Below are 72,089 nucleotides of genomic sequence, written 5' to 3'. Positions count from 1 at the left end.
AGAGGTCTATGCAGGACTTATTATTAATCCATGTTGCAGATGATGAAACTACTGCCTAGTGGAGCCAGACTGAGTCCAGGTCTGTGTGTCGCCAAAGACCACATGGCTGTCTGACGAATGCCTTCTCCACCACGCCAAGCCCAGCAGTGGGCTGGAAAGACATCTTGGCCAAGGGGATGGAGAGAAGAGACCCAAATGACGTTTCTAAAGTGCCAGCTCACCCAGGAGACCATTTGGGGGGACAACCAGCATTACCTGATAGGCTAAAGAGGTGAAACCTTCCACATTAAAGAAGGTCGAGGACAAAAAAGGGAAGTAAGGTTTCTACTGAGCTGAAGCATTTCCTGTTTTTCTTACCACCTTCCATCCATATCCCTTTCCGTATTTTCTGAGTGTTTCAAGGCGACTGCACCCTCTCTGATGTTTTGCCAACAGAAACCAGCAACCAGATCGTTGTCCCTTTACCTGACAAGTATCTCCACTTAGTTGTCAGTTACTCAACTTCCATTGTCCCCTTGATGCAATTCATCAGTTGGAATAGTTGATTCCATGGCAAAATCTGTGTCTTCATTCCCCATTAATGTCTTATAAAGGCGAAGTACAATCCTGGCATCTCCAAGTGGGTCTTGCCCAGAGTAAGAATTCACTTTCAAAACCCTTTATATCCATCAGCAAAAATCAATGTGATTGTTAAAGGGTCTTTTACTTGTTAGGGCAATAAAGATTCTTCAAGCTAAACGTTGTTTTTACTCCCCACATTCCCACTCAAAGCATACCTGTTTTTTCCTAAAAAAAAAAAAAGAAGAAGAAGAGGAGGAGGAAGAAGAAGAAAAAGAAAAGTCAAAACTGACCTGGAGGATAGAGGTTTTATTTTGCAGATGACAGAACTTCCCTTGTTTAAAAGCAATTTATCATCTACTACTGGTCAGACTGTTCCTCATTAAATACTTGCAAAAATTTTAATGGAAATGATCCAAATTAGCAGAGTTAAATGGATAAACACCAGTCATCCTGTAAATGTGAATACTGAATAACAGGGTGCTGAGTTACAGACAGCCCCACCAGGGTGACTAAGATGATCCTGCAGAAACTGAAGGGTGGGGGAAGGGCAGAACATGTCTCCCTGCCAGGAAATCCAGAATTTAAGGAAATGCTGTGGTAAGTATTCAAGACAGCTGAATTAACTTCTTGTTCTCAGTTCTTGCACTGATCCAACAAAAACGGACTGCCTACCAAGTATTAGATACAATGATGGTCCTAGGGTCGGCCGTAAATAAGACACAGGATTCTCACCCTCAGGAACTTACAGTCAGTGGAGATACACGCAGCCAAGGGAAGGTGTGGGATATAATGAGCACGTGTAACATGGGCTCACAGAACCAGGGGAGGAGAAGACAGAGGCAGGGGGCTCTTCCTTCCATCAAATACCACGTCCTGTTGGTTCTCACTCCTAAATAGCTCTCAAATGAGTCCCCTTCCATGACACCTCCCCTGCTGTCAATCTACTCTGAACTACCACGTCATTATAACTGGCACTATTATAACAGCTTCCTAAAGACTCTCCTGTAATCTATCCTGGTTCCCTCCCACATCCCCTCCACCCCGTCACCCCACCCAACATAGCTTCCAGAGTAACTCAGAGGGGTCTATGAAGTGATCACCCACTCCCCTGATAAAGCCCACCAGAAGAGGAGGAGGATGGTGGAGGAGGATGGTGGAGGACAGGGTGTTGCTTCCCCCAGAGCTAGCCCCCTGTGTTGTTCTAACCTTCCTAGCCTGTGACCTTAGGCATCATCAACTTCACTTTTCTCAGCCAGAAAAAGGAGGGCTACTCATAGCACAGGCTGAACCAAACATAAGTGTCAATATTCATCTCTCTTTGACCTACAAGAATGGCAATTCCATATGGTTGGACCTAATGCCTCCATCATGGGGCACTTGTGACAGGAGAGGAGGTTAGCAAAGCACCTGGCACACAGGGAAGCTCTATGAACAGTGGGGTCTTCATACTTCCTGATTCCTTCTGCTCCTTAGTCCTTCTTGCTTTGCAAAAACTCCCTCTGGCCATTTTATGCAGCCAGGCTGCTAGCTCCATGGGCATCTGGCCATGAAACCCTGAAACATCTGGGTTTGGGGGTGGGGACCAGGTACCCTCCTTTCCCCCCTGTTACAGCCCATCAGTGGAACGATCTTTATTTCTGGACAGTTCTGCAGAGCTGATGTCTGCCTAGCACAGAGGAAAATTGTTTCTGCCACATCCTCCAATAAGAATGATTTTCTTCATGCTCCGTTTGTCTACAACTGTCTTTCCGATCATTCTCGCTGTTAGCACATGGTCTACATGCTTGAAATTCAGCCAGAGGAACTGGGTGAAATTTATGATCCGCTGACTACTGAACCTCTGAGCTATCAGATTTGAATATAAATGTGGGAATGAGGTCATCAGGATCAACAGGTAGCAAGATAGCCAATCTAGAGATTTGTCATGCCAGAAATCCATACTTTAATCTGCTACCAATTAAAAACATTGATCAGACAACCGATGTTAATTAATAGAACACAGAAATTTTTCCAGCCTTTTATTTTGAGATTATAATTTTTGATGGAGTTTCAAATGCCTCACTGTTACTATTAACGTCAGCACTTTGCCAATAATGCTTTACTCAAACAGAACAATTCATTAGTGCTAAAACCGATTTACTGGAATGGGCTGAAAATCACCTTGGTTTTCTCTATTAATGTATTACAAGATGAAATATTTCATGAGTCGCTGGTTGACATGCTTGACACTTCCTCTCATACTGCTTAGCTCATTCAAGGTGGAAAATCTCCGTTCAGTAAATGAGATGCCAGGGACAAAGAAAAAAATCTCTTAAAATGGTTTACTGTCCTTCAAAATAGAGACCATCCCCATCTGTATTTTCTAAGGAAAGTATCTCTTACAAGATAATCCTCAAGATAAATGAAATCATAAAGGAAAATGCTTAAGATGGTGCCTGACCAAGAGTTAGCATGAAATAAATGTTAGCTGTTAGCTGGGGAGTCATGAAGACTAGAGCAGTTAAGATCACAGACTGCAGGTCCCATGAAGCACACCCATCCCTGTGCCATCTTAGTTTCAAGACCCGATGCTTAGAGCAGAGCTCTCTAAAAACTAGTTGGGTTCTCCCCTACCAAGTCTAAAATGGACATTATTATTTTAGTTTCCTAAGGATGCCCTAACAAGTTACCACAGACTCAGCGTCTTATAACAATAAAAAGTTACTTTTGTACAGGTGTGGAAGCCAGAGGTTCAAAATCAAGGCCTGCAGGCTCTAGGGGAAGATCCTCCCTGCCTTTTCTAGCTCTGGCTACAACAACCCCATCTCTGTGTGTCATCTCCTTATAAGGACACTAGTCACTGGTTTTAAGGCCTACCCTAAATCTAGGATGATTTCATCTCAAAATCCATAACTCATTTTATCCGCCAACAGCCTATGTCCAAAGAAGGTCATGTTCCAGGGTTGCAGATCAGTAAGAATCAGGGTTAGGGGAGGCAATATTCAACGGTCTATAGGGGTTAATGATACTAGTACCTGCTTAGTAAGACAGTTATGAGGATTAAACAAGAAAATCGCACATAAGGTGCCTGGCCAGGAGTTGGCACATAGTAACGCTTCGTAAAAGGAGCTAGAAATAGACTCAAGTACTCTAATTTATACTTCCCCAAACCATTTGGATTTAAAGAGCTTCACATTCTCCTGGAAGCACAGCTGTCCTCCCTTCCCCTGGTTACCTGGTTTTTCTCTTCCCACTGCCAAGCCCAGTTTGGGTCATTTATCACAATACTTTGCTGACTCATCTCATCCGAACATCATGCAATTCTCCCCCAAAGCCACCAGAGGGGGCTTTCCTACATGCAGAAAAAGATCCCTTTTCCCTGGGGAGCCAAGCATTCCTTCTTGGCTTCCCAGACCTCTCTTGGCCTCATGGTCTTGCCTTGCCTCCAGCCCCACCTCCCATCATGCTGAATGGCTTGCAATTCCTTTAACATGTAGTGTCCCTTTGCAAGGTTATTCTGGCTAGACAGAACACCCTTTCACACTCTCCTTCTGAATGTGATCCCACTAAGTCATGCTCTACTTTCCAGTCTTAAGTAAGGCACTGCCTCTTCCAAGAAGACTTCCTGATTTGAGCCTCCAGGTCTAAGTTAAGTGCCTTATTGTGTATTGCCTTGCTACCTCCATCAAAGCCCTTTTCTTTCTCCCTTTCTGCTCTTCACCAGCCCCTCAACTGCTTGATTACATGTCTATCTCCTTGGCCATAGGGATAATTTTTAAGGTCAAGGATGGCATCGTCCTCACCAGTGTATCCCCAACACCAAACCTAGAGCGAGGCTCATTGTAGTAAACCCAACAAACAAAGCCATCAATGAATGAGTCCTCATAGCTCTACCTACAAAAATCTTATCAATAGGACATCAAAACGACACATGAGACCCACTAAGTGATTTTCTTGTGGCTCTGGGCACAGCCAGACAGCATTGTTCTAGGCTGGAAGAATGGCCCAAGTCAAGGCACCATGATCCTAGAATCAGATCAGACCTTAATTTTCATGTTCAATTTGTTCTCCAGAAGCTACATCTATACAAGCATACACCCATACGTAAGGAACAAAGCTTGCTTCTTAGGAGTATGACAAAGTCAGGAAAATGTAGTTCACACACACAGGTGTGTGACCTTTGACTTCCAGGAGAATGTGAAGCTCTTTAAAACCAAATGGTTTGGGGAAGTATAAATTAGAGTACTTGTGTCTTTTTCTAGCTCCTTTTACCAATGCCTGCACTTGAAGTCATCCCTACCCCCTACAACCACCCAACTAAATTGTGTAACACATACATTCAACTTCCTTGAAAGGAGATCCATTTGTCATGTGATTCCTGGCCAGGTAGAGCACAGCCTCCAGCCAATCTTGCTGCTAAATCATTATCTCCAGAATTTCACAGGAATACAATATTGACTCTTTACCCAGAGCCATGGAGAGTTCCAATCTGGCCTCAGCCAAAAAGCTCCTAGAAAAATTGAACCATTGTACATTCTCCAAACTCTCTTGCAAGTAAAAAAAAAAACCCCAGAGACCCTAATTGTTTTAGGCTGAGGCTAATATAACTCAAAATTTTTTCAGCTAAAAAAGATAATCTTTATCTCTGTAGCTTTATCTCTGTTCTCCAGCATTACAGTGTTGGCAAGAATTCTTTCTAAAGCACTGGCCTAGGTTGAGAGTCAGGGATCCTCAAAGGAACTCACACAGGAGATGATGGGGAGGGGATTTTGTGGATTAAACAATCAAGAACCAAGACCCCAGAATTATGAGTGTTGTGGGAGACCTGAATCCTACAGCAGTGTGAATAGTTACTGCATTTCCATGGTGCAGCAGTTTTCAAGTGGTCTTATTATATGTTATTCCACTGATATAGCCGAACTTACATCTAACACGACATTCATTCCAGGAGGATAAATCATTCTGAATTTTTTATCATCTCCCCATATTATTCAGCTGATTTAAATACTATCAAATGGTGGTAATGGCAAAACTAATATCTTTAGCTCTGGCATTTATCCTGAACTGCATAATAGTATTTCCAGCTGCCAGCTTGACATCTCCACTTGAATACTTACTCAGATCAGACCAATCTAAACCAAACTCCAAATTTCAATCTCATCCCCTTTCCATCCCTTTAAATGGCACCACTATCCAACCAGTCACTCAAGCCAAAACCTCAGAAACATCCTTTTCTGTTTTCTTATTCCTCATGTCCAATCCATCATCAAGTCTCACAAGTTGGCATCTACCTCCAGGATACATACCCTGGTCCATTCTCTTCATCCATCCAACCCCAACCACTATCACCTCCCAACAGAACTGCCACAGGCAGCTCCTAACTGAGTACTCCCCCCTTAAGTTCCCCCATCAACCATTCTCTACGCAGGTACCAAAACAATTCTTGTAAAAGTATAAACCATACCATGTCACTTCCCTGCTTAGAAGTGATTGTGCATTCCATGTAAAATCAAGTCCAACTTCTTGACTATAGCTTCCATGGGTCCCTGACTGCCTTTCCAAGATCATGTGAGCTCATTGTCAGCTCCTGATGCACTGACCTGGCTGCATTGGCCAGGCCCTGGCTTCCAGCCCTTCCCAGGGCTAGCCCCTTCCCAACCTGCAAGTGAACTCAATGTTGCTGCCTGAAAGAGCCTCCCCTGATCACCTATCCAAAGCAGGATTACTATGTATTTCCACAGGTCCCTAACGCATCATTCTGTTTACTTCACAATATAGTCCAACTGCAAGTTAACATGTTCACTCACTGATTACTTCATTATCATCTTCCCATCCACACTTCTACAGGAGTATTATTATTCTGACCACATCCCACTGGCCCTGTTGGGGAGGGAGGGACCCCTGTACTCTATAGTACAAAATGAATCAACACATGACACCAAGCATTAGACAGGAGAGATAGCCAGCAGTTATCAGCCACACATACTCACAGCTCCAGGGAGGAGGACACCGCTTGCCACAGAGGGCCACTCGGTGTTGCAGTTAGAGTGAACCAGCAGGGCTGTGGGCCACAGGCTTTATGGTAAGAGTGGGTGTGGGGTGCCCCCTGGTTCCTGCAGGAGGAGGTGACTGGCTCTTTTGAGTAATTTCTCAGTCTGGCAGGGAACTGAAGCCTGTTCAGTTGAGGACGAGATGGAGGGTGGCTGCTCGGGGAACTAGCTGTGTGGGGACCGTTTCCTGTAGAGTAGGGGCACATCCAAAGAGAGCAGAAAGGATTCATGGTCAGGCCGTTGGGGTCCTGTGAGACCCAAAGATGTCAAGGCAGCACTTGAAATTCGAAGCTTCACAACATACTTGTCCTGTGGCCTATGTCCAGTGCCTGGAACATGACAGGTCCTCAATAAATAGTTGACAATTTTCCTCTTTCCCACTGTTGGCTTGACCATTTAGACACCCCCACAACTCAGAAAGTAACACAGGTGACTGGAGGGGTATTGTGTGTGACTCCATTTCCTCAATGTTTTTCTCCTGCCTCATCACCCAACCAGCTCTGTTTCTTCAGGACTCCCTATGGGTTGGGAGTATAGTATTCACTGAGGAAAAGATCAAGGCAATGTTTTAAACTACAAATGTACAAATGTCAGGACAAATGACTCTTCTATCCAAGTAATTGTTTAGCTTTTTTATTTTTCATCCGAACTATTTTACTCAAAGGTGTCCCTGTACCTTTACAACCTGGTCAGACCCTTTCTTTCTGATGCACCCATTTGCATTACAGGAAAAGCATACTTGCAAATGTCATGTTCAACAGCCAATGAACAATGATAGGTCTTAATTAGAGCTTCTAATGTATATTTCAATGATTCTTCCAATATTTATTTTTAATACGAAAAAAGGGCCTACTCATTAAAGATGTGAAAAATAAAGAGAAGAAAGAATAGTGCTCATAGGCCCATCATCCATTCCCTTTTGGTTTTTTCCTTAGGCACAATTATTTTCAATATAGCCAGATTTGTACTATGTATCTACAATATTGTGTCTTATTTTTAGTCAATACCATAGTACCACTCTTTTCGTGTTATAGCATACTATTTGAGAATAATTTTTAATGACTACACAAATCACAAAAATTGGATATACTTTAAGTGTCTGAGCTATTCACCTACTGTTGAATATTTACGTGGTTTGTAATTCAGATTGTTTGCAATATCATAATGGCACTAACCACATTTTTATTCTTAAAAGTTTTTTGATACTTAGGATGATTTTTTTAAGTTTATTTACCTTGAGAGAGAGAGAAAGAGAGAGAGAGAGAGAGAACACAAGCAGAGAGGGTCAGAGAGATAGAGAATCCCAAGCAGGCTCCACACTGTCAGCACGGAGGCCATTGAGAGGCTTCAACTCATGAACTGAGACTAATGTCAAAGATATCATTAAGACTTTTGACCTGTAACATCAAGTTGTTTCCCAAAGAGATGTGGCAAATTATCTTTAAAAAAAAAAAAAAAAAAAAAAAAAAAACTGGTTTGCTTTTAAGCAGAGTGACATCAACTTTGGTGTTATCTATTCTATTACGTAAGTATTTCCTGACGTAATTCAAGAGAATCTTTCAGCACCTTCCCTTTCATTTCTTTCCTGTGATTTTCCCACCCCTGAATTTCCATGTATCACCACAGAACTCTCAGCCAATGCATTTTCCTGCTATCATTTATACAAGTTCACAATTTGGTCATGCGATATAGCCAATAGTTGAGTCTACAACTCTGGATATCAGGATTAACCCATCAGAGTGCCTTTGCCTTGCAGCCTCTAGACAGGTCACAGTAAATACAGCCCCTCCCACCAGCAGGGGAGGCAGGTATATATCAAGGGCAGGAAACTCAACGTGGAAGAAAAGACTCTGGAGATTGACTTGCCCTAGGATGAAATTAAAAATTCAGTTCAAAGAGTTTAAGTGATCCAAAAGAATATTTTCTTCTGGTATTTCAAATATAGCCCTGTCTTGGATGCAAAAAAGATGAGTTCTGAGGATTCCTTTATCTCTTCAAAAGAAGCACTTCTTAATAATGTGACCTAAAAGCAAAGAGCTTAGAGAAGCCCAGGCATTGTATGAATGTAAATCACTCGACTACGCACAGTGATAGATTTCTGGGCCGGAGTCTTCTGTGGCCCCTAATCCAACAAAACCAGTACCCATACCTTGAAACCAAGGACGACAAATGACCAAATGGCTCATCTGTCCTTGTCATCGATGAAGAAAAAGCAGCATGGGCCTGCCTAAGTCACAAGCCACACTGATGCTCCTAGGCAGGAACCGAAAGCTTGAGCTGTCTCTCCAGAGGACCAGGAGGGAGTGAAGTCACAGACTGCATGTGGCACTCCATCTGGCAATGCCCCCTCCCCTCCCTGACTGCTTGCACTGGGGCAGTTTTATCTGATAAGCTTTTTAGTCTGTTCCCCACTTTAACTTGAACCTTTAAAAACTTTCCTATGAGGGGCAGTCTAGAACTTTGTGCCGCAAGTCTTCGAAGAACTCCAATTTCTAAGAAAATCAACCAAGGTATGTACCCAGAGTGAAGCACAAGGATTGTGCGCTGGAACTCCACTTAGTTGAGAATCACAGAATCAAAAATGGAGATGTGACTAAATCATATATAACCATCCATACATTGGAATGTTAATGTCATCTCTAAAAATTAGTTGACAGTATTTAGTGGTATGGAAAAAGGTAACAAAGCAATTATGTAATTGCTTTGGCCATAGAAAAACATTGGATACTTAAATATGGCAGCTTGAGGACATGTTTCAGTGAAACAATAATAAACAGGGAGACTATGATGACGCTAAGAATTGGAAAGAATGGGATGGTCTTCCTGGATCCTACCTGTATTCACCTGGCAGTGATGAAGTTCACCTGAAAACTGAAATTAGAAAGGTGTTTGCTTAAGAAATTGACCTATCTTGGGGCCCCTAAATCAGTTAGGCATCTGACTTAGGCTCAGGTCATGATCTCACAGTTTGTGGTTTTGAGCACCATGTTGGGTTCTGTGCTAACAGCTCAGAGCCTGAAGCCTGCTTCAGATTCTTTGTGTCCCTCTCTCTCTGTCCCTCCCCCGCTCAAGCTCTGTCTCTCTCTCAAAATAAACTTAAAAAAATAAAAAAAAAAACAAAGAAAAGAAATGGATCCATTTTCCAAAAGGAGATCCAACACTTCTCTCTCTGCCCCTCCCCTGCTCAAGCTCTGTCTCTCTCTCTCAAAATAAATAAACTTAAAAAAAAAGAAAAGAAATGGATCCGTCTTCCCAAGGGAGATCCAACAATTCTAGGGTGGTGTTCCCATCCTTTACAATAGCCCTACTCACACTGGCATTGGGGGAAACATTAACCTGCTTGCTTGCCTGCCAGCTCCACTCCCACACATGCTAAAGAAAAACCCACCAGATGACACACAATAACCCCACCCCCACAATCAGCCCTCCAATTAAAAGGTTTGAGGTCTAATGGATAAACAGATCCACACTCAGCAGAGGAAACCCACACCTCTATCTGTGTTTATCAGTTTAGTCTTTCCTTCATAAATATGGATGGATGACCAAGGATCACCAGGCATCTGAAGAACACCAAGAGAAGCAAGGGGCTGAACCACAAGGGTAGAAGTGAACAAGAGGCCACTAAAGAAATAGATAATCAGAGACATTTCCTTCTCTTGAGACCAACTGCATTATTTGTTCTACAATACATATCATTAACTGCTTTTTCATTTAAAACAAAAATTAATCTACAGATAAAGCTTAGATGACAAGGACAGTTACAGGAGAAAATGGAAATGTTATAAGCCTTGAGACTGTAGTTAACAGCAGATGCAGAGATGGAAAGAAGTAGTAGGACTCTAATTTTTTCATCTTATTTAGTGATCAGGAGATATTCAGTAAAGGAAATGAAAAATAGAGGCTTAAGATTATTTAAAGGTATAAAGGTAACCAAGAGAATAGCTAACATTACAGATAAAACTACCAAATATCATAAGGGGAAAGTGTTACTGCAAATGAGGTAAATTCTTTATTTGCCAATAGATATTTATCTCGTAGAGTCAATATTGAGTTAGCAGGGGCGCCTGGGTGGCGCAGTCGGTTAAGCGTCCGACTTCAGCCAGGTCACGATCTCACGGTCCGTGAGTTCGAGCCCCGCGTCAGGCTCTGGGCTGATGGCTCAGAGCCTGGAGCCTGTTTCCGATTCTGTGTCTCCCTCTCTCTCTGCCCCTCCCCCGTTCATGCTCTGTCTCTCTCTGTCCCAAAAATAAATAAACGTTGAAAAAAAAAAATATTGAGTTAGCAGATACAGCTTTTAAAAATGATAACCAATAAATAAGGATATTAGTACATGAGTTAGAGTTAAGGGGCAGTAGTTATCAGAAGAACTTCACACAAAAATTGCTTCAAGTAGATACCTCTGGTATGTGGGTTTGAGGCTGGGAGTGCACAGGAAGTTTTATTTCTAAAGCAACACACTCCATACCCCTTGATTTGCATAGCATGCATGTGTTTTACGTTTATAACTATTTTGTTTTTAAAAATGGGGCTATGACTGTCAGGACATACATCAAAGGGTCTCAGGCTGTCTGCAATTAGAGTCAGCTGGGAGTTTTGCAAAGCTCTGATGCCTGAACCCCCCTGCCCAACCTCCCAGCGGAGATTTCTGATTGGATTGCTCTGGGTAGACCCAGAATGCATTAGTAAAATGCTCCCCCAGGTGACTCCCATGTGCTACCAGGGCTGGGAACCACCAGCTAGCTCCGCATTATAGGAAGGACAGTGTTAATCTTCTTTCCAATGTCTTCCGTCTCCAGAATTTTCCATCCATCCATGCAACAGCTATTTATTGGGACTAGATGCTGGGGATTGAGTGAACACGAAGGCCTAATACACTAGGAAACTATGAAGTGGAGAGAGGGGAAAAGCAGCTATTCAACAAATAACTCATTAATTCATTATCATTGCAGTACCTGCTACGCAACAAAGGAGGCAATAAGACCATGTATTTTTGTAATGGGGAGGAAATATATAGATTTTTTTTTTAATCCGCCCTCTTTTTTTATCCCTCAATTATTCTGCCCTCCCCTTTTCCCAGAGGCTGGAGGTCAATGACTCTGTCCTTCCCGAAGATGCCATCAGGAGCTATAATTCCATCTCCAAGCAAGAGCTGGAATCCTGCCCCTCAAGCCATCATGAGCTACAAACATAAAATCCATGTCCTGAGACCTGGCAACTAGCCAGAGTGATTGCAGGCAGCATGCTTGTGACTTAAAATTCTCACCCCCACCAAGAAGTGGAAAGGGTAGGCAGAGAGCATGAATGAGGAGCCCCCCAAAACATGCTGCCTCAGGGGTTCTGATATGACCCAGGCCTGCACTCAGGTTTCCTTTTTGAGATTTCCAACGATTCCTCCACAACCACAACAATGACCCAAGACAACCAAGGAGGCAATGAAAAGTACAGATATCATTCACGTGGGGATGGCAGGGGGCCAACCAATCACCTGGGGCTCTGGGCATTCCCAGGTAACCCCCCACTTTGACTTGTCGCATCCCCTGTGGTTAACAGAAAAAAAAAAAACCTGAAGTTTTTTTTTTGTTTGTTTTTTGGGTTTGTCAGTTCATTTTTGCTAGAAGGGAATTAAGAATGAAAACTAAAAACCCAGCCCACTTGTAAGCTAAGACTGTAAATCGGGAAATTACAGAAAATCAGAGCCCTTAAGTTAATCCAACACCAATAAAGAGCAATCGACGAGGACTAATCACACACAGTAAACACAGGTACGTCCTCTAGTTAAATTACAGGGGCCGGACAGAGGCCTGATGAGCCCGTGAGCTTCACTCCAGGGTTATTACAGGGACTGATTTGGTTAGTGGCAACGACAGGCTCCTTGTAGCGAGCGCCTGCCCTTTCCCATTTCATCTCATTTTTACTGTAACCGTGTTTTTATTTTTATAGGCCAATTTGATTCTGTCCCACGCTTTCAGAATTGCGTTTTTCAGATTTATGACACAAAAGCTTTCAAATGGCTGTGACGTCCAGGCCTCCCCATGCAGATCCCCACTGCCCTTGTTCTATACCTGAGACCCCGCTGTCCTGCAGAGCTCCGCTGGTCTGGACCCCAGAGTCTCAGGGCCACACAGTCTCCCAGACATCTTGACTACCTCCAAAAGAGCACCAACTATGGCCACAATTTACCTTCTCTCCCCACTAGGGCAACCAACTGTATCTGTAAACACTCCCCCCAGAGTCCCCTTCATTAACCCATCCAGGGCTTCAGTCCTATCAGGACTGTGATCCTTATGGAGAAGGTGCTGCCCCCTAGAGGTAGCTCTGGGAATTTATGGAGATGATTTTGGTTGTCCCAGGGATTCTGGAGGCATGTGGCATTCAGTGGGCACAGAGGGGATGCATCCTGCAGTGTGAGGGGCAGACCCACACCCTTACCCATGTCTCACAGTTCTGAGTCAGCCCACCAGACATCCTCTGTGGCAATAATAAATAGACCCGTTTAGCATGATCATAAGCTAGAACCTAAGTCCACTCCAGACGTAGATACAAAGTATGTTTGCGTGGTTGAAATAAACACTGATTTGTTCTGACACGTAAATGTAAGACATATTTTACTTTGTGCCATTCAAAATTGACCAAGGGATGTTCAGCATCCTGAAAAATCAAGTCACCGAGAACAAAACACCCTGTGGTATCCAAGTCATAAGGACAACACTGAGTACTCTCCCCACTCAGTAGCTCTACGAACCTACCCATTCTTACGTACTTATAAGCATTCTCCTGTGGCTCCTGTCTTCAAATGTCATTACAGGAAAAAAAAACACAAAAAACAGCACCACTAATACTCACTTGGAAATTGTCATCCTTCTCTTAAATCCCCATATCCATTAGAAGCAGATTTGAGAGCTGTTACTTCAACATGTACTCCAGCGTAATTGAGCATTTACATACTGAAGTACCTATTATTATAAATTGCCTCCTTTTATTTCTCCTTAATACTAGACCAAGATACTGATTTCTTATGATGCTATGTGTAAGGGTGGGCTCTATTATCTGTACATTTGTCAAGGTAGTAAAGGGGCTGTGGTAGCAAAGTGTCTGTTCTAAAATAAGGGCAGTCAGTCTGATCATTTGTGCCTCACCAACAGCCTGTATGGTACCGCTTATATGTAAAAACCTTGGCCAGGCAGGACTGCCACTGAGCTCTGATCACTGGATGCATAAAGTCACCCTACCTAAAGTCCAGATTTCACTCCCTCAGCCACTAGAATTGCCCTCTCAGCCTGGGACATGATCTTGAAATTCCTTCCCACTCCTGGATGCTCTGCCTCTTTCACCCCTAACCCGCCCAGCCCTCCAACTTCACCCTGCACCCCTGGATCACCACACTCCAACCCCCACTCCTTCTTACCATTTCTCAAACACTATGCCCCCCCCACCACCACAGGACCTTTGCACATACAATTTCCTCCAGCTGGACTGTTCCTGGCTAAGTCCCACTTACCCTTCCAGTATCAATTGCTTTAGGAGTCCTGCCCTAACTCCCAAGCTGAGATCAGGCTCCGACACCTGTTCCCATGTCCTGCACAACTGCCATTAACTAACTACGTGACAATTTGCTGGACATCCATCTTCCTCACTCAGTGCTCCATGAAGAAAGGGACTTATTCCTAGTCCTTCCCCACTACATCCCCCCACCACAACCAGATGGTGGTGAACCTATACTTGTTGCTCAATAAATACTTACGGATGAGTGACTGAATGTGTAACCTCCAATTATAAACTCCCAAGTCAGTGCAAAGTTCTTGAGATAATAATAGCCTTCTATCTCCCTGTACAATTAGCACAATAGGAAGATGCAACAGATGACCTCAGGATGGAAAAATTCTAGGAAAATCTTTGAAGGAAGGTCAGGTTTCCGGGGCAGGGATTTGGGTTTCATTCACTGATGTAGCCCCAGCACCTGGCACAATGTGTGGCTCACGGAACAGGCCTGACAGGCACTCATTGGACAAAGCAATCCAGACACTGACAGTGATTTCTTATTGATAATGCCAGAATTATGGTGCAATGGTACACTTAAGATGGTTTTGAAGGAGGGGTAACAGCCCATCCAAGGCAGGGTTGCAATTTCCAGGACGCTGTTGCTGTCCAGACCTCATTCTGGGAGGCTCAGGGCAGAACAACGTAATCCTGCAAACACGAGGACCCCACCCTCATCAGGAGTGGTACTCAGCTCTGTTTCCACTCACTCAGGACCCCATGAGCCCTCCAAAATCCTCCTGGAAACCCTAAGGTGACTGCAACTAAAAAGTCTCACCCTGCCAGAGGTCACCCAGAGCTCACCCTTCAATAAACGTTAAATTGATCAGAAACTCCTTGTCCTCTAGGTCCTTCCCAGGGCCTGACCATCTGAGCAGCACAGGGATTCATGGCAAACAAATCCCAACAAAGCACAAAGGCCTGGACTGAGTGGGACCAGGAGCTGCAGAGAATCCAATACCAACCCACCTGCTCCCCAAAGTCACTGCCTTAAGCAAAGAGATCACCACGAGAAAATCATGATGAAATGCTCCTGCTGGAGAGGATAAAGGGGGAATGAAAAACAGTATGGTGGTGAGTCAGGGCAGGAGGGCCCATGGAGGCTGATTTGCCTTGTTCCTTTCTCCATCTGGAGCACCAGGAGTGGCTAATGCTCTCATGGCTGAGCAGACCCTCCCCAAAACTTCCCAACTGAAAAACCTCAGACTCGAAGTCTGTCTTGGAACAGAGACCACCTCCTGCACCACTCATCGAGATAGGCCCTAATGATGACCTTGTCAAAGGACTCCATGAACAAAACAGTGACACTCCAGGGAAAGAGGCTTCCATGTGACTCTGTTTTAGCTACATTTCCCCCAAAAATCTTTTTACTACAGACTGTTATATATTGAATTATATTCAGTTTCTTGAAACCACTAGGCTCTTGGGATCGTTTCCACATGATATCCCATTTTCCTAAAACACTCTTCCCCTGATAGGCACAGGCTGGTTCCACCTCACCCTTCAGGTTTCTGCTTAAATGTCACCTCCTCCAAGAAGCCTTCTCAGAACTTCTTGGTGAAGGCCAGTCTCTCGCGGCCTCTCTGTCTCAGCAGCCTGTTTCTTTTATATTGCTCATGATAACCTGAAAGTATATTGTTTGTTTGCCTAATATCCTGTATTGCTGTACTTTCCCAACTATAATGCAGCCAACTTAAGGGCAGGAACCATGTTTCTTGGTCTCTCGAGTCCTTCTGCTTAGCTCAGCTCAGCACCCAGCACTTATGAGGTGCATGCTCAATCACTGTTGAATAAAGGACTGAAATTCTGTTGGGGACATTTGCTACTTAATCAGACCACCCATGTATTCAACCATGTATGAGTCACCCCTTCACAATGGGGACAAAGCTAGATGCTTGAGCTACATCATGAACCATTTCACAAAGCCACAAGGGTTCCCATCTCTAGCTTTGCAAGGTACACCCAGGGTGTATTTCTGAAATGAAGAAGGTTCATACAAAGTCTCCCACTGCTTGCATTATGTACCCCTCCCCTGCCACACACACAGCCAGTTGCTACGGTCAGGGCTCCCCTGCTCTCTACTCCCCAAGACACAGGGCCCACAAGGCAAAGCCACCCACACAGCATAACAACATCATAGCCTCCAAACCCCACAGGGTCTGCATTGATGACAGCAGCTTCAGGGTCGAGGATTTCCAACTTGAGTAATTCTACTCTAAGTTAATTTCATGTGTCAACATGGCTAGGCCACAGTGCCCAGATATGTGGACAAATTTAATTCTGAACACTTCTGGAAAGATGTTTTTGGATAAAAATCAACATTTAAATCAGTGGCTCTGAGTAAAGCCAACTGCTCTCCCTCATGTGGGTGGGTCTCAGATCAAAGCCTAAACAGAACAGAAAAACTGACCTCCCCAGACCAAGAGGGAATTCTGTAGCAGACGACCTTTGGACTGCAGCATGGCCCTTCTAGGCTCCAGCCCAGGAGCCCACCCTACAGATTTGGGACTTTCCAGCCTCCATGATCAAGTGAGTCATTCCCTTAAATCTCTATAGAGACAGGCAGAGATAGGCATCCCAGTGATTGTGTTTCTGTGGAGATCCCTGGTACACCCCTCAAGGGCCCTAGCACATCACGAAGTCAGGGAGGGGTAGAGAGGATGGCTGGGCTCCAGGCCTACTGTATGAGACACTCCGCAGTGAAAACAAGAATGCATTGGAGGCCCCCATGAACAGAGTCAGGACACTGAGGAGCCCTGGGGCTGGACCCAGTCAGATGCCAACATGGGTTAGAATGCAGGCTTTAACACTCACCCAGGCATTATCTTGGGCAATTTGCCACTCTGCTGTGAACACCAGCTTCTTCACCTGTAAAACTGGGATGGTTGCAGCTCCTGTATCACGGACTCATTTGTTTACCACCTGGCCCGGTCCACACACACCCCCCAAGACCACTTAATGGTAATGAACCAGAGCGGGCAGCAACTTGCAGAGGAGAAACACTTGACCAGTGAGTAGCCACCCCTTCAGGACAATCAGGAAAGGTGTCTCTGCCCTCCTCCCTGGAGTGAGAACAGAAAAAGCCTCCAGGTGGACTCTCTGGAGAGCAAAGAGCTACATTTTGGGAGCCAATGGGCTGGTGAAAAACCATCTCAGGACTCAGGGCTGAGAAGGTAACAGCCACTCCCTCCAGCAAAGAATTCAATCACAGAAAGAGGAAAAAGTGTTTTTGCCTCATCTGTAGCATCCCTGGAAACAAACCAGCTGAGAGGCTCTGTGCTGACCATAAAGGTCCCTAACAATGACCTTCCATTATTGACAGCGACCCTGCCAGCTGATGCAAACACTGAGTAGGATTTGGATCTTTTAGGTTCAATGAAATTGATATTTTCATCTGATGGCTTTATTTATTCTTTTCCAAGAAAGAAAAAAAAAATGAGCAACCCTCCTGCTTACAGTCATCCCAACTTGGATCAGGAATTTAGGGGATGCCTCATGCATCCCATGAAGGTGTGGTTCCCTGCAAGCTCCCTCACACACACACAGCAGCCTAATTCGGGGGACCACCAAGTCCAAATGTGCCCTTCAACTGAGGTGGGGTGGGAGAGTTGCAGTCATTATTTCTTCATCTTTAAGAGCAGACTTGCTTTAGGGAAAACCCCATCTTTGAATTTCTCGTGAATGTTAAATCACTTTTTGTTTTTTTTTAAAGAAGGAGACAAAGGAGGTTCCTTCTCTTTGATGGTTTAATTTTCACCACTTGCCACCTGCACCACTTCTGCTCTAGACCTTGTGTCCTCACTTTCTTCTTCCACTGGTAACATGAAGCCCAGGGAGCTGCCGCATTGGACCCACGAAGGCATACACAGCTTTACAGGGAAGTGTGTAGACCTAAGATTGGGGGTTTGGGATCCTACTGGCTGCAAAAAGCTACCTCTCAGAGCTGGGGCAGGCTGGCCTCACTCTTGCCAAGCCCCACTTGTGGGGATGCAAGGGGTTCCCAGGTCAGCTGGGAGAGATGGTAACCTCCCCTCGGTGGAAGAGTCTATGTGCTCACACTCCATGTAGGCTTCCAGAGAAGCCCTTCCAGCCACTCTCCCCTAGGCCAGCATAGCCCCCTCTCCACAAATCTTGCCGTGCTTAGCCAGACGCACCTGCCATATTCAAATACCAAGTGGTCTCTCTTTCTTAGATGTGGGGACCACAATGAAGAAGGGAGGTCCTACAGCTGACTCTGCACTGTGGCCCACTATGGTAAACAACATCACTTCACCCTTTTTTCCCTGGGAGATCATTAATGCAACAAGAGATCTGAGGGGCCAACGTGGGGAAGGGACCCCCATCATGCAAGTTTCAGGACCCAGTGTGGAAACATGGCGACTGTGGACCCTGGATCCCCCTTCCTCTCCAAACCCAGCTGCAGATTCTGACATGGGATGTGTTGCCCAGTTGGGACAATGAGATAAAGCAATGGTGGTCTTTGAAAGCATCAAGTCTGCCCCAGAAAAGCTTGTAACTACAATTGCTTCACATTACAAGCAAATTAAGAGAACATTTGACTCAGAATTCCAAGAGGCAACTCTAGAAAGAAATGTGAAATCCAACCATAGCATCTTTTCACAGACTGTCAACCCTTTACCCATAAACAAAATTTCACCATACACAAAAACCTAGTGGCCTAAGAGAACATTCAAAATGGACAACTAAGTTCATCTGATTAAAAGATGTTTTCTTTCTCTGTATGCTGAAAACTATAGAAAACTTATGAAGGTAATTGAAGAAGATTTAAAGAAATGGAAAGACATTCCCTGCTCATGGATTGGAAGAATAAATATTGTCAAAATGTCAATACTACCCAAAGCTATCTACACATTCAATGCAATCCCAATCAAAATTGCACCAGCATTCTTCTTGAAACTAGAACAAGCAATCCCAAAATTCATATGGAACCACAAAAGGCCCCGAATAGCCAAAGGAATTTTGAAGAAGACGGCCAAAGCAGGAGGCATCACAATCCCAGACTTTAGCCTCTACTACAAAGCTGTCATCATCAAGACAGCATGGTATTGGCACAAAAACAGACACACATAGACCAATGGAATAGAATAGAAACCCCAGAACTAGACCCACAAACGTATGGCCAACTCATCTTTGACAAAGCAGGAAAGAACATCCAATGGAAAAAAGACAGTCTCTTTAACAAATGGTGCTGGGAGAACTGGACAGCAACATGCAGAAGGTTGAAACTAGACCACTTTCTCACACCATTCACAAAAATAAACTCAAAATGGATAAAGGACCTGAATGTGAGACAGGAAACCATCAAAACCTTAGAGGAGAAAGCAGGAAAAGACCTCTCTGACCTCAGCCGTAGCAATCTCTTACTCGACACATCCCCAAAGGCAAGGGAATTAAAAGCAAAAGTGAATTACTGGGACCTTATGAAGATAAAAAGCTTCTGCACAGCAAAGGAAACAACCAACAAAACTAAAAGGCAACCAACGGAATGGGAAAAGATATTTGCAAATGACATATCGGACAAAGGGCTAGTATCCAAAATCTATAAAGAGCTCACCAAACTCCACACCCGAAAAACATAACCCAGTGAAGAAATGGGCAGAAAACATGAATAGACACTTCTCTAAAGAAGACATCCGGATGGCCAACAGGCACATGAAAAGATGTTCAACGTCGCTCCTTATGAGGGAAATACAAATCAAAACCACACTCAGATATCACCTCATGCCAGTCAGAGTGGCCAAAATGAACAAATCAGGAGACTATAGATGCTGGAGAGGATGTGGAGAAACGGGAACCCTCTTGCACTGTGGGTGGGAATGCAAATTGGTGCAGCCGCTCTGGAAAGCAGTGTGGAGGTTCCTCAGAAAATTAAAAATAGACCTACCCTATGACCCAGCAATAGCACTGCTAGGAATTTATCCAAGGGATACAGGAGTACTGATGCATAGGGGCACTTGTACCCCAATGTTTATAGCAGCACTCTCAACAATAGCCAAATTATGGAAAGAGCCTAAATGTCCATCAACTGATGAATGGATAAAGAAATTGTGGTTTATATACACAATGGAATACTACGTGGCAATGAGAAAAAATGAAATATGGCCTTTAGTAACAACGTGGATGGAACTGGAGAGTGTGATGCTAAGTGAAATAAGCCATACAGAGAAAGACAGATACCATATGGTTTCACTCTTATGTGGATCCTGAGAAACTTAACAGAAACCCATGGGGGAGGGGAAGGAAAAAAAAAAAAAAAAAAGAGGTTAGAGTGGGAGAGAGCCAAAGCATAAGAGACTGTTAAAAACTGAGAACAAACTGAGGGTTGATGGGGGGTGGGAGGGAGGGGAGGGTGGGTGATGGGTATTGGGGAGGGCACCTTTTGGGATGAGCACTGGGTGTTGTATGGAAACCAACGTGACAATAAATTTCATATATTAAAAAAAAAAAGATGTTTTCTTTCTTTACCCATTAGCTTAAGATTTGCAGAGTGTCCATGTAGGCAAAACAATGTGCGACAAATCAGTATGGATCAGATCCTGACCTCATGAAAATGATGTTCCATCAGCAGAAAGAAGACATCAACAAATAATTTCAAAAACGCTATTTAGTAGGAGGTGAAATCACCACAATGGAGAAGATGTTTCATACTATCAGCTTATGGGAGAGAAGGCCAAGACCACACCCGAGGAAAGTGTCACAATCCCCACCTGCCTGATGCACAGCAAACCCAGAGACATCATGAACCCCCATGAAAAGGGATTCTGCACAGTCTGTATTTTTGGAAATTTCTCATTCTTTCTTCAGTGCTGATCTGGCAGAGATGTATACCTCATACTCTCCAGATTAAAGAAACACAATCAGAACTTCAAATATAGGATGGAAACCCTGGATGGGAGTCAGAGACCACAGTGCTTTCATGTGACCCTGCACCTTTAAGTGCAGACTGGACACACGAGGTACATAAAGGCAACCCAGGCCATGGCCATTCCCATCACCCCCCGAAGAGCCAGACAGGCTGTTTTTGGTGTATGCCCAGGGATGTGGCTGGTCCGTGCTCAGTCAAGGCTGCCATTGGACAAAGGCACATTTTCACTACAGGTCACTTTCCAGCTCTGTCACTTACTAGCTGCGGGGTCTTGGGCAATTGCTACGTCTCTCTATGCAGTGCCTGTCTCCCCATCCCAACCCACATGAGTGTCCCCCCACCCCGCAAAAACAAACAAAAAAAAACATTGAAATTATTCTCTAGCAATGGTAAAGCTCTCCATGAATGTTACCTATTATTAGCTACCAGATAGGTTAAGCTGCGTTCCAAAACCACGTAACAAATCGGGGCCAGGCTTGGAAAACAATCTAAGTTTTTTTATCAACCAGTGCATTGGACTTTTGAGTGGATTGTGCAGCTTCCTTTGTGTCCTCTTTTAAAGGAACATGGTAAACTCCCACTGTCAAGCTTTATGTACAACATACAGTCACTTTGTGGACAAGAGTTGTTTGGTCACTTGACCCAAGCTGAACCAGTTTCCTTCTCTAAGAATCTGGAGTTGAAAGAGCCAGTTTTTCTGACTACTCTCTTGAACAGAGGCCGTGTGAACTCAAGAGCTATTACTGGCAACCACTTCCTGCCATGATGACAGGGAAATAAAGCAAGCCAAGCTTCACTGTGAGAGGAAGGTGTGCTTTGTGTGTAGAGGGGCAGACATGCAAAGCAGAGGGAAGGAGGAGCTCCCGAGTCCCCAGGAGCTCTAGGCCTGGCTCCTAAGGGCCCCCTGACCTCAGAGTTCCTGAGATGCCCCCTGCAGTCACAACAAATCCTGCTCTTTCTTTAGGACACCACAATCCACTTTTTATACCTGCAACCACAGGGACCTAAGGCATACAAGGAGATGCCTAATTACCAACTCTACCTGCACAGCTCAGGAGTCACAAGGATCAGGAAATGAGAGTTTGGGCACCTAATGGTAGCAGATGCCTGGGAACTTCTATGGACATCAGTCTCCTGTTCCCCTTCCCTTCGGGTGCCATTAGAAACACCCTAAGAACCTGGAAGGAATATTAGTGTGATAAAAATTAAAGTCTAGGAGGCTCTGAAGAGGCAATGTGGTCCAGTGGAAAGGGCATGATCAGTGGAGTAAAAAATTTCTATGACACGCGCAGGAAGTTATTTAACCTCTCTGGGCTATAATCTCCCTTTTTGGTGAATGAGAAGAAGGTGTTTATGCGGTTGAAGGAGTTAAGGAATATAAATTGCATATATTAGGCATGCATTAAATCATAAGTATTATTATAGCCTGTAACTATTAGTTATCTTAATATATTACAAATAAAATTAACATCCCCAAATGTTGTTGTATTACATGTACACGTGACAATACATAATAAATCATTGTTCTTAACATGATATGGAACACCCAACTAACATTTAGGAAAAGCAAGAAGAACTGCTCGGGAATATTTTAACCAGTGAAAGGAAGGAAGAATGGATGGAAATGAGGAAGAATCAAGCAGCAGGACATGAACAGACTCAGTAGATGCCACATGTTGCTAAGATTCCTTGAATAACATTCAAAGATTCTTGGATTCTTGGGACAGACAGCAGGGAAGGGAATTACATTAGGAAGCATATAATGGCAGTTTGAGCTGGTCCTGGTTTGGAGTTCCTAGAACTGATGGCGGAAGCAGCAGTGCCTAGTAGCCCTGTACCGTGGCAGACGTTACTACTCAATCATGGGGGTTTTTCCTGCTAAATCTAAAGCATCCATTTATGCCACAGAATTCTGCATGCAGTGATCCAGGCAACCATGAGCAATTAGTCTGAGATGACCTGCTCTATTAAACTGATTACTTATCTGTTTCAGGGTATAAAGAGCCATCCTGAAGGCAACTGCTTTCAGGTGCCAGGAAATCAAGGCAGAGGTCAAGAGGGCTATTTTTCTGCAGCCCTGAATGCCACTTGGCCATTGAACAACATGGGGCACCAACCCGCCCCCCACAATCAAAAATCCACCTGTTAATTATTTTGACTCCCCAAAACTTAACTAGTAATAGCCTACTGTTGACCAGAGACCTTACCAGTAACAATTAACACATTTTTATGTTATAGGTATTAAATACTATATTTTTATAATATGGCAAGTTAGAGGAAATAAAATATTATATAAAAAAACCATAAAATGTTATTAAGAAAACCTGACTGGATTAGTCACTAGAGCAAGCAACTCTTGATCTCAGGGTTGGGAGTTTGAGCCCCATGTTGGGTGTAGAGATTACTTAAAAATAAAATCTTTAGGGGCACCTGGGTGGCTCAGTCGGTTGAGCATCCGACTTCAGCTCAGGTCACGATCTCACAGTTCGTGAGTTCGAGCCCTGCGTCAGGCTCTGGGCTGATGGCTCAGAGCCTGGAGCCTACTTCCGATTCTGTGTCTCCCTCTCTCTCTGCCCCTCCCCCGTTCATGCTCTGTCTCTCTCTGTCTCAAAAATCAATAAACGTTAAAAAAAAAAAATTAAAAATAAGCTTAAGGGTGCCTGGGTGGCTCAGTCAGTTAAGCGCTGGACTTCAGCTCAGGTCATGGTCTCACAGTTCGTGGGTTCGAGCCCCGTGTCAGGCTCTGGGCTGATGGCTCAGAGCCTGGAGCCTACTTCCGATTCTGTGTCTCCCTCTCTCTCTGCCCCTCCCCCATTCATGCTCTGTCTCTCTCTGTCTCAAAAATAAATAAACATTAAAAAAAATTTTTTTTTAAATCTTTAGGGGTGACTGGGTGGCTCAGTCTGTTGAGCATCTAACTCTTGATTTCAAACCAGGTCGTGATCCCAGGGTCATAGGATTGAGCGCTGCATAGGGCTCCATGCTGAGCAGCCTGCGTGAGATTCTCATTCTCTCTCTCCCGCCCTCTCCCCCACCCCAACCCGCTCACACATGCACGCTCTCTAAAAATAAAAAATATAATCTTTAAAAAAAAAAGAAAAAATCATAAAAGAAAACACACAGTACTGTATTTATGTAAAAAAAAAAATCCACAAATAAGTGAACCCACACAGTTCAAATCCATTTTGTTTAAGGGTCAACTAGATTTCCTGCATATAACTCTAATTTGAATTGGCCCAAGTTAGGTAAACCAATATCAACTCTTGGTACTGTGAATAATTCTGAGACACAGTATAATCCTGTTTTCAAAGCCTCTTGAAGGTCATTCCGGAAACAGATGCAATATTAGTTCTATCTAAAGACAAGGGAACTCTATAGAATAGCCTCCAGAGGCCCTTGCCAGGCTGAAACAAACGGGCTCCAATCATCTAGTAATGCGGTCCACTATGATCCCAGGATCAGACAGAATGCTCCATAATCAAAATCTAGATATATTCACACTCAAGCACCCATTTACACCAACAGTTATTATCTTCACCAAAAAAGCTTAAGAAGCACCTTACAAATTGCCTCTTCAAGGGGCCTGGGTGGCTTAATCGGTTAAGTGTCTGACTTCCCCTCAGGTCATGTTCACACGGTTTGTGAATTCAAGCCCCACATAGGGCTCTCTGCTATGGCCACAGAACCCGCTTGGATCCTCTGTCCCCTTTCTCTGTGCCCCTCCCCCATCCGTGTACCCGCGTGGCACGCTGTCTGTTAAAAATAAACTTTAAAAAAAATTGTCTCTTGAAAGCTAAAGTAAACAGCTTCTGCCCTTTCCCAGTGGAAGGTTACCGTTAGGGATGGGGTGAGGCAGGGACTGGCCTGTGAAGGTCTGGTGGATGTTGTGACTCCCCACTCAGATCCTCCTTCATTCAGGAGCGTCTCACTAACGACACTGGCAGGACAGCTGCGGGCAGAAAGCCCCAGGCCACGAGCCACAGTCAGGGATTGCCTCTGGTGAGGAACCCAGACTTGCAAAATCTGAGCAGCCTACACCCAGTCGTGGGTTTTGGAGTTAAAGCAGCCAGGTTCCGCGTGCTAGTGGAGGACACCTCTTCAGCTCTAAACCGGCGTCAGAGCACCCCGTGCAAACCCCTTTACCTCTCTGCCCACATCCGCTTCTGGCTCATCCCCTCCACAGGTGTGGATCCTAATGGATGCTAATCTCCATCTTGTTAGCTCCCAAGCAACCCCACCTGTGACAAGATGCATGGCACGAAGAATTAACAAACAGGTCGACCAATGATCAAAATCCCACAGAGGTGCTTTACTTCTCACAACACGATCAGCCCCATTTTACAAATGGGGCTGAGAAGGATTAAGTAAATAACCTGAGATTATCCTGCCAGACCAATCTCATTCCAACACGCCATGCTGATAAAGTAGTACACTGCCCTTCATCAAAGTCCAGATAACTGGGACTTGCAAAGACAAGTTACAATAAATATAATTTGGCCAAAATTAGGCGGTGCTGTCTTCCAATGCAATTCAGCATATATGCACTGAAACCTTACCAGTGTGCTAAGAAATGCAACAAATTTGACAGAGAGAGAGAGGGAGACAAACACTCCACAGGACTTTAGCTTCCCAGCAGTTACTGAATATTTATTGAATACCTACTAAGTGACAGGCACACCAAGGGGAAAATAAAACTAGATGCAAAGCAAATGTATAAAGCTGAAGGTGGCAGCGGGCCAGTGCCAGACGAGGACAGAGAGGCACAGACGTCCTCGGGACAGAGAGAATTGGTTTATTTCTCCTTTTGCTTTGAATTGCTTGAAAAATGGGAATTGTAAAGCCCTGAGTCTTGAGTATTAACACCCAGGAAATTCTCAGGGTTGTCAGAGAAATGCTTTTTATTTTCTAAATGATGGTTGCACAAAAAGTGATGCCCAGTCTGAGGGAGCCAGGCCATTGTAGCTCCAGAAGATAACAAGAGCCCTTCCTGCCAAAATCAGGCTGGATGCAACCTGAAACAGGGTGAGAATAGTTTATGAAAAGAGCCAATCTCACAAAATGAGTCTATGAGCTACTCAAAGCCACAATCTTCAAGGGAAGGAGAACAAAGCAAACAGGAGGATAGATTTGTGAAGAAGGGCATTGTGTCAATAGGGCAGTGGCACAGCACAGGACAAGCCACCCCTGGACACAAAGAGGCAGTAAAAAGCCATAGGGACAAAGGCAGGAGGGACACGGAGCAAGAGCCCACAGTGCACCTGACATCTGTGGAAACCTCACGGGAGACAGCAGGAGCCGAAACCTGAGAGGAAGTTCTTCCTCTCTCCTCTCTCTCTCTCTCTCTCTCTCTCTCTCTCTCTCTCTCTCTCTCTCTCCCTCACTCTCACTGTTGAGGACAGTTTGACTCTGTTGCCTGGATAAAAAGTCCCAATAGATTAGAACAATTAAACTGTTCAGCACTCGGCTATTGCCACCTACCTGATGTAACAGGGATGAGTGGACTATTAAACTGGATTGCATCTTATAAGAATTTAATATATATTCCTTGACACTTTGATTTTCCCCAAATTACTTGCAGACTTTATCAGAGCCTTATTCCATGTAGCAAATGAATTTCCCCTTTTATTTAATTTTTTCAACTTTATTTATTTTGAGAGAGAGAGTGTATGTGCAGGGGACGGGCAGAGAGAGAGAGAGAGAGAGAGAGAGAGAGAGAGAGAATCTTAAGCAGGCTCCACACTGTTAGCGCACAGCCCGACTCAGGCTCAATCTCACGACCCTGAGATCATGACCTGAGCTGAGATCAACAGTCTGAAGCTTAACCAACTGAGCCAGCTAGGCACCCCAGATTTTCCCCTTTTAAATGTAAGGTTTTACATTTCTTTACACAAACATCTATAAATTTACCTAAATGGTTCCATATCACACATATCGAGTTTATTTTCTTTATGTGGCCTTTAGTTTTTGCTTTTTATGCATGAATTCCCCTCTCTAGGACCCTAGAAATTCACATTACAACCTGGACTACACTGTTCCATAGTTTTCTCTATTCTTAAATAACTATAAAAAAAAATTTTTTTTTTTAAAAAGGGGGTGCCTGAGTGGTTTAGTCAGTTGAGTGTCCGACTTCAGCTCAGGTCATGATCTCAAGGTTCGCAGGTTCGAGCCCCGTGTTGGGTTCTGTGCTGACAGCTCAGAGCCTGGAGCCTGCTTCAGATTCTGTGTGTCCCTCTCTCTCTGTTCCTCCTCTGCTCTCGATCTGTCTCTCTCTCATTCTCTCAAAAATAAATAGATTAAAAAATTAAAAAAAAAAAAAACAACTATACATCAGGGCACCTGGGTGGCTCAGTCAGTTAAGTGCCCAGCTTAATTTTGGCTCCAGTCATGATCTCTTGGTTTGTAACTTCGAGCCCTGCAATGGGCTCTGCACTGACAGTTCAGAACCTGCTTGGGACTCTCTCTCTCCCTCTCTCTCTCTGCCTCTTCTGGGCTCACACTCTTGCTCTCTCTCTCTCTCTATCTCAAAATTATTAAACGACTATCATTAGTACATATATGTTACATACATGTATGTACATCTTCAGTAAAATGGGATCATATATCCACCTTTCAGCACTTACTTTACTAACTCAATAATTCGTGCATATACCTTTAACACAACTGGCATTCCTCTGACTCATTCATTTCAATGGCAGAAAATCTTCCTTACTTCATTAATTCAACCATTCCTCTCTAGATGATCTTTACCTTGTTTCTTCCTCCCTCCCTCGACAAACAAAGCCACGTTAAATATCCTTGAACATCTCTTCTTACTTGTGCTTTCACTTCCATGGGCTAGATTTGCAGGAGTAGGACAGTTCAGTCAAGAGGCTCATGTATTTTAATTTTAGTTACCAGCTGCTCCCAGACTGCTTTCCAAGAAAACTTTCTACCAGCAGTGTTTGGGCCTCCTATCCCTCATGTCCCCACCAGAGCAGGCATTATGACTCTTTTTATATTCTGCACGTTCAGAAAGATATAAACTGACATGGGTTGTGGTTTTTATATCACTAAACTGCAAGCGTGCTTTCATGTATTTTTTGGCCATTTGAGCTTTTTCATCTGTCAAGTGCCCATTTTTTAATTTGGCTTCTTAAGCTCATCTAGATGACTTGTGAGATTTCTTTGCATATTTTTTTGCATAATATTTTCCAAGTCTATTCTTCATCTATTGACTTTATTTATGATATGTTTTGCCATTCCAGTGCCTTTTTTTTAATAATTAAAGAATCAAATCTGCCAGATTCTTCTTTTATGCATTCTGTGCTCCTAGGCCCCCTTAGATGGGTCGTTATTTTTCTTCCCAGGATCACCGACAGGGACAAGGTACCTCACTCAATTCTCCCTCCAGGGCCTCACTTGTTTCCTCAGGACCAAGTTCTTCCCAATACCCACTACATTCTGAGCTCACCCCAGTTCTCTCTGCTGGGACTCACAAAGCCCTAGGCCACATTGCATCTGGCCACTCCCAGAGGCCAGCAGCCACCCCACTACAATTGATTGTGTGGGAGGAAGAAGCCAAATTCAGCCTGCCATCTTTACAGAATCCCTTTTTTTTTTTAATTTAAGAAAAAGGTAGATGCAAAGTCTATATGAGGTATGTGTATAATGATTATATGTTCATTAAAAAATCTTGTTATTTTTAAATGTCTTCCAGCAGAATGGGAATGTGCATACGGAATGATTTCTGTTTTTCTTACTGTTCCGTTGTTACCCAAGGCCATCAAGCCACATTGAGCAGAGGCAAAATGTAAACCCACCAGGTTTGTTCAAATCTACCTCATTGGCCCCAACCCAGCTTTGCATTATGCAGCTCTGGGTATGACTCTGGCCAACGGAGGTCCTGTGTGTTAGTTTGCTATTGCTGCCTAAGAAATCACCACAGCTGGGCAGCCTACACAGCACAGGTATCATCTCATGGGCCGCAAGTCCAGGGGACTCTCTGCTCAGGCCTAACAAGGCAAAGTCACAACATTGGACAACATTGGCTGACCTGGGCTCACATCTGCAGGAACTGGAAAAGATTCTGCCACCTTGCTCATGCAGGCTATTGTTCCTTGTGGCTGTAAGACTAGGACCCTGTTTCCTTGATGATGTTGGCCAGGGGTCCCTTTTGGCCCCTAAAGGCCTCTCACATTCACTTGCTTGCAGCCTCTGCTTCTTCAAACCAGCAACAGCACTTTGAGGCATTCTCACACCTCAGGCCTCTCTCACTTCCATTCCACCACCACCCAGAGAAAGTTCTCTGCTCTTAAGGGCTCATGGGATTAAAGTAGGGCACAGGGAACTGTGCCATGCAGTACAACACAGCCACCGGAGTGATAAATCGTCACATTCACAAGTTCAGTGGATTAGGGGTGTGGACTCTTGAGACCATTCCTGGAAATTATGCCTACCACACCAGGACCCACGAGAAAACAGCCAAAGAAAACAGCCAGACTCTGGCAGGCCAGTCCTTCACTGCCCCAGGCCAGTATCTCTTGAAGGTGTCTCCTGGAGTTTACTCTCCCTGCTCCAGGCTGGCCCTGCAGTGCCCCCAACCTGACCCAGACCTTAGCAAGAGGCTCTCCTGTATGCCTGCCTGCCGGTACCCCCAGGTCTGGATACTAATCCTCCCCGTTTTGTTTGCTTGTGAGACTATAGAATTGAGTTTGTGTGTCTCTGCCATAGACAGGGCTCTTTCCTCTGCTAACAGAGAAGTAGCACAACTGTAAATTCTTCATCTATAGTCTGGGAGGAATGTAGGAGAGAGGAAGAGAGTAAAGGAAGAAAGAATGGTGGGAGAAAGGGTGAAAGGAAAAGCAGAGAGAGGGCAGTATGGCAGTTGGGTAGGAACTCATTCTTATCCCATAAAATCTGTAACTAACTGGCTCATCTTTCTGCTCACAGGCAAGGCCCAAGCACCCTCTGACAGCCTCTCTCTCTCTCTCTCTCTCTCAGGCAAGGCCCAAGCACCCTCTGACAGCCTCTCTCTCTCTCTCTCTCTCTCTCTCTCTTTTAACACCAGCTGAAACCTCTCCTTAAGAGGCAGGACTCTGTTCTGTCCCCAGTAATTTATTTGGTTTTTCCTGGCCTCACTTAGGCATTATCTTTGGGCTTGATCATGTCAGAACTGACACCTCACACTGTGTGCCTAGTCTCCCAGCTTCTGGGATGCTGCTTCTGTTCCCCCTTCTCACCACACTGGTACCTGTGAGGCCACCCCATCTCATTCCGAGATACCACCTAAGGCCAGAGCCCTGCCCGCCTACCCCACCCCCACCTGTCTTACCATAATTCCCCAACATCAGCAACATAAACAGATAACATCTACCATGTTTTCCAGCAAACTACTGTCCATTTACTATTCCTGCAGTTTCAATGCAGTAAGATCATGTGGCATATTCAAGGACATTTGTGCATATTTTACTGCTCCTAGAGGGGGGAGGCATCTGATATTCTTTAAAGACGCATTCACCTCCATGGACACATCCATTCAACATGTATGTATTAAGTGCCTGTGACATTCCTACCCAGGCAGACCTCCTGTAAATAGCAGTCATCACCAGATCCAATCCAAAAACACCTTGCAAATAAGCATCCCACCCACTGGATTAGCCCATCTTGCCTACCTCTGCTCTGTTGAGGTTGTTTTCCTCATCTCAAGCCAGGAATGCAAATTCCATGACTGACAAACCTTGCCCAGAATCCATACACAAGGTGGTGAGTAAGCACTATATCGGCCCCGTTCTTAATTCTCATTGTGTCCTTTCACTACCAAAAATCTTAATTCATTCTCAGAAATGTGCTTTCCACCCCTTGGTGGAAGAAATAATGACTTTGTCAATCACTCCGCTTTTGCCAGACTTACTGAATTGCCTAAAATGTCAAGATAATGTCTCTCCAGCCTGTTTTCACTATGGTACCAGCTTCTTCTCATTAAATTATGTTCAGATGCATTGATTTCCTTCAACAGGGAGTAATGGAACCCTGCCAGAAATTAACACTAATCTTCTAATTCAGTAAGAATAAAATATGTGACTGATTAAATCTTAATTAACAGTTCACAAAAGGCTGCTTAATGTCAGGTGGCATATGCATCTTAATTATCCAACAGTGCTGTTGCTGTTTGCAGGAGGAGGTAGGGGTCTATGAGAATTCTGTAGTGTTGCTTGTGTGTGTTTTTCCTTTGTTCTACAATATCTTCCTCCTTGCTACCCCTCCACCTTTGTGGTTGTCAGTAGGTTAGGTTTATAAGTAAGAAATTTTTATTACTGGGCTCTCTTCCACAAACCATCCCCTTGATTCCATCTGGAGGAAAACGATACAGTCTATCGGTCAGGGCAGGCTGGATATGATGCAATAACAAACATCCCTCAAATCTTAATAGCCATAAAAATGCATCTACTGCACACTACATGTTCATGGTGGGTCAGCTGGAGCCGCTGGTCCAGTCTATCCTCTCAGCTATGGCAGTGGAAATAGAATATGGCAAATCATACAATGTCTCTTGTATGTCTCCTTTCTGCTCATACTCCCCTGGCCGAAGAAAGTTTCTTGGCTCTGTTTATATTCAGTTGGGAGGACAAAAGTTCAATCCAACCATAGTCTTAAAAAAAGGGAAGATGGGGCGCCTGGGTGGCGCAGTCGGTTAAGCGTCCGACTTCAGCCAGGTCACGATCTTGCGGTCCGGGAGTTCGAGCCCCGCGTCGGGCTCTGGGCTGGTGGCTCGGAGCCTGGAGCCTGTTTCCGATTCTGTGTCTCCCTCTCTCTCTGCCCCTCCCCTGTTCATGCTCTGTCTCTCTCTGTCCCAAAAATAAATAAATGTTGAAAAAAAAATTTTTTTTTAAAATAAAATAAAATGCTAAGGGAAAAAAAGAACTGTCAACTTAGAATTCTATATCCCATGAAAATATCTTTCAAAAATGAAGGTTTCCAGTCCAGCATGGAAGGAGCTTGGAAGTGATCACTCCTGTCCAGACAACAAAGTTCAAAAATGACCTGAAAATCAACAACTCTTCTCAGATCCATCAAAGAAAAAATGAAAGTCAAAAGAAGAGAGACTGTGTATGCATAAGCATCTGTAATGACTGACTATAGGACAGAGGGTAAGAGCAGGGCCTCTGGAGTCAGGCTCCCTGTGTAAATGTGTGATTACAAATGACATCTTTGGGGCACCTGGTTGGCTCAGTCTGTTAAGCATCTAACTTCGGCTCAGGTCATGATCTCTCCGTTCCCCCCATGTTTGAGCCCCATGTCAGGCTCTGTGCTGACAGCTCAGAGCCTGGAGTTTGCTTCAGATTCTGTGTCTCCCTATCTCTCTCTCTCTCTCTCTGCCCCTCCCCCCCCCCCCTCTCTCTCTCTCTCTCTCTTTCAAAAATAAACATTTAAAAAAAATGACATCCTTCAGAATGGCAGTGTCCCCAACTGTAAAATGGGAACAAGTGTCCAGGGGGTTGTTGTGAGGATTTAGTGAGATGATGAAAAAAAGCATCTGGCACAATGAAGGCCTCCCATCAGCTCTCATTAAAGTCAATAGATGTACAGGTGTTTCCCAGTAAGAGGTAAAATTCACCACTGCCCTGCTTACTACAATCAAGCTTCCTTTTTCTAAGATGTTCCAGAGAAATCCCCCTGTTTGCCACAGTCAGTGCATTCCAGCTCTCAGCTCTCCAGGATGGTGTCTAATGCCCCCCTACCCCTCTGCCGCTCACACACACACACACACACACACACACACTTGGAGCACTTGGCATTTCACTTTCTGAATGCCCAGAAGGTGCATCTGTGATGCCCTTTGCCCTCATAACCAACAAATGGCCATGTCTCAGCCTTAATGGAAGATGTGGGGCACTCTCATGCTACTGTCACTATTTTTGCCACATCCACACCACATTTACAATTACTTCATATTTTTATTTAAATAGAATCACTTGTTTTTTCACATAAAATATATTTACTTTTAGAGGAAACTTTCATCACTACTGTAAATAGAAAACCAATACCATTTCAATTAAAAATAAAAGCAATGAAAGCAGGGATATTAAACTCTGGCTAGGTGCTGTTGCCTGCCTGAGCAAAGGCCTCATCTTTTACGTGTTTACTGTTAAAGATATACCACCCTACTTAGGAGATCCAGATCTAGAGTTGGAGTCCAAGATTGGAATCCCAGCTCTGTAGCTCAGTCACTGTATGACTAGACATTATCTCAAATGTCTGACCTTCCACTCGCTCGTTTTGCGAAATGGGCATGATGAATGGGACCAACCTTACACGGTTGTTACAAAGATTGAGACATACAACCTGTCATATGGTAAACATACAACAAATAAAAGTTATGAAACAGAATAAAAGTCTCCACCAAGGATAAAGAACAGACATGAATTATTACCCCAGAACCCATACTCCTTGGATGAAAAAATCTCAGGCCATGCCAGCTCTATAATCCCATCGAGCAGAATGCCACCCAGGCTTTTAATTGCGAAAGGCCACTATAAGCTCTTTCTGCCATGTTGGGTTCCTCCAGGTACCAACTTCATCCTCAAGATCTTACTACTTAGTAATTCTCTGCTTGGACTGATGGTGAATAAGTGGCCAGGAGTCATTTCAAATTTCAGGGTCTGGAGACATGATAAAATCAACTCAAATGTAAATATTGGGAGAAGACATGGGAATCCATCTATCTCCTTCATCTAAGCTCTCTGGAAGTTAAACAGCAACCCATGAAGCAATGATGGGAGACACCATACCTAAAGCAGCCCCAACAATGGACCAACTCACTTCTGGACGCTACCTATAGGCAGACAGCATTTTCATCATTCTGTTGGTTAGAGATACTAAACCTCCTCCCAGCAAGGACAAGTCATTGGCATTGACACTTATGCTTTAGGCAAGCCCATGAAGAGGAACATATTGATCCACAATGTCAAATACAAAGCCACTAATTCCTTAGTCACTGAGTGGCAACTGGGAGAAATTCCTGTGCTTTGAAATAGAGACCCCTTTATGGCAATGCTGTCTCTTCCCTACCCCCAGGAAAGAGACCTGACAACCTGCCTTCACCAGCCTGTGGTCAACCCAGGGATCACCCTAGCTTTTTTGTTGGCACTTGAAGTTCTCTTCATCTTGTCACCAGGTGTTGCACATCTCCACACACGCAAGAGGCCACCACTCGGGGGATGCATGCCCTGCATTCCGAGCAGGCACAGTCCAAGCCAAGGATTCAGTGAGTGGGTTGAAGGCATGAGCTCTTTGGGACATGAGGTAGGAAGGGGGTTTGAGGGCAGCTTGTGTTTGCCTTTCCCACACCTCTCTGCCTATGCTTCCTGCTCACCATCGCTCTCCTTTCCTTGGCCCTTCCTAGTCTCCTTTGGGACTCCTCATATTCGGCAACTACTATCCCGATGATTGTCTCACCCACCATGGAGATTACTCTATGAGGGAGATTTGCTTTTCTTGTTGACCGCTTACTTCCCAGAACCTTGAATGGTGTCTGGCACATAGCAAGTGCTCAGTAAACAAGAGCTGAATGAGTGAATGAATGAATTCCCTAGACCAGGCCCATCCAGGAAAACTCTGTGCAGTGACAGAGATGTTCTATATCTATGTGGTCCAACATGGTGGCCGTTTGTCACATGGTCTGTATGGTGGTAAATGAGCATTTGAGATGTGCTACTTCAACTGAGAAGCTGTATTTTTTTATTTTATTTTGTTTTGTTTTGTTTTATTTTATTAAAATTTAAAAAGCCACATGGATAGAGTGGACACCATATTGGATGCCACAGGTCTAGATCCAAGCAAAGAAGATGGAGTCCCTTCAATAGCCAGGAAAGAGGAAAGAACAAAGCCCTTTCTGGGAAAGGGAAAAAAGAATAAGAAACATGGTGCTCTCTGGGGAATGCTGTGGATTCCTTGTTAATATTATAAGAAGCTCTAACAGTTGGGGCTGTTGGTAGAAAATGCCAGGTTTTTTTCTAAGAGGCACCCCACTTTTCTGGAGCATGAAGCAATTTGGCAGCTACACTGAGGGCTCCTGAGGCTCAGGGACCAGAAATGAAGAAACTGTAAGCGTCATGATGGGAAACATCAATAACACTGCCTTTCTTCTACACACCCCCTAGGGCAGCCTCACTTCAAAACACGCCCGAGTGGCTTTGTCCAGAGCTGTCCCCAGGAAGAGGCACTGCCAGCCCCAATCCACCTTCCTCTGTAGCAAGTGAGTGAGCTGTGTTGTTTCAACTGGATAGCTCTTAAAGCCCCGTCCTGGGCAGGTCACATCCCTCCCTGAGGCGCAAGAGGATTTGCTCCCAGCAGGGCTACACCAGAACCTGGATCTTGAATCTGAAGAATGTGAGGCTCTGAAGGCAAAAAGGCTGGGTGGGTACACATTTAGGGGCCAGACCTGGGGCAGGCTGCGTAGCTTCCTTGGCCTTTGATCTCCCCTTTGTCACGTGGGGATGTTAACTCCCACCCTGCAGAGGACTATTAGGAACAAAGAACCAGCAAATCCATACAAAGCCCTTAGCAAAGGCAGGCACACAGTAAGAACTTGATGTTAGTTATTACATCTGAGCACCTCACTGCCCTACTCAGAACTGTTCCTGAGGCATCATCTTGTCCACCCGCTGTAATTTCCACGTGTGTGCTCTGTGGAACAGCGATCCCTGAGCAGTAATGTTTGAGGTTCTTAGAACTACAGCAGCCATAGTCCCTGAAAACCCAGAAATTACCCTAAAACAGGCACAAGCCCATGATCACATCAGGGTAACAATAACAATTAAGGACAATAATAATTACCACTAATGTTTGTTGAGCATTTACTACTGTGGGCTGGTCATGTGCTGAGAGTTTTACATGCATTGTTTCATATGTTCTCTATAATATATAACTCTGAACTAGTATTTCAGATTTATAGACCAGGACGCCAAAGATTAGGGATACTTGGGTAATCACTTCCCCATGTTCTCACAGCAACTCAGGGGCCTGCCCAGGATTCAGACCCAGGTCTGTGTAGCTCCAGAGGCCAGGCCTTTGACCTCTGGGTTGTGTCCAGCTGCCAGTCTGTGTCATCTCAATGACGCAGAGACTACCTCACATATAGGGACAGAAAGAGTTTCTGTGTATAGAGGTGGCAAACACATGCGTTGATGCTAACTAGAAATAAGTAATACATAGTTAACAACCTCAGTGGAATATTTCAGGTGTAGCAAGGGAAAAGCATGAATCACTGAAGATGGGTATGTATTAAATTTCCATTACTGTTGTAACAAATTACCATAAACTTAGTGTCTTTAAACAACACAAGCTCATTATCTTACAGCACCATAGGTCAGAAGGCTGACAAGAGTCTCAACCCAGCTAAAATCAAGGTGTAGGCAGGGATGCCTTCTGGAGGCTCTAGGGGAGAATCTGTTCACTCAGTTTTTCCAGCTTCTTCCAGCCACCTACATTCCTTGGTTCACGACCCCTTCCACCACCTGAAGCCAGAAGTGAAGCATTCTTCCAAACAACCTCTGACACTTAGAGACTTCTGCCTTTCTCTTATAAAGATTCTGTGACTTTGCTGGTCCCACCCAGACGATCCAGTATAATCTCCATCTCGAGATCTTTAACTTAAATACATCTGGGGGCGACTGGGTTGGTCAGTCAGTTAAGTGTCCGACTTCGACTCAGGTCATGATCTCACGGTTCGTGGATTTGAGCCCTGTGTGAGGCCTTGTGCTGACAGCTCAGATCCTGGAGCCTGCTTCAGATTCTGTGTCTCCCTCTCTCTCTTCCCCTCCCCTGCTCATACTCTGTGTCTCTCTCTCAAAAATAATAAACATTAAAAAAATATATATCTGCAAATTCCCTTTTGCCATGTAAGACAACATATTCACTTTCCAGGGATTACAATGTTGGCATCTCTGGGTGCCATTTTTCTTCCTACTACATTCATCCCACTGGCCCCAAAAGACTCACATCCACCCCACATATAATATATACCCTCCAAAGTCTGCACCCATCACTGGGGAAAATAATGACCACTCACATTTAATGAATACTTGCTATGTTCACTTTACTATGTTAACCCACTTAATCTTCATACTAACCCAGTTCAGAGATGAGAAAATCAAAGCTCCAAGATGTCAAGTAATTGATCCAAATTTATGGCTGAGTCAAGATTTGAAACCAGGTATAACTGACTCACTCTGAACTAGGTTCAAGCACTTGGCAGTATTTACAGTTAAGTTTTGAAGAGTGAAGAGAATTTATAAAATCAGAAGGAGAGGAGAGAGCAATCAAGACAGGGGGAAGGGCTGGAGCAAAGGGTCTGAGGCAGGAAAGCATACTCCACGTCTGGAAGTCCATAAATAGGCTTGGTGTGACAGGAACATGGAGTTTGCGAAGGGAAGGAGTGGGGACAACACTTGAACATGCAAGTTGAGGTCGTATTAAAGACCTTCAGTGACGAGCCACAGGAACTGATCTTTCTCTTGCAGGAACATGCAAGAATTGAATTTCGGACTGTGCCATTCTGGTGGCTTTTCAAGAAATATTTCAATAGAATTAAGCAAGATGGTATCTTGAAATAGTCATTGTTTACACCTCTGTGTTCCACATCTCCTTCTTGAGGAATCTGCCCCTGGAGACATGCGCACATTGTTCTACCTCCTCTGACTAGAACATGAACTTCACCAGGGCACAGATGTCTATATCCTGCTATATCCCCAGCACCTAGAACATAAGACGTGCTTAATACATATTTGGCAGATGAGTAGAAAAACATTTGTTCTTTTATTTTAAACTTATAAAGAAGTCTCTTGACACTACATCGCAATCATTTTTGGAAGTCGCAACTTTTGGAAGTCGCAAGATGCAAGAGGGCATCTTGGTGAGACAGGAGAAGCCTCGTGAGACATAAGAGTCCATAAAAACAAATTGGAAAAGGTCACTTAGGTGGAAAGGGAGTGGAGAAGGGGATGAGATGCCACCTAGAGGGAGGGCAGTGGGGTCTATGAGGAGATGGGACCTGGCAGGAGGGCATATGGAGAGGAGCCTGCAAGGAGAGGCAGCCAAACTCTGCCCACCAACCCCAGTGCATAGGGAGGCCAGGTCAATGCATCTTGTCCACCCACAGCCATTTAAATAGACTTGTCACATATCCCCTGTGCTGATGATGATGCCAGCTGTTGCATGCGCTATCTGTTGAGGGCATTTGTCCTGCTTCCTTCTTCTTGCTGCCTGTGGACTGTCCAGCAAAAATTACGTTCACCCCATCTTGACACTTCACACAGCCCCATCCGAAGGTCTAACAGTGTGGGACATTCATAAGTTTCACCTACCACCCAAAGTCAGAAGGAGAGTCCCTGATGCCAGGGGAGTGGTCCATGAGGAAGAGAAATTCCTTGGAAACCAGACTAGGAAAGGACGGGAGCCAAATGCACCCCCATCATAGACTGCAGGCTAGAGTTCAAGGCCTGTGAATATTTTCAGTTCTCTCCACACCTCAGTAGTCTCCCATTCCACCCACAGACCCCCTTGGTTTTAGAACATGCCTTCAAAATACCATGAGCAGCGGAAAATACACCACCCCTCCATTCAAATGAAAGCTGTAGAGGTGAATCAAGTTGAGAAATGGGACTGTGTGCTGAATCAAAGATAATTCTAAATAAGCAACCAGCTTAAACACATTAGCCCATGGAGCCCATCAGGGGCCACACAGGGAGGCAGAAAAGGGCTCACAGTCCTGCTGTATTTCAGTATGATCATTGTTCTGCAGAATCCTGTCACAGTTTTTCAACCCAAATGGTGTTCTGGGCAGCAATCTTTCCAAAATGCAAATCTGACCTCATCATCCTGCTGCTTAAATGCCTCCTACAGGTCTAGACACAAAGCCCCAAGGTCTCAGTACAACACCCAGGACTACATGTATGCTAGCCCACCTTCCGTCCACTGTCCCCATGTGATGGTTAATTTTATGCATCCACTTGACTGGGCTAAGGGATGCCAGATAGCTGGTAAGACATTACTTCTGGGGGTGTCTGTGAGAATCTTTCTGGAAGAGATTAACACCTGAATCTGTAGGCTGAGTAACTAAAATCACCCTTTACCATAGCGTGTGAGCATAATTCAATCTGCTGAAGGTCCAAAAAGGCAGAGGAAGAGCAAATGTGCTCTCTTGCTTCATCTGGGACATCCATCTCCTCCTGCCTTGAGTTCTCAGGCCTGTGGGTTTGGACTAGAACCACAACACCAGCTTCCCGGGTCCTCTAGCTTATAGACTGCTGGTCATGGACCTCTCAGTCATCATCACTGTACAAGCCAGTCCCTCATAATAAGCCTCTCTCTGTATATCTATGTGTTTCCTATTGGTTCTGTTCCTTTGGAGGATGCTAATACACCCCCGTGATCCTTACTCCACCCACCAGGACTTCTTCACCTCCCAACGTCCCCATTTTCCCTCCCACTGCAGGGCCCCTGCTCTTACTTTCTCCCTCTCTAGAACACATCCCTATTGTCCCTCCCTACTAAACAATGGCTTACTCTTCTTTTAGACATCAGCTCCAATGTCACATCCTCAAGGAAATCATGTGACCTCCTTACAAGACTAATCCCCACATCACAGGCACTGACATCACCATATCCTCAGCCCTCACCATACTTGTCATGCTGAATACCCATTGACCTGTCTACTTGATTGACACCTGCCTCTCCCATCTCTGAAGGGCCTGTTTCTGCCTTATTCATGATGGAATTCACTATGGCATCCCCAGTCCCTAGCATAGGACCCATCATGTATTATGCTCACAATAAATATTTACTGGATGAATAGGGAAGGAAGGAAGGAATGGATTTCAAGTACAAGTTGTAAGTTAGAATGCTTTTAGTTTGCAAAAAGAAGAATTCCCAAATGAAAATGGCTTCAACAACAGGGACTTCTTATCTCCTATAAGAGGTTTGCAGGGAGAGGCAAGTCCAAGCATGCTGTTTCCACATCTGTAACACAGGAGTAATAATAGTCCCAAGCACATAGGAAGCTCTACAAAGGTAGTCCGATGATGGTAAGTCTGAATGCTCCTCAGACCCAGAATGTACTCTTCACCATTCTGAAGACCAAGCAGAAAAGCTTTCTTTCCCTAGCTTTTAAGACCTTGATGGTCACTCCTTCCACTGCCCCAACTCTTTTAGAGTATATCAATAACAACTGTGTTGCTCCTCATTTTTTGGGGTATAACCAGATCTTGATTCTGTTGGTTCCAGAGGGCTCTATCACATGGTAGCCATGCATGAGCCCCTCCACTCCCTGCTCCCAGGTACCCAGGGCAGCTGTTAAACACCCAATAGGGTTTCAGAGATTTCAGATCAACTCAGGGCTAAGGTTACCTCTCTGGGAACCATCAGTTGATGGAAAAGAGCTAACAGGTGGGAAACCAGCTCCACAGACAGAGCTCACCTATCCTCAACCCAATTACACCCAAGTTCAGTTTACATGCAGATGGCTTCCAGAGACCTAGCAAAGGGAAGTCCATGGAGGTTTCTGGGGGAGCCTCTCAGTTAAAGGGAAAGAAACATCAAAGTAATAGCTCTAGGATATGAAGGGAGGCATAAAACTGCCTCTGCCCCTCCGTAACCTTCAGGGGACTCACCGTTTGAAGGGACTCTTTCCAACATCCTGCTAATTCAGTAAAGTTCTGTGCTCCCCAAGGACTCTAAGTTCAGTGGTAGATGGAGTAGCTCTTGAAATAAAAGCTTTGGTGACTAAAGGAGCAACACGGTTACTCTTTTCCATTTTACTTCTTGGCACAGTACATTACATTGACCCAGTGTTCTTCAAAGAGCAAGTTGGGACCCAGGAATGGGGCATGAAATCATCTGAGTGAGCAGCAGCCAGTAGTGGGAGTTTTTTTTCCCTTTCTTTCTTTTTAAATAAAGTGAATTAGAATAGAAAACATCAGAGCACATTTCATGCATTGCATTATAGGTAGTAAGGGAAACATGAAACTTTTCCATCAATGCATTTGTGTGGGGGGGTGGGGGGGGCTGGGACACACACCAAATTAATTTCTTACTGTGGAATGAGTTCGAAAAGTGTGAGGGGCACCTGAGTGGCTCAGTCAGTTAAGGTCAGGTCATGATCTTACAGTTTACGAGTTCAAGACCCATGTCGGGCTCTGTGCTGACAGTTCAGAGCCCAGAGCCTGCTTCGGATTCGGTGTCTCCCTCTCTCTCTGCCCCTCCCCCTCTTGCACTCTGTCTGTCTCTCTTTAAAAAAAAAAAAATATTAAATTTTTTTTTTTCAAAAAGTTTGAGAGATGCTTCTCTGGTATTTTTATTTGTTGATTTTGTTTGTCAGTTTGCTTACTGTCTCTGGTCTACCACTACATAGCTCAGTGCTTGAATGGGGTTGGCACTTAATATATGTATATTGGATGGATGGTTAGAGGGAGGGAGAGGAAGAGGAACAGAGAGAAGAGGAAATAGACAGAGCCATATATTTCTCATGACGCTCAAAAGCTGAAATTTAGCCTCTTAAAAAGGCCTTTTAAACCCGCATACAGTTTTGTGGCAGGCGCAGCTCTTACAGTAGGAACAGGAAGTAAAATAAGAGACACAACCATTGGAAGCAGGAAGGCAAAATCGTTACTAGTAGATTGTGCAACTATACATTTGAAATACCCAAGGGAAGCAACTGGAAAATTCTTAGCATTTGCAAGAGAGAAAGTATTTAGAAAAGTGTGTGAAGAGTAAAATGAAGATATAAGCATCAATTGTCCCTGGATATAATGACAAATACCAGATGGTATATACAACGAGGGACGAGAGTGAGTCAAGGTTGCTGAGTGGGTATCTTCCATTTGCCTCCCCTGCTTCCTCCCTGCTCTTCTCCATGCATCCACAAGGCTGGTCTGTGTGGACTACATCGGTGGGCCCCCTGGATCTCTAGATTCCCATTGAGTTTACCCAGTGGAGAACACCAGTAGGGAGAGAGGAGAACTTAGGGCATTTATACCCCAACTTCCTTCCCTCCCATTCTCCTCTGGTAGGCTGGGTATCTCAACCAAAGGTTCCCGTTCCTATCAAAAAGTCTCTCTCCACAGAATCAGTCCCTTTCAGGATCTGGTTTTTGCTCTCTCTACTTGCCTCTTCAACCTAGGGGTGCTAACTGGCCCCCTGTTAATAGCCCAGGAAAACTCTCCAATATGTTATGGTTTTTCCCACAGTCTCCCTCTCTCATACCTTGATACGTCCAGTGACAAACTCCCTTTGAATTTCGCAATTTGAGTGTGTCTTTTGTTTCCAGCTAGAACACCAACCTATATTGGGTGTGAGGATTCCATTCCCAATAGCCATAAAGATTAAGAGAGAGGGAGGAAGAGAAAGAAGCAAAATACTAACAAAAAAATAGATGGGACCCACACAAGCTTGGTTGGATCAGAAGACTAAATATGTAAAAAATGTCAATTCTTCCCAAATTAATTTATAACTTTAACACAGTCCAATCAAAATTCCAATCATTTTTAGGAGAGGAGTGACAAAATTATTTTGACATGTTCCGGATTTTAAAAAAGCCAGGAATGCTTAAGAGACACATTGCAAATCAGGACTAATAGCAAGAACAGATTTCTTATCATAAGGCTGCAGCCATTCAAGCAGGTAAGAGGCACAAGACTTGATAACCAAAGTTACAGTGTTACACCCATGAACCACACCAAAGCATAAAGAGAAACACTGACCACATGCTAAGGGAGGCGTCATAAGCCAATGGGATAAGGAAAACTACTCATAAACTCAGCTTCTAGACAATTATTTGTGGTAATACAATCAACTTAGATCCTCATAAAGACATCAAAATGAATTCCAAATGTACTTCGGATTTAAAATGTAAAAACTGGGGCGCCTGGGTGGCACAGTCGGTTGAGCGTCCGACTTCAGCCAGGTCACGATCTCGCGGTCTGGGAGTTCGAGCCCCGCGTCAGGCTCTGGGCTGATGGCTCAGAGCCTGGAGCCTGTTTCCGATTCTGTGTCTCCCTCTCTCTCTGCCCCTCCCCCGTTCATGCTCTGTCTCTCTCTGTCCCAAAAATAAATAAACGTTGAAAAAAAAAATTAAAAAAAAAAATAAAATGTAAAAACTGACCATAAAATCCTGAAGAAAATCTAGATTAACTTTTAGCTGATGCTAAAATAGGGAAGGCTTTTCTAAGCACAAAATCAATGGGGGGGGGGGGGATCATCAATTGAGGAAACGAGTGAGAAAAATGATTACCTAAAAATAAAAAGCGTCTCTATTTCAAAGTTATCATAAACAAAATAGGAAAGCAAATGACAATCATGGAAAATATCCACAACTAGGACAGATTAAGAGTATCTTCCTCAATATATAAAGAACTCTTGCAGATCAATAAGAACATAATAGAAAAATGAACTCTGGACATGAATGGAAGGTTCACAGAAAAAAATGTAAATACCCAATAAACACATGAAAGTGTGTTTTAATATCACTTTTCCCATATCAAATTTTTTTTGAGGGGGTGTAGAGGGAGTGGGGGGCGGGGGAGAGAGGGAATCTCAAGCATGCTACATGCTCAGCATGGAGCACAATGCAGGGCTTGATCTCACAACTGTGAGATCACGACCTGAGCCAAAATCAAGAGTCAGACGCTTAACTAACTGAGCCACCCAGGCCATCAAATTGGTAACATTTTTAAAAAGACTTATTGGGGGTAAGGGACTCAGGGAGGCAGAGAATGAAATCTTTTACAACCTTTCTCAAAAGCAATTTAACAAAATATACCGAGAATCCTTCAAAAGTTTGTACAGCATTATCTGCAAAAGAAAAAAGTCAATCACAGATGCCCAACTTGAAGGGAAAATTATAAATAAATTATGATCCAACCACAATGTGGAATATTATGCAAGCATCACATTTTATATTTCTGGAGACTTTTTAATGAGAAAGGGATATGTTCAAGAGCCAATATTTTTTAATCAGGGAAAAGAACTGTGTATAGTATGATTTCAATTTAGTTTTGAAAAAAAAATTATACCAGCATAAATAAAATTAGAAAAAATAAATATATGTGCTTTCTAGAAATACATATAGATGCAAAAAAAAAAAAAAAAGGAAAGCAAACAGTGGAAGGGTGACCCGAAGGGTGACCTCCGGGGCTCCAGAGGACAGGATGGGGTGACGGCTACCATACACATACATAGAGTTTCTTGTCAAGGACATAGCTTTTGCTTGGGGTGGTCAGTTCATGGGCTCTTAGTACATTACCAAAGATCAAATAAATATTAAGATAAACCATATGAAATCACCAATAATCAACTGATTTTAATTTTCTAAAATGGAGATTTTTAATAGTTCACTTTAATGAATAGGCAGATGACAGACAGACAGAACCGGCCATGACTGCACGAATGCTGAGATTATGTCATGAATAAGGACTGTGATTAATCCAGTTTTAAAAGAGAAAGATTCAGGAGGCAATTTGCTAAAATGTTACTGGTGTTCATCTCCCGGTGGGATGATTAAGAGCAATTATTCTTTTTTCCTTTATTTTCTACAAGGAAAATGGAATATTTTGCAGACATCAAATCCTTGCCTTTCTATCCTACTCTTAAGATATAGTCTTGGCTCAAGAAGACATAAATCAAGGCCCAAGCCCGTGACCCACTTTATGGCTTAGGTCTAAATCCTGGAGTTGTGAAACAACTATTAATAATAAAATAATAGGGGCGCCTGGGTGGCTCAGTCGGTTAAGCGTCCGACTTGGGCTCAGGTCACGGTCTCGTGGTCCGTGAGTTCGAGCCCCATGTAGGGCTCTGTGCTGACAGCTCAGAGCCTGGAGCCTGCTTCCGATTCTGTGTCTCCCTCTCTCGCTGACCCTCTCCCATTCATGCTCTGTCTCTCTCTGTCTCAAAAATAAATAAAACATTAAAAAAATAACAATAATAAAATAACAGTGGTGATAATAGCTCATGATTACTGGATACCACATCCCCCATCTACCTTATCAGTTCCTCCCCACCACCTGTGAGGGAGGGACTATATTTGTCCCCATTTTACAGATGAAAAAACTGGAGCTCCCACTAGTTAGAATCTGTCCAAGATCACAGAGGGAGAAAATGGCATTGCTGGGAGTTGAACCCCTTAGTCCAGAAACCTCTCTTCCCTGGCACACAGATCTGCTAGCCCCTGAGAATAAATAAAAGACAAAAGCAATTTATTCTTCTCAAACACCAAGGTAAGAAGAGGCTTTGAGGAAGGGGCTTCACCCCCACCCCTCAAATGGCAGGTGTCATTGAGGACCCAGAATGTGGGCTGAGAATGAGACAGCCTGGGAGCAGGGAGCAGGGTGCAGTGTTAAATACCAATCATGGCAGCCTTTCTGGTTCAGAGCTGCCACTGCTGAAGTGAAGCGTATAATAGGGTCCCTGGACACTATGAGTCACGCCTGAAACATTTAACTTATATCGGACTCAAATTCAATTCCTCATAAATGAGCCAGCATTCTCAAGATGCTGCTGCTCTCCAGAATTGTACCCAGTATCTTCCCTCAAACCCCTGGCATCACCTCTCCAATCAGCAGACCCAGAGCCCTCAGCCTCCTCTCCCTGACCATCTCCCCTCACTTCCCTTCTGCTGCCCCTCCCAATTCTGAATGTGTCTCCTACTTTTGCAAAGCCGTTACTCTATGTCCTTGCCTTCCCAAAACACACAGGCCCACACAGGTATGCATGCAAACTCACACACAGGTGTGCACGCTCACCTATGTACTTCTACAAATGTGCACATACACTCGTCCAAGCTACCACCTTTCAAGCTTAAATGTCAGCAAAACAGAAAACCTTCGTGATGCTTTGTCTGGATCTGTGTCTAATCTCCCTGTTACAAGCTCTCGCCACACTGTGTGGTTTTCCTTTGCAGCACTGACCACAATTTCAATTAAATGCTTCCCTGGGCAACGGTCTATTTAACATCTGTCTCTCCCACCAGTCCATGAGTTTCATGGGGGAAGGGACCTTCTATCTCCTTCAGCAAGCATACAGCACATAGACTTAGAGTATGTGGAAGTCACCAAATAATATTGGCAGGGAAGGAGTTGTTGCACCCATTTTAAAGATGGAGGCACTGATCCCACCATAAGGACTCTGCCTTCTGATCCCTAGGAGGTGATATACATTTAATTTGTTAACACTTAGTATGGACATTTTCAAATCCACACACAAACAGGAAACACTACCAGACTTTCATGTGGCCATCATCCAGCTTCAAATGCTACTCAGCATTTTCAGTAATTCTTGTTTTATCTGCCCATGTTTCCAACTTTGGTTGGTTGGTTGGTTGGTTTTCTTACAGTATGTTGAAGCAAATCCCAAACTTGCTGTCACTTACCCATAAATATTTCAATGTGTGTTCCTAACAAGTAAGAGCTTTTTAATATAGAACCATGATATCATTATCATCCCAACATAATTAACAAAGATTTCTTAATAAAACCAAATGCCCAGTCTATCTTCAATGAGTTCCGGTCTCAAAAATATCTTTTAGGGATGCCTGGGTGGCTCAGTCATTTTAGCATCCGACTTCAGCTCAGGTCATGATCTTGCGGTTCCTGAGTTCTAAACCCACATCCAGCTCTGTGCTGACAGCTCAGAGCCTGGAGCCTGCTTCAGATTCTGTATCTCCCTCTCTCTGCCCCTCCCCCCACTCACGCTCTGTCTCTCTCTCTCTCTCTCTCTCTCTCTCAAAAATAAACATTAAAAATTTTAATAAAAATATATATATATTTATATATATAATATATATATAATATATTATATATATATATGTATATATATCTTTTAATAGTTGTTTTGAGTGAATCTGTATCTTAAGAAGATGCACACATTACATTTGGGGGATGTGTCGCTTAAGTCTCTTCTAATCCATGTCAGTTCTCCTGTTCGTCATGCCCTTCATCTGTTGAAGAAACTGGGTCATTTGTCCTCCTGTATTTATTTTTCAGAAATGACTTTCCTATCTTGAATTTATGTCTTTAGCAGGGCCCTGTGATGGGGAGCTACTGACATGGCATTCTCCCTCTGACAGGACCCTTGGGCACTATCCTGCCCTCTGGACTCTGCAGGTATCACAGACCTTATATCCATGCCTGGTTTCAGGTCAGCTCAATGCAAAGAACACCAGACAGATGCCTGTTTGACCCTGTCCTAGCACAGTGTATCCCAACAGTCAGAGTGTAAGAACTATTCAGAGCTTGGGACCTACAGGGGCTGCAGCTCGAGAAGGAGGCAGATTGGAGTACCTGGGGTATAGAGGACACCACGAAACCAGAAGGGGGTAAAATGCCTCAAGACGAAGCCCTTGGGATTCCTCCCCCTTTCTCTGTCAGGGGTTATAGAATTTCCTCCAGGGGTGGGTTTACATGACTAGGCATCTGCATTTTGACTTTGCTCTTACTTCTGCCTTTGGATGGGCACACTGTTTCAGGATGTCCCTGTTGATTCCCCCACATGCTCTTACCTAAAGCCCATTGCATCTTTGGGAATAGACAGCCCAGAAAAGCCACACAACGTGGTTTTCAAAGACAAGAAGCTGCTACGGACTACAGAAGAACTGGCAGGAAGGAACATGTGCAGAGGTGTTTGATAGGACTCTGGACAAGGTGGTTATCCAAATGGCCTTCCAGCTGAGGATCTCTATAAATCATAGTAGAAGTTTACCTCTTTAAGACAAGCAAGTTCAAGAAATCAACCTACTCTCTCCACTGGAGACTCCAGACTTCAAGGAGATAATAAAATGTTCCAACTAAATAGAAATCACATTTATCTTTGTTCTTCTGGGTGAAGCCCAGGGGCAGGGATCCTGAATCTAACACTGGGTGGAGTATATTTGCTCATTTGTTCATCTGTTCAGCCTCCTACCAACCATCCTGGTTGCCTATTATAGGTTTGGGTCTAGTGAACGTAAGGATGATGGTAATCGCAATGACATCTAACTTTCATGCGTGGTTTACCATTTGGGATTATTCTAGATGCTTTATTTCATTTATCCATCACCATGAGAATTGCCCACTTAGGCTAGATACTGATATGTCCATTGTAGCAGTTATTTATTGCTACAGAACAGATTATCATAAACTTAACACAACACACATTTCTTTCTCAAGTGGTTTCTGTCAGAAGTCTAGGCACAGCATAGCTGGGTCCTCTACTTCTGGGTCTGACCAACCTGCATTTCAGACGTCAATGGGGCTGTGTTCTCATTAGAGACCCAACTGATTAAAAACCTGCTGCCAAGTTCTTTCCAGTTTTTGGCAGGATATATTTCCTTGTGGCATCAGGACTGAGGGTTTCAGCTTCTTGCCAGAGGCCACCCTCAGCTCCAGTAGGCTGCCTATAGGTCCTTGCCATGTCAACTTCTCCAACTCGGCCACTTGCTTGATAGCAGCTTGCTTCTTCTAGGTCAGCAATGGAGAAAGAGCAAACCTGCTAGGAAGATGGAGTTCTATAGAGCATAGTAATCCTGGGGGTAGCATCCTACCATGTTTGCCATGTCCTACTGGTTAGAAGCAAGTCCTGGGTCCTGCCCACATTCAAGGGAAGGGCATCACACAAACTCATGAACATCAGGAGGCAGGGATCATGAGGACCACCTGAAAGTCTGTCCACCACAAGCATTATACAAATAATAATAATAATAATAAAAAGTCTCAAAGGGTAGAAGAAACTTCCTTTCTGTCACGTAGCCAAATGGAGGACCTGAAATTTAAAGCCAAGTTTGAAGAACTCCAAGGCCCATGATCTCATCTATAAGTGCATTATTCAAAGAAGCATCATTGCCCTCAAGGAGTCATGGTCTCCCTCACCTAGAATAGAGACAGCAACAAATCCTTCTGATCCAATTTGGCAAGAATCTAATAGACGAATATACAAAGAGCCTGGACTGGAAGGAAGGTTCGCGCTGCCTGGCGGCCCTTTGTGCCTGGCCTTAGGATGAGTTAGCTGGATGGAGAAGGGATGTGAGAGAATGCCAGGTGGGTGTGACAAGAGTGCAAAAACAAAGTGGCTGGCGTGAGATGCCAGCATGCTCCAACAGTTGCAGACAGTTTTGTGTGGCTAAAGTGAAATGAAGGCAGCTTAACGGGACACTGGGCAGACAGGGCGGGCTGAAACCCAGCATGGGATTTAGGGTTCTGAGCCACGGCTGCTGGTGATGGGGCTGGGCCACAGGGCAGCGCCATCACACTATGAATAGCTCTGGCCAGACTCAAGATATCCAGTTAGGATGTTACGGCATCCATCCACACGAGAGATGGAGTAGGGATGTGGTGACGAGAAGGCACATTTGAGATATGTTTTGGGAGGAAAGTCCCGAAGTGAGAGTTTTAATAGAAATTGAAACCCAAGTCCCATAACAGTGTTGGGGGTCTAGCAGCAGGGTGCAGTGATTTCTGGAGTGACAGAGAGCTAAGGAAGGGCAGTGAAGGAAGTGATACGGGCTCTCTGGAAATTGTTTAAAAGACAACGTTAAACACTTGTCCTAATGGAAAAAGCCAGACACAAAAAAGACAAACACTGTGTGATGCTGCTGATATGAGGTCTCTAGAATAAGTCATTCACAGAAACAGAAAGTGAGCACTGGTTACCAAGTTCTGGGGTGAGGGAGGAAGAGCTAGTGTTAAATGGGTGTGCACTTTCTGTTGGTAGTTGAGAAAGTTCTGGAAATGGATGGTGGGAACAGCTGCACAACATTGTGAATGAACTTAATGCCACTTAACTGTATGCTTACAAGTGGTTAAAATGGTAAGTTTTATGTTACAAATATTTTGCATCACAACTATTAAAAAAAAAAAGGAAAAAAAAACCTCCTTTCTTTGGGAGATGTGACAAGGAAGCACTGGAAGCAATAAATAACACAGCTGAGCGTAGTCCAACACCTCTGCTCCACTCCAAGAGAGTCCACATTCACAGGACGAAACTCCCAGGTGCCAGCCTCACCTTTTGCTAAAGAGCCATTTAGCAAAAGTAACACTCTAATGGAAGTCCCTGGTCATCAACTCCGTACCCACTCTCTTCAAACTCGATCAAAATCAGAATCGGGACACATTTGCTTAAGAGGCAGGAACAAAAGCAGACAAAGGGATGGTCACCTCCTTGCAGGCACTTCTAGCAGGGCTTCCTGGACCCCATCAGACACATCTAGGCAGCCAACTGTTGGCCCTGTTCTATGAGGGAGCCAGGCCCAGCCCCCAAGCATTCACCTGATTGACTCATTGACTCATCCAGTGAATAACTGTAGGGCTTCTAGGTGAACATGTGTCCAATGCTGGGAGCCAGTGACTCAGAACAGCCACAGCTGGGAGCTCACAGATGGGGAGTGGGGACACAGGAATGCAGCAAGAGGCTCTTTCCATCACTCTGGGAGCCATCTCCACGCTGAGGACCTAGATTCACGGCCCCACCCTGACCATTGTCCTGGACCCTGGGCCCACACTCCAGCTGACTTTCTGCCATCTCTCCTTGAAGATGTAACCTGCACCTCAGGGTTGGTGCCTCCCACTCGGCACCTCTAGGGCTCCATGAAATCTGAGAAATGAAAGAATGAGTCAGCCTGGCCCGTGTGTTGCAAAATGAGTAAAGTGCCAGGGTGAAAAGATTCTGGACAACTTGAGCTGTCGGGAAGAGGAGCATGTGTGGTCCCTGAGGAGCTCCTGCAGCTGATACAGGTTCCAGGACAATTCCCCAGCAAACCCAAAACACACAGAGGATGGGCTTTATTTGTTCACATGGATGCATCCATTTCTCTCCCAAAGATATAATACATCAAAATGTGAGGGAGCTTAAAAAACATCCTGAGCCACCCTCAGTGCAGTAGACAGTCCCCCAAAATGCTGTTATGGGTTGAATTATGTCCCCCCAAAAGAAGTCCAAGTTTTAACCTCCTATACCTTTGAATGTGAGCTCATTGGGAAATAGGGTCTTTATGATCAAGTTAAAATGGGGCCCTAATCTGACATGACTGTGTCCTTATGAAAATGAGAAATCTGGAAAAGGACCCAGACACATGCAGGAGAAAAACAATGTGAAGATACAAGGAGATGACCATTTACAAGCTGAGGAAAACTGAGACCACCAGAAGCCAGGAGAGGAGCACAGAACAGATTCTTCCTCACAATCCTCAGAAGGAACCAGTCATGCTGTCACCTTGACTTTGGGCCTCCAGATCTGTGACAGAATAAATCTCTTTGGCTTAAATCCATACAGTTGATTGTATTTTGTTTTGGTAGCTCTGGGCAACTAATACAGATATCCATTTACTAACCCCCAGAATCTGTGAGTATGTTAGGTTACATGCCAAAGGGGAACTTAGGTTGCAAATGGAATTAAGGTTGCTAATTAGCTGACATTGGGATAAGAAAGTTATCCTGGATGGTCTGGGTGGGCCCAAGGTCACAAGGGTCCTTATACGTGGAAGAGAAAGGCAGAAGAGTCAGAGAGAGATGTGGCAGACAGAGGTGACTGGCCATTGCTGGCTTTGAAGATGGAGGTTGGGGTCACAAGCATAAATGCAGTGACCTCTAAAAGCTGGAAAGGATAAGTGGCACCTGGATGGCTCAGTCGGTTGAGCGTCTGACTTCAGCTCAGGTCATGATCTCAGTTTGTGAGTTCGAGCCATGCATCAGGCTCAGCACTACAAGCTCAGAACCTGAAACCTGCTTCAGATTCTGTGTTTCTCTCTCTCTCTCTCTCTCTCTCTCTCTCTCTCTCTCTCTCTGTGTGTGTGTGTGTGTGTGTGTGTGAGTGTCTGTCTGTCTCTCAAAAAATAAATGAACATTAAAAAAAATTTTTTAAATAAAAAAAATAAATAAAAGCTGGAAAGGATAAGAAAATGTATTCTCACCACTCTGGACTGAATGTTTGTGTCCTTCCCAAATTCACATGTTGAAATCCTAACGCCCAGTGTGTATTATTTGGAGGTGGGGTCTTTGGGAGGTGATTAGGTCATGAGCATGGAGCCCTCAGGAATGCGATAGGTGCCCTTCCTTATAAAAGAGACCCAGAGAGGTCTCACTCCTTCTGCCACGTGAGGACACAGACATCTGTAAACCAGGATGTGGGCTCTCACCAGACATGGAATCTGCCAGTAACTTAATCTTGGACTTCCCAGGCTCCAGAACTGTAAGAAATAAATTTGTTGTTTATAAGCCACCCAGTCGGGGCGCCTGGGTGGCGCAGTCGGTTAAGCGTCCGACTTCAGCCAGGTCACGATCTCGCGGTCCGTGAGTTCGAGCCCCGCGTCAGGCTCTGTGCTGATGGCTCGGAGCCTGGAGCCTGTTTCCGATTCTGTGTCTCCCTCTCTCTCTGCCCCTCCCCCGCTCATGCTCTCTCTCTGTCCCAAAAATAAATAAACGTTGAAAAAATATATATATATAAGCCACCCAGTCAATGATATTTTGTTCCAATAGCCTAAATGGACTAGGACGGAAATTGGTACTGAGAAGCCGGGGTGCTGATGTACAAATACCTAAAAACGTAGAAGTCCTTGGGAACTGAGTAGTGGATAGAAGCAGGGAGAGTTTTGAGGTACATGCCTCCATGGCAGTGAACAGACCATTAAGGGCAATTCTGGTGAAAACTCAGAAAGAAAAGGAGGGTTTTAGAGAAAGCCTCAATCTTTCTAGGGAATACCCATGAGATCTGGAACAGAATTTTGTTGCACATATGAGTGGTAAAGGCCATTCTGACAAGGGCTCAGATGGAAATGAGGAGCATGTTATTGGAAACTAGAGGAAAGACTATCCTTGTTATAAAACGGCAAAGAACTTGGCTGAATTGTGTTCATGTCCCAGTGCTTGGTGGACGGTAGAACTTCCAAGGGATGGAATCGGATATTTGGCTGAGGAAATCTCTAAGCAAAGTGCTGAAGGAGTGGCCTGGTCCCTCCTAACCGCGGAGAGTAAAACGTGAGAAGAAAGAAATGATGTGAAGATGGAATGGTTAATCAAAAAGGAACCAGAACTTAAAGATGGGGAAATTTCTCAGCCTACCCATATGGAAAAGAATGGGAAAAGAATGGAAAGCTCAGAAACAGCACTGAAGCTGCAGCAAGTGCCCCTTTGATGAGGAGATTCAGCAGCTGTCTCCACAGCAGCCAGGAGCTGTCAGCCAAGACAATGGAAGGATAACTGGAAAGGCAATTCAGAGATGATCTGAGCTGCCACCCCTGTTACAGGCCACCAGTCTGTGGTACGTGAGTCCCCCCTTAGCCACACTTGCACTTCCTGAGATTTCAGATCCGCATGGTCAACCATGGGCCAGAAGCAAATGAATGCCCCATGGCAAGTCTAGCTTCAGGTACAGCTTAATTAGGCCTCAAAGGTGCCACCAAGATCCAGTCTTCTCTCCATGCATAGGCTCTCCTCCCCTCAGGTGTGCCCTGGCCTCTCCTTACAGTGACGACATCACTGCCTTAGCTCCAGCATCACATGCACTCTCCTTGAAATCCAGTGAAGAAAAGAGTAAGCATCTCTTTCCAGACTCCCTGGCTTTCCTTGAGCCATGTGCCCATTGTGGTCTGTGTGGTAACTGACTGAGGTGCAGTTCATCCTTGGGGAAGCAGGAATGGGGCCCCATCCCAGCCACCTTCAAGCTAAAATGAAGGAAAACTACATGTATCCCCTATATTGTTAAATTTTAAATATATATATATGTATATATATATATATATGATATATTTGTATATTCATGTACCATTTTATATGCATGTATATTTTATAAGCTATTATATAAATGATATCATATATATTACTCTTAAAATATATTGTTAAATAAAGAGTTGATGAGGGCTAATTTTTAAAAAAAATCTGGGGGCGCCTGGGTGGCGCAGTCGGTTAAGCGTCCGACTTCAGCCAGGTCACGATCTCGCGGTCCGTGAGTTCGAGCCCCGCGTCAGGCTCTGGGCTGATGGCTCAGAGCCTGGAGCCTCTTTCCAATTTTGTGTCTCCCTCTCTCTCTCTGCCCCTCCCCCGTTCATGCTCTGTCTCTCTCTGTCCCAAAAATAAATAAACGTTGAAAAAAAAAAATAAAAAAAATCTGAGTGCTAGATCATAGCTGTGGTTAGTTTGTTAAAATTCATAACCAGTCCCCTTGTTATTTGCACACTTTCATGTATGTATGTCATACTTTAATAAAAGGGTTTTTTAAAGTAAGTTGCGGAATAAAAATGTATAATATGATGCTATTTTTAAAAAGAAGGAGAGGAAAAGGAGAAAAGGAGAAAAGGAGGGAGGGAGGGAGGAAATTATAAATACACATAGTGAGAAAGAGAGAGATACATAAAATTATAGCCCCCACCTCCTGAGGGAGCATATCAGTTCTCAACGGGGATGGCATTTGCCAATGTCTGAAGACACGTGGGGCTGTCACAACTCGGAGATGGGGTGGCAGTGCATGTGGCATGGAGTGCGTGGAGGCCAGGGATGCTTCTAAAGGTCCTACATGCACAGAATAGCCCCAGAACAAAGGAAACAAGGAAAGATCCAGCCCCAAATGTCAACAGGGCCAAGGCCAAGAAGCCCTGTTCCAGAAGGGAGTGCTGGGAGAGAGGATTTTCACCGTTTTAAGCTCTTTTACGCTTCATTCTTTGGAATTTTTACAAAAAGCATGCCTTTCCTTTATTATTCAAAAATAAAAGGAAACACTCTTTGTGGTGACAATATACATCAGGGGCCAGCAAACACAGGCCAAATCCAGTCCACTGCCTGTTTTTGTACAACCTACCAGCTGAAAGGGGTTTTCACATGTCTTAATGATTGCATTTTAACTGGCTGTGTATGCTTGATTTTGTCTATTGACCCATAAAGCCTAAAATATGTACTATCTGGCCTTTTACAGAAAAAGCTTGCTCACCTCTGACATAGACCATCATTTTTTTAAAAGTTTTCCATAAAAAGACCCACCCCATCCCATCCCCGCCCCTGTCCAAACTAAGCATGCCTTACATCTTCTGAGTGGCATTCTATAAAGAAGGATGCAGCAGAAACCACTAGGTCTCTATACAGATGTATTAGTTTCCTACTGCTGCTGTAACAAATTAACACAAACTTTGTGGCTTAAAACACGAATTTATTATTTTACATTTCTGGATGTCAGAAGTCTGAAGTGGTTCTCACTGGGCTAAAATCAAGGTGTTGTCAGGGCTGGTTCATTTCTGGTGATTCTAGGTGAGAATCCATTTCCTTAACCTTTTTCAGCTTCTAGAGCTGAATTCTTCAGTTTGGGGTCCTTTCTTTTATCTTCAAAGCCAGCAACGCCCAGCAGTGTCCTCACATTGCATCACTCTGACTCTGATTCTCCTGCCTCCCCCTTCCATATTTAAGGACCGTTGGGATTACACTGAGTCCCCTCAGATAATCCAGGATAACCTCCTCATCTCAGAGTCAATTAAGAACTTCAATTCCTGGGGCGCCTGGGTGGCTCAGTCGTTAAGCGTCCGACTTCAGCTCAGGTCACGATCTTGCAGTCCGTGAGTTCGAACCCCGTGTCAGGCTCTGGGCTGACTGCTTGGAGCCTGGAGCCTGTTTCAGATTCTGTGTCTCCCTCTCTCTCTGCCCCTCCCCCACTTATGCTCTGTCTCTCTCTGTCTCAAAAATAAATAAACGTAAAAAAAAAAATTAAAAAAAAAAAAGAACTTCAATTCCTTCTGAAAACTTAATGCTCCTTCACCATGTAACATAGCATGTTCACAGGTTGCACAAATTAGGATATGGACATCTTCAGAGGCCATTATTCTGCCTGCCACACCAGAGGCAGTTACTCACCTACCTCTCTAACAGAACTCCAGCCTGTCCTGCAGCTAAGTGTGGCCATGATATTATGTATCAGCCAGTGAGACATAAACAAAGTGTGCGATTTCCAGAAACCCCCTTAAAAGAAGGGGACACTCCCTTCATAATACCTTCTCAATTCTATTGTCTGAGATCGGACGTAATGGCTGGAGCTGCAGCAGTCATACTGGGCCAGGAAAATACCACCTCAAAGGCATGACAGAATGGATAGCTGAAAGGAGCCTGGGTCTGTGATGACTTTATGGAGTCATCATTCCAGGGCCTGCCTTGGATCTATTTTTATGTGGTAAAATAGAAGTTTTTGTGTTTCAGTCTCTATGGGGACCTGGGGGTGGTTTTGTCAGTTACAGAAAAATAAACTTCATAACAGATTCTGAGGATGAAAGCATTAACTTATTCATTTATTCCTCTACATGCATGTATGAAGAGCCTACAGAGTGCTAAATGATGGATATGAAACAGAAACCTACCACAGTCCTTGGACCCCAAGAGTTCACGGTCTCATAGGAAGATAGTTCAAGCCTCGGTTGCAATGCATTGTGGTGCTTGCTTTCTAGAAGGATGACAGTTGGGGTGCAGAGGCATCAACTCTGCCTGGGGGGAAAGGGAGAATGTGTAGGAATCTGCAGCTGGTCAAGGTAAGAGAACATTCCAGGCTGCAGGAGCATCGTAAACACAGGCAAAAATCACACAAAAGTCCAGTGGGGGAGAAACGTGAGATAGTCAGTGTGTCAATATCCAAATGGGCAAAGTGGGGAGGGCAGGAGAGTAATTTGGAGGATCGAGGGCAGTAGAAAAGGTCAGGTGTGTGAAGATGGAGAGTCTGGCTTATGTACTGGGGGACATCCGAAAAAACCAGCTGGCCTGCCGAGCAGTGAGGGGGCAGGTGTTAAGTGAGCTCTTTCCTATGAGCCAGAACCCTTCCTCACCCCCTACCCCAACCCAGGTCTTTCAGTGAAGGAGAAAAACAGGCCTAGCCCCCTCAGGTTTCCAGAACCTAATTCTTGTCTCTATACCTTACACATCACAGCACTAATTTTATTTAGTTCCTATTTAATTTTCCTGTTCTTAGCTTTGACCTCTTAGCTGGTGATTATTAATAAACCTAAAGAGCGTAAACCACTTTCTACACCCTCGCACCCCCCCCCAAAAAGTTTTAGACTTTCAAAGTTCAAAATGAGATCTATAAATTATTCCATCTTGGCAAACACAGTACCTCCCCTAGGCAACGTGAACTGTTGGCAGTAGCTTAAAAGAGGCATTCATTTCCTCCTCTCTTTGCATCTGTGGTTTAGATGTGCAAAAATATGGTTCAGCATTTTTACTCTAACACGGATCTATCCACACTCCTGCCCCCACTTGTCTCCCCAGCAGAGGACGGACGAGGCCAATCAATCCGGCATTATATCAGTGAGGCTCGCCTCTTGACAATTTCAATAGTGGTGCTGATTGAGGGATTCAGAGAAAACAGACAAGGTCACTGCTAAAGTGCAGGATCAAGGGTGGCCCTAACAAATAGCCCATTAAACGGGATGGTACTCACCTCTTTCCCTGAGCAGGGGAACCAAAACGCAGAGAGAAGCTGCAACTGCACAGATAATGGGATGTAGTGGTGAAGAACCTTCCAGCAAGTTGTCACATCCATGTCATGGCTTATAAAGGACACTGGCAGCCCATTAGGCAGCTGATCCAGGTAATTTAAGGGGGGGGGGGGGAAGCAGTGTGGCTCCTTGAGAGAAATGTCCTCTAAATTACTCTTTATCCATGTTACTGTACTGATAAAGACCTTCTCATTACTAATTATCATTGTTGTTGTTGAAGCACACTTTGCTCAGAAGCTGGCGCTCAAATCCCATAAGATGCACCAGGGATGAGGGAGGCTTTGATTCAATATTTTGGGGAAGTATTGTATATTCTCTTCAATGTGAAATTGGAAATTTTCAGCACACATGTAAATACAAAGGCCCTGAGAAGGTCTGCAGAAAAGCAATCAGTACAGCACCAGGAGTAACAACTCGATATTCAGAGGGAGGTGTGCTTAGCTTTTCATTTTGGCCTTGCCACTTCCTACTGTGTAAGTATGCAGGGTAATTATTAGAATTAAATTAGAAGGGTAAAAAAAAAAACAAACAGTAAAGCACACTGCCTAGCACATGGTAAGCACTTAACACATATTTGTTATAATTATTATTATTAATAATATGGAACCCAGCATTTATCAAAACAGTTTTGACAGTTCTATCCTTCTTTCATGGAAACACCTGTTACATCCTATGAAATGGGTTTTCCTCAAAATACTACGTCCTCAAAATACTATTTGGGAAATAGTGCAAAAATTAAAACGAAAATGATTTTGTTTTAATCTGACAAACCGTTAAATGGCCATGTTATAAGCCAGGCACTGTTTAAGGGCTTTATAAACATTAATCCATTTAATCCTCACATCCACCCCATACAATGGGGTAGGTATGATGAATACACATATTTATAATGAGGAAATCAAGGCACTGAGGGATTAAGTATTATATATCTTACCCAAGGTCACACAGTTAGTGAGTGGCTGGCCCTGAAGTGGCTAAGCCGTGCCTTTTATGTAGGAGCCAAGAAACCTGGGAGCCTCCTGAAGCTACTTCCCTATGACCATCTTCTCTTCTCCCCATATTGTCATAAGCCCTCGTTTTTTCTAGGTCCTTCTTCTGCTTGGAAGCCTAGAATGCCTCCTCATCACAGCAAGGTCAAATTCAAATCCATTCTGATTCTATGCCCAGATGATCTTCAGCGGTCTAGGGTACAAGCTTCAAGTTCATTCTCATTCTAGACTCTCAGTCTGCCCTCCCTTAACTGTCCCTTTGCTTGGCCAATCTCTTGCACTTCTTGGTAAACCCATATTCATCCTTCAAAACCCAGCTTAAAATTCATTGCTTTTGGAAGTCCTCTCTGAACACCTCCACCAAGGACAGAGTCACTTCCCCAAGTTTTATATTCCCTTTCAACTTTGGAAGAACCTCTAAGCAGTCAGCATTTGCCACATTTTAGTTGTATCCACTGTGGTGGACAGACAACTTTCCTTCTACTGGCACAAGTCCTGACTTCCATTCACAACTCTAGTCCTTGCAGGGGGTGAACTGACTCCACTCCAAGCCCTGGCATGAGCCTGTGATCTGTGTGTGGCCATTCAGAGGAATAAACCACCCCTGGCTACAGGGATTGCTTAAGGGCAACCATGTGACCCAGGCAAAGCCAGTAAGACTGAATCCCAAGACTCCTGATGGATTGGCCTGGACACATATACTAGCTCTCTGCAGGACTTAGAGCCAGGAGACTAAAAGCCTGGTGCCACTAGCCCACCCAGGGGAAAGGCACTCTTGAGAGGGAAGCCAGCAGAGAGGAGAGTGGAAAACAGGAAAAGGGGGAAAGGGAGAAAAAATACAAGTCCATATGACATTAGTCAAGCTTCTGGAGCAAGGCCTACCTGAAGCAGTTCCATTCTTAGACTTCTCAACTATGTGAACCAACATATTTCCTTTTCAATTACATCTTCTTAACTGGGCAGGGTAGGGGGGAGTGGTTAGACTCAGGGTTCTGTCACTTATAACCGAAGAAGCCCTGACCAGCACAATCTCTAGACCTTGACTAAAGTTCTCTAAGACCAACCATATCTAACTCCTCTCTCCGGGACCTGACTCATTGTCTAAAATATTCTGCAAACATGTGTCGCCATGAAAGTCAATTTGGAAGTTTCAAAGTTTTTTTTTCTGGGGCACAAACTCAGCCGATCCTGGGGACTGAGTATGCAGTCTTATTCCCATTTCACAGATAAGGAAAGTGAGCCTTGGCAAGTTTAAGAAATTTGCTTCAGTTAATCATACTGCCCATCTGTCCTATGCCTTTAATAATTCTAATGTTTTTCACAGTGTGTACACAGTTGGGGTTTAATCAGTGCCAGTTGTCCAGGCCTAACTGGCCTAAAGCTACTGTGCTAGCATTCTGCTGCCCCGGGGTGGTTGGAGGAGATCTGGCTGAGGTATGGCAAGGAGGTGGTCTGGCTCAGGTCGAAATAGCCATCATCTTTCAGCCTGAGTACCGTTTCTTTTCCTCTCACCCTCCCGGCCGACCTACATCCTGAACAAATGAACACAGTCCACTTTTACCTCCGGGCCACCAACACCGCCAGCTCCCGAGCCCACTCGAGAAAGCCCATGCCAACTGGTGCCACTTACACATCCAAGGATTCAGATTCTGCCAGGCCCTCAAGGTCACCTTGCAGTCTTTCCATTTCCCTAAGAATGAATGAAGACCTGTTGGCTGTGTCTCCACAGCTTTAGAAATCCAGCTATTTCTCAGCAGTTGGGGCGTGAAATCAGGCAGATGGAACATCCAGATCGCGGACCGCGCTGCATCTGGAAACCATGGCATCGAACGGACAGTTGGGGCTGGCTGCTTTACAGCGTGTGGTCAAAGAAGGCGTTAATTCCGATCCATTCTTAATCACCAAATGCAGCCCAGCAAAGCAGGAAAGAGCACGAACCCTGCGTCTTTGGCCTCAAATCCCAACCCCCACCTCGTACTCTCTGTATGATCTTAAGTGGAGACTTAAGATCTGGGTTTTCTAACCCATAAAATGGGCATAAAATACCTCCAAGAAACGTTTGAAGGATTCAGAGAAATAAACCATAGAAGCACATCATAAGCACTCAATAAATTATCTGATGTTTGCTCTTTAATTTCCTTAAACATAAAAAGACACCCAAAACCTTGCCAACTGAATCGGAACACAGGTTTTACAAATAATTAAATGAGGTCAGCACAATTTCATTGAAGCTGCTCAGACAGCTTCAGTGATAAATAAGGCAACTTTTTACAAGCGCATCTATTAGAACCTTAAATTAGTCAAACATAAGGAAGCACACAAGAAAAATACAGACTAGGAGGTGATTCCTGTTTGCAAATCAGAACACTATAGAAATGGCCACAGATTGCAAATCATAAATTCCACTTTGCAGAAGTTCTGTTATATGTAGATACCAGAAGGCAAATAAAAGCATACTTAAAGATGGTGTTGGCAACATCTCTTTAGAAAGAAAAAAAAAAAAAGATGAAAAAGGCATGATTTCACAGCACCAAACTCAAACAAGAAATAATACATAATATCAGACCCAAAATTTTTCTAAGAGCTGAATAATGGTTGAATAACAGCTGAATTGGAACCATTCAAGCATTAAAAAAAAAAAAAAGGAAAGAAAAAAGACGTGACTCCTTTGGTCACTGCATTAGAGATGATTCTTTGCGATACTATTGAGTCTCAGTTAACACTTCTTTGGCCTGAATGACAATTTCACATCTGCAAGACGCATTGGAGAATAAGGTGAACCTTTGGAGGAACATTACTCAGTCCAGAGCAAGTCTTCTCACCTGGGGGGTGGGGGAGGTGGGATTTTGTCATCTCAGGGGCATTTGGTAATGTCGGAGACATTTTTGGTTGTCACAGTTTGGGGAGATAGGGATGCTACTGGCACCTACTGGGTAGAGACCAGGGATGCTGCCAAGCCTCTTAGGGGCACAGGTTGGTCCCCACTACAAAGAATGATTGGCCCCGAGTGTCAGTAACACTGAGGTTAAGAAACCCCTGCTCTGAATTAGCCAGGCTGCTTTCTACTTGCATGAGCCTGGGTGAGTGCTCCAAGCTTCAAATAAGGGGACATCACAGGACCTACCTCCTAGGGTTGTTGAAGGTTGTGATGAAATAGTAATAATAACAGCCACCACTTACCAACCTCTCACAATGCACCAAGCATCGTGTCAAGAGCCTATATGTGCATTATTTGATTCAATTTTACAACAACCCTGTGAAGTATGTAATATGGCTAAGATTTTGATGCTGGAAGGGGAGTGGGCAGCCAACATCTTGACCGCTTTATTCTCCATACACACACAGTGCTCCACAAACCGGTAGCTTCAGCAGCTTCCTAGAGATGCAAGATCTCAGGCCCAGACCAGACCAAATGAGTCCAAATCTGCAGGTTAGCCACATCCCCAAGTGATTCATGGGCATACCAGAGTCTGAGAAGCAATATGCTAAGGACAGTGCCTGGCCCCAAAGTAAACACTAAATAAAGATTAATTATTTGCATTGTCATCACCATTGGTAGCCTACAGAGAAATTCATTAGAGTAAAATTCAGACTCTGAGTCATAACACACATGGATGTAGCAAAGATCTCATGGAGGAACTTTGTCCACACCGAACATCCCCAAGGGCATTGGGTCTGCCCTGCCTCTTAGGAGGTCTCTCTCAGTATGGATAAAAAGCAGCTGTCAAAGGGGAAGAGCCACTGCCCCAATCCAGCTCTTCTGATTCCTCAGCCACTGTTCCTCAGCATCTTCTGCCTCTTTCCGTGGCTTATGTATTTCACACTATAGTGTGAATGACTCATGGTACGTGCTGCCTCTCCCCGGGATCTGTGCAAAGCACAAACCATGCTTTCTGTCTCTGTTTGACAGACGCACCCAGAACTCTGTTGCCAAACCTCAACTCCTGAGCAATGTCCTCCTCATATTAGCTGCTCTGGGGACAAAGGATGCTGACATCACAAAGCACATTCTGTCTCTCTAGTATTTCCTATTTTTTAAAATTATATAAATAATGCATGAGTGTCTCCTCGGTATAAAATATTCAAATTATATGGAAGTATACAGAGTACAAAGCAAAAGTCCTTTTCATCAGAGAAGCCATGGAATGTTCAAAGTAGAGACTCTGCCCAGACGACCCAGCAACACTCCTTACTGGCTCAGTGTCCTGGAACAACTTAACCTCTCTGTGACTCAGTTTCCTCATCTGCACCTCCAAGACCTGTTCGAGGATTACATGTGACAACGCCTGAGGAATGTTCAGCTCAGACCCCGGCACATAAGGTATTAGCTCCTGTTGCTCCCACTTCCCTCCACGGAGCATTTACCTACATATGAACCCTACAAATACAAGTGCACTGTTAGCATAAAGATAACTGCACTGAGCCTTGGTTCTGCAACTTGCTTTATAGCTGAACAAAACCATTGGGATATTTTAATATTAGTCACACAGACATATCCCTCATTCTTTTTAATAGGATGGATGTACCACGGTGTGTGGAACCATCCTCCCACTGGTGGGCATTCAGACTGTTCCCATTTTTCCCCCACTGGAAGTAAACTGTATGTGCAGAGGCAGCCAAGCTCCGAGCATGTCAGACTTTGGAGCAGCCAGGAAGCAGAGCCAGGCGGAGGATGGTCTCATCAGAGTCTCTGCCAAGGACGGGAAGGATGACGACAATCTGGGGCACACTCAAAATAAATAATTGTCCTTAACCCTCTCAAAATTGGGAAGCGCGTCGTTAGTCACTGGCTTCCTGTCACAGCTGGTAGCTGTGCCCTTTTCCTTCTCTCCAGTGCCCTCAAACCATCCAGTGCGAGGCCCTGCCCAGGCCCCCGGGTTCACAGCAAGCAAGGGCACCTGCTCCATGGGAATTTCTCCCTCCTACAAAGCCCCAAGTGTTCATTCTCCAGCGAAGAGTCAGAGGAAAGGAGCTTCTTCCAGCCAGCAGGGACACAAAAGACAACCCACTACACTGGTTCTATGACTTGGTTAGCAGCAGAACACTGACGACCTACTCAGAATCCTAATTTACAAAGCAGATAAATGGGATGGCCCTGATTGAACAGAGCTAGGCGGTTGGAAGGGAAAACGGATAGCTTCATCTTCTCCCGAGATCCCCATGGTCCTCCAGAACAGGTTATAAACCATTCATTCATCTGATCCAATTTATTTTTCAGATTTGATAGTTAGAACTCACAGAGGGGAAGTTATTCACTTAAGGCCACACAGAATGTAAGTACCAGAATCCAGGGGACAACCTTAGTCTCTTGACTCCTGACGCCCAGGCCACTGTGCTTGATGCTAATTTCTGCAGCTTCTCCAGTACCTGAGCTTGTTTAGACTAAGGTGTGAATGACTGCCTCATTCAGAGATGATTCTCTTTCCAGGAACATTTTCCATTAGAGACAGACTTCTGAAACCTATAGAGCCCAAGTATAACTCACAGAATAAACAAAGCAGATCTTCCTCAATCAGGAGTTTCACTGACATTTTTGGATGTAGAAAACTAAACAATGACTAGGAAATAATTATAAACCCTGCTTTACATATTTTAAAAATGGACAGAGGGGCACCTGGGTGGCTCAGTCGGTTAAGCGTCCAACTCTTGATCTCCGGCTCAGGACATGATCTCACAGTTCATGGCATCGAGCCCTACGTCAGGCTCTGAGCTGACAGTGAGGAGCCTGCTTGAGATTCTCTCTCTCCCTCTCTCTCTGCCCCTCTCCCATTCACAATGTCTCTCTCTCTCCTTCTCAAAAATAAATAAATAAACTTTTAAAATATGACAGAAATTAAGGGAGCTCAGAAGTTTCAGTCAGTACAACATGTGACTTTTGAACTCAGGGTCATGAGTTCAAGCCCCATGTTGGGCATAGAGCTTACTTTTTAAAAAATTGAATGGGGCGCCTGGGTGGTTCAGTCAGTTAAGCATCCAGTACTTGATTTCAGCTTAGGTCATGATCTCATGGTTTTGTGAGTTCGAGCCCTGAGTCCAGGGCTCTGTGCTGACAGTGCAGAGACTGCTTGGGATTCTCTCTCTGCCCCCCTCTCTCTGCCCCTCCCATGCTTGCACTCTCTCTGCCTCTCTCAAAATAAATAAATAAAATTTTTTTAAAAATTGACAGAAACCAGAACTGAGTGTGCAGTTTACTGGGGCTTTTGTGATTGCACTAGACTTCAAATAAATCTTGCCCCTATAGTCAGTGTCTTCAGACTAATCCTACATGACTCTCCTCCAGCCCTGGCCACTAACAACATGAAGTCACTCTCCCCTGCCACTGAGGTACTTTGGTAGAAAGGGTGAACTCTCTAGGTAAAGGAATGGCTCACTAATGGCAAAACTATAGACAGTAGAGTAAGGGAGAGATTTTCGATGGGGGAAGAAAGGTCTTCTAAAGCCCTTGAAATCTCTCCCATGTAGAAAGCCTGCTCTGCTTAATCCACAACTATAACAGCAACATTTATTGAGTACTTACTGCATGCCTAGCATTATGCTAAATACTTTGTGAGGATAATGCAGACATTAGCATTACCTCCCATTTTACAGACGACAAAACTGAGGCTCTGGAAGCACATATCACCCAAATAACCCAGCTCATTGGCAGTAGGAACAGGATCTGGAAGCTTTTCCTTTCCTAGAGGGTGACCAACTGTCTCACCTTATCCAGGATGGTCTCGGTTTTAGTAGTGAAAATACCATGTCTGGAAACCCAGCATTCTCTGGCATAACTGGGATAGCTGGGCACCCTAGTGGAGGGTTGCTGAAAGCTACTCAGAGTACATACATGTTTAATATGAATTAGTTAAGTTCTTTGCTGTGGGATGCCTTTAACATGGTTAACTAGGGCTTTTCCTGGGGATTTAGAAGAGGTTCTATCTCCTCCTTCTGAGTGGGATAAAAATAAAGACTGCAGGTGTGGATGCAGGTGTTGGAAAGTGAGGGTCCACTTAGGTGACTGGTGCAGACACACATTTCTGATGCATCCTTGGTGCTGTTTTGACCAGGGTGGCTAGCTAGTCCTGTCCTGCCAGGGACTTGCCCAGCATATGCTCTGAAGGTTCCATGGACTCCCTAAGTATCAGGCAAAAAGGACAGCTGGTCACCCTACTTCCCTATTAGAAGCTATTGCTGAACACTCTAGAAAATGCATGCAACTTTAGCAATAGCAGACTCCATGCCTCTAGTCTGTTCCCTTTTTTTCTTTTAGATTTTGAGTTCTCCCCGCCTCAAACTGGCAGAAAAGGTGATACTGTGCTGTTGTCTTGCTCTCACTGTGAAAGACTATAGAAAAAAATGTAAAGGTCATTAAAATGAGTCTTTAAAAAAAAAAGGAAGGAAGGAAGGAAAATTGCCTGAATGGGTAATTGCCTGAAATGGAAAACTGTTCTCAAGAGAAAGCATGTTGACCCTGTTATTGTGTTTTAAACTTGCATTTAAAACGTTCCCTGAATGTTTCAAACGTCTCTTTTGCATATTTATTTTCTCCCCCTCCCCTTCCCTTTCTTTCTCCCTCTGTCCAGTCCACACTGGCTTTCTCCCTATGCCTTTTCCTCACCAAGCTCCCTCCAGCCTCAGCACTTTTGTGTTTTCTGTTCCCTCAGCTCAAACACACTCCCCCTTGCACTTTGCCTGACTCTCTCCTTCTCATCCTTCAGGTCTCAGGCATGGGAATCCATCTCAGAGAGGCCCTCCTGACCTCTGTGGAAAGTAGCTCCACCCCTATCCCTCACTCTGCAGCTTTCTTCAGGCACTTACTCTACTCCTTGTAGCTGTTTCATGGGTTTTAGGAGTACGCCTCCATCATACCCACTAGTCTGTGTGTCCCACAAGATTGGTGAAGGCACCATGTCACTTGTTCACACTGGTATCCCCAGGGCCTATCCCATGAGTGACAGACACCATAAGCTCTTAGTCAATGGTTACAACTGCATGATTAGGTGATAGAGTCCTAGCCTCTTTCCTGATGCTGTTCTCAGATGATTATGGCTTCCTTAGGCAGGGTTCCTCCAGAAGCCGACCCTGAGACAAACATATAAGTGCAGATAGTTTGTTTAGGAGGTGATCCCAGAGTGGAGAAGGGGGAGGCAGGGAAAGGAAAGAAGCCAACACAGGTAAGTCATCAAGCAGGCTAACAATGTAGGCAACTAGGAGTCAATCAGGGGAACTCAGGGAGAAAATGTAGAACATGTCTCGGTGTTACCTAATCCCCCTGTCAAGGTACAACACCACTGGCTGAGAGCTGCTGTGGGGACATTATCCCTGGCACTTCCTGTCTACCCTGTGCTTAGGATGAAAGAGAATCTTGGGTGCTGCTGAAAAACCCTACTGGAATGGGCCAGAATGAGCATCCCAAGAGGATAAGACTGGGGTGTCCAGCATCTGCTACATGGAGACCCCAATCAGCAAATCCACCAGTGTCTTAGAGATCCAATGTGTTTTTGCAACATTTAGTCTGTGGACCATCCCTTCTCTTTTAAAATGACTCATCGTTCCCACCCTCGGCATTGCCAACTCTCCTACAACCGCCCTGCCTGTTCATCCTTGGTCTCCAGCCCTGATTCTTCCCCCACCATTCTTGTCAATGAAGGTTCCCCGCCCCCTTGCATCTCCTCCCCCGGAAAATGTAGTCAAGAATACTCCAACCCCATGATCCCTTCACCTAAGCTCCTGTCTAAACTCACAACCACCCGTCAGAAATAAGAGCGGCAACAAAATGGTAGCAGGTAAGATCTTGAGCGAGAGTAATGTGTGAATTGAATGTGCTCTTGATGAAACAGACAATAAAGCGTATTTATAAGCAGGTAGCATTGAGAAAATAATAAATTGATATTGTTACAACATGCAAAAAATAAAAAATAATAATAATAACAATAAAAGAGGGAGTGCTCTTGGAGTCAGCTTGCCTGGGCTCAAAGGCAGCCGCCAGTCCTGGCCGGCTCTGAACTTGGGCAAGTTACCAGGCCAATAAAGGCAGTCCCACCCCCAAAGGGCAGCTGTGGGCTTTGAATAAGTTCAACCCCAGTACATTGAACTGCTTAGCATAATGCAACGGTGCGGAACCACAGCTTGGCAAACCAAATATGCTGCTTGTTTTTGTAAATAAGGCTTTAGGACAGCCATGCCCCTCAGTCTACAGATTGTGTGCAGCTGCCAGGACATCACCATGACAGACTCGAGTAGCTACGATGAGACCATATGGCCTGCAAAGCTGAAGATATTTACTATCTGGTCCTTTACAGGACAAGTTTGCCGACCCCGGCACAGCGCCTGACACATGGTTGGTTCTTAATACACAGAGGACATGACAGTATTCATGTTATTATTTGTGTCCTTACTAGTATTTGCCTGGCTCTATGCTAAGCACTTTACATGTATTATCTTATTTTTGCCCCTCACAACACCAAATGTTGGGAACACTTGTTATTCCATGTTACAGATGAGGACCATGGCCAAGGGTCTCCACATACGTGCCTCACACTGACCTCCTCTCCCCCTCCCCCTGCTCCCTCTCCAGAACACTACCTCCCCCATCACTGTCACTGCCAGCAGCTCCAGAATCTCAGGCTGGAAGCCTTGGAGTCCTTCTTGACTCCTGCTGCTCCCATATGTCCGAGAGATTCAATGGCCACACTCCTTGGCCACACGCACACCCTTCTTTCCATACTCACTGCCTCTCCCTAGACCAACATTTCCCAAAATGGACTCCCCAAAACACAGGTCCCTGGAAAGGGGGTTCCATAGTCAATTAACTTTGGGGAAAACTGCCTGTTGTATGCTCTTCTTGAAGAGTCCCAAAGAACATTAACAGGGTAAAGGCTCTGAGAAGTCCTGCAATGAGATCTGTTTATTCTATATAACTAAACGTTTAGAAAACATATACACTACAAAATCCTCTTTTCCCTTTTAAAATCTGTTTCCACCACAGGACACAGATTGGGAACCACTGCTTGGGTCTCAGAATGGCCGCCCCTCTGGAATTTGTGACTGGGCTCTCTGCCCTGTCATCTATCCCAAGAATTCGTAAACTTCTTCTATAAAGGCCAGATAGTAAATATTTTAGGTTTTGTGGGCCAAAAGGCAAAACTGAGTATATTACATTGGTGCTTATAGAACATGAAAGAAAACACATTTCCATAAAATTTTTACTGGCAGGATTCAAAACTTGATTTATGGGCAGCAAAATTTAAATTTTACATAATTTCCACATGTCACAAGATATCATTCTTTTTTTTTTATTCAACTCTTTAAAAAATGTAAAAGCCCTTCTTAGCTCGCAGACCATACATAAACAGGCTGTGGGCAGGATTCATAGAGCAGGCTATGGTTTGCCAAGCCTTAATCTCCCACACAGCACTGATAAATTACATTTCCCAAAGTCTGGTTCTTACCACTCCTGTGTTAAGACGTATTCAGAGACTTCCTTTTCCCTTCTGAAGTAAGTATCCCCTTGTCCCCCCACCCCCCAGCATTCAAAACCTCTCTGCCTGACCCCCAGCCACTCCAACAGCCTGAATGCCTGCAAGAGCACTTCATCTGCCTTCCCACTACCCCCTTCAGACACACTGTGTTTTATCCAGTTAAACTTGCTCTCTACTCCTCATACGAATCACCTCCTGCCCCATACTTGTGCCTTTGCTCACACAGTTCCCTTCACCTGGAATTCTTCCTCACAGCCACTCTACATCCAAACTCTGTCCGTCCTTCGAGGACTGGCTCAAAGGCCACCTCTGCCGGGAAGCCTTCCCTGACCTCCCTAGATGAGGCTGATGTCTTCTTCCTCTCAACCCACAGGCCTTGTTATCTCTGTATCACATGTGGCACAAGTCACTACCTATCTAAAACTGTGGGGGCGTGTCTCTCTGACACCTTGAAGCTGCAGCAACAGCTCCCACGAGTGACGCCAAAGCTTTGTCTTGATAGATGCGCCCCCGTCAGTGAACGGCTGTGCTTGCTGTTTCATCTATTAAGAAACATGCCATGGGGCGCCTGGATGGCTCAGTCGGTTGAGCGTCCGACTTCGGCTCAGGTCACGATCTCGCAGTCCGTGAGTTCGAGCCCCGCATCGGGCTCTGGGCTGATGGCTCAGAGCCTGGAGCCTGCTTCCGATTCTGCGTCTCCCTCTCTCTCTGCCCCTCCCCCGTTCGTGCTCTGTCTCTCTCTGTCTCAAAAATAAATAAAAACGTTAAAAAAAATTTTTTTTTTAAAAAGAAACATGCCATGAGAAAAGCACATTGCTGTGTTCAAGGTGGGAAGGAAAGCTGTCCTGACGAGAAGTCTCCTATTTCACCAACCTACTGTGAACTCCAACGTACACTGAAGGAGGTCACACAGGCCCAAATAACAGCGAATTAAACATGATGGAAATTTCTCTCTGACATAACAGCCTGGGCATCAGCAGTCCATGACCAATGTGACACAGGGGCTGGGCTCCTCCCCCAAATTTCCAAAAGCCCTTGCCATGTAGCCAAGATGGATCATTAGCAAGCCTACCTACCATGAGAAGGATGTGGCAAAGGGAGAAGATCAGGACACATCTTCCTTCTATGGAAACCATCCAGAGCCTGCACACATCCCCTCAACCAGAACTTAGTTGCATGACCACGCCTGGCCGCAAAGGAGGCAGACGTAGTTGTTTTCTAGGGCTGCCATAACAAAGTGCCACAGACGGGGGGGGGGGGGGGGGGGGGGGGTGGGGTTAAACAACAGGAAGGTGTTGGCTCACAATTCTGGAGTGCTGAGACCAAGGACTGACAGGTTTGGTTTCTTCTCAGGCCTCTCCTCTTGCTCGCAGATAGCCACCTTCTCATTGTGGCCTCATGTGGCCTCTTTCCTCTGCATGCATCCACGGTGTCTCTCTGTGTGTCCAAACTTCCTCTTCTTATAAAGACACCAGTCATATTTGGATTAGGGTCCATCCTAATGGCAACCTTAAAGGTCCCATCTCCAAACACAGTCACATACGGAGGTACTAGGAGCAGGGCTTCAACTTATGGATTTGTAGGGACACAATCCTAGGTCTTGATCCTAGGAAGTCATGCGCCCACTAAAAATTGAGGAGTGGGGGAGGCACTGAAGAGAAGGGGAGGATGGATCGGGAGGTCAATTAGCTATCTTTGCTCCAGGCAGTGTCTTCTCCCGGTTCATGATGTCCACATCTCAGAGCACCTGGTACCAAGTAGGTACTCAAATATCTGAATAACTAGGGAGAGGAAAGGAAACAGAAACTCAAGAAAGCACTCTCTGTATATTGGGCTCAGGGCTTGGTCTGTTGTGGGTCTGGTTCTCCATGGCTGGGTTGAATGAAGAGAACACAGCTGGTCCGTCTGCATATTCTGCAGAAGAGACCTTGGAATGTGACCTGCAGAGGCCAGATCCTTTATGTGGGCAGGAATGCACCCAGGAGCTCCAAAGAGGCTGAAGGTCCGTGAGAGCAGTATTTTCATCTGTTTTGTTCCCGCTGTCTCCTTAGCACATAGTGCCCAGCATACAGTAGGTGCTTAATAAAAGGAATGAATGCAGAAAATGAAATCCAGAGGACGAAACCATATTCAAGTGGAGGCTGCACCGATAGGAAACCATTCCAAACTGCCCATGATCCTGTCATGCTGCTTTTCCTCACATTCACAGCCATCTATATTCCATTATTTAAAAGAACAGCTTCGATAGAGCAGGACCGCCTCCCTAATTAGAAGACAGGGTAAGGGAAGGAAAAGGGTGACTCCAACCACACGAAGTACTCTGAGACCCAACTGTTTAACTAGGTATGCTCTGAAAATGTCTGTAGTTCTTTTAAAGGGTGTAGAAGAAGTTTTGCCCAGCTTATGGGGGTAGGGAGTCGGGGGAGGATTTTGCCAAGAGGTTGGGAGCATGCATTGTCAGCATTACCACTTCCTAAATGTATGAACATATAGGTGTATTCCTGAACCATTCTGTGCCTCAGTTTCCTGCCTTATAAAAGGGGAAGATGACAGCATACACCACAGAGTATGTCCACGGTGTTGAATGAAGCCATGCCTGAAGGCACATTACCTCACTGCCGGCACAAAGTCCCTCCTCTTAAATGCTAGTGATCAGGGGAAGTACATCTATCTGTCAGCTGCTTGTCCCCGGTTATTCCAAGGATCTTTACAAACCTCATGAGGAAAAAGAGGGCTGGGATATAGATGCAAATGTTGTTCATTTGAAATTGTAAAACACTGTGCTCTTTGTTTCTCCAATTCTCTTGAGAATATGCAAAAAAAAAAAAAAACCCACACACAACTATAAGCTGAAGTTACAGCCAAAAGAATTGAGGGTAGAGGCTAATGAACTTCTCCTGGCTCATATCATATCACATAAAAACTGGAATGTACTGCCATGGGATGGCCTTTCTTGACAAGACAGTATGCTTAGAGGTCAGGAATACACAAGGAGACCCCAGAAGACCCTGGGTTATATTTAAAGGGAAAGAATCTATGCTAAGACCTCCTGCTTAGATAGGTCCCCATGAAACCATGACACCAAGGGCCACCCTCTTCCTGCACACTGTGAGGGCCAGAATTCTTTGAACGATGGCATTTGTGCTTTCGTTTCTTAAACGCAGTTCAAAAAATATG

This window comes from Lynx canadensis, chromosome E3 (assembly GCF_007474595.2).
Source record: "Lynx canadensis isolate LIC74 chromosome E3, mLynCan4.pri.v2, whole genome shotgun sequence".
Lineage (NCBI taxonomy): Eukaryota > Metazoa > Chordata > Mammalia > Carnivora > Felidae > Lynx > Lynx canadensis.
This window is presented reverse-complemented; position numbering follows the sequence as displayed.